The sequence below is a fragment of the Anguilla anguilla genome, chromosome 3, assembly GCF_013347855.1.
Source record: "Anguilla anguilla isolate fAngAng1 chromosome 3, fAngAng1.pri, whole genome shotgun sequence".
NCBI classification, from domain to species: Eukaryota; Metazoa; Chordata; class Actinopteri; order Anguilliformes; family Anguillidae; genus Anguilla; species Anguilla anguilla.
The window spans coordinates 41,493,889-41,554,836 of NC_049203.1; the positions used below are offsets into that span (position 1 = coordinate 41,493,889).

Sequence of the window (60,948 nt, forward strand, 5' to 3'; positions counted from 1 at the left end):
AGGTAGAAAGGATTTAACAGAAATGTAATAAGGGGTCTATGACAGCAAATAAATTTGGTTCAGCTGGTTACAGTTGAGGTAATAACAGAGCTGGAATAGTAGAAGTCCAAATGAAGGTAAGTATAGTGCAGTTTATAGGCAGGGTGATGCATATATTTTTGTGTTCTTAACCCCAGATCAGATCTCAGAACACCATGGGCCGCCACTTTGGAGATTTGGCGAGGATCAGGCATGTGATCACCTACAGCATCTCCCCATTTGAACAAAGGGCCTTTCCCAACTATTTCTCCAAGGGAATTCCCAATGTGTGGAGACGATTCACAGGATCCGTCTTCAAAGTTGCTCCCCGTAAGTTTGATTCCTCATTCTTGCACTGGTTTATTACATTAATAATAGAAGTAGAAGTTGGAAAAACTTCTCAAACGTCATACAAAGACTGGTGTTTAAGGTTCAAATTTTAACATTTTTTTTATTATTCTTTTGAAGCAATGGTGCTGCTGTACCTCACCTACACATGGGGCAACCACGTCCATGAACAGGGCAAGAGGAAGGATCCCAAACTTTATGAGAATGACGAGTAGCATGAGGCAAAGAGAGCTTGGTGGACATCCATCATCAAATACATCACCGTCTGTTCTTGAGCTGCTTTCACCAAGAAATTAAATATTTATTTGTCATCTTCGTTCTAATAAAATTGAAGATACTATTGCCTAGAAACCTGTTCATTGTTATAAGCCCAATTTCAGCAACTATATTTATATGTGAAGTGGTATAGTTATGACTATCAGCTGCACTTGGCCAAAGCAATGAATTTGAGTGTCATCTTCAATAGGGTGCTTTGCTGTTAATCTTTCCCACAGGAAAACTAGACTTTATCATTTTAAAACCAGATGTATTTTTTTTCCAGTTATTTTTGTGCGACTTTTTAAATCGGCTGATGTTCTGTATTGACTGGTAAAATGAATGTGTTTAAAAAGAAATCCTAAGTATTTTACATTTCACTAATAAAGGAAATTTAGTCTTGGTGAACTTGCAGTTCTGCATCAGAGAGCTATTTTTGATTGCCAAACTAAAAGCACAACAAAATTGAAGCTGTACTGGATGTTAATGCTTTATATATTCTTGAAATGTGCAGGTGACTGAAGATAATTCCTAACATTATTTAATGACATTTAATCAAAGAACTGTACTGAACCTGAATCTAGTACCTTGCATTCATCTTAATATATTTTCATTTTTTTAAGTCCTCTTCACAGTAAAGGTTAATTGAATCCTATAGTTAAGTGTCTTAGACTTAGGCTTTGTTCATACTGAACTTTTTCCCTCAAGTGACACAGTTTGAATGTTTTTAGAACAGTATGAACATAAAAGGTTGCTTGGAATTGCTTTTTTTTTCCACTTCCAGTTCATGCGACATCTATATGTGAAAATCAGATACGTAGCCATGCTATTTTCATGCAACTCTTGTGTGGATGCTGAAGTTATAATTGTTCAGTCCATGAATGCCTAATGCTCATTTATGCCAATTTGGTGGAGTATGCCCTCGTTTTAATGACAAGGTTGGTACAGAAGGGCATTCCTTGCACAAACTGTGGTACATTGCATTATAGGCATTTAGCAGACACTCCTATCCAGAGTGACTTGCACAACTTTTTACATAGCATTTACGTTGCATCCATTTATACAACTGCATATATACTGATATGCTTTACAGAGGATACAGAAAGAAAAAAGGCCAAAACTTGTACAAGCAAAAAGCAAGTGAAGTAAAGAAAAAACACCCCAGTGTGAAGAAAAATTAAACAATGAAACTTTCAAATGATGGTGAGAAAAAACTCCCCAAAGGGAAATTTTTTGGGGTGAAACCCAGCTACAGGGGGAGCCCATCCTACACTGGCTGGCCTGGTGTAACAATAAAAATTGAATGAATGGTAACAGAATTGGAATGAGGGATATATTCGAACCAATGATTAAACCATCGGCTGGTTACGGTCTGAGATATTAAACTAGCTGGTGAATAGATAGTCCAAGCAAAGATATGTACATTAATGTGCAGTTCATAGGGGTGGGGTGATGCATCTAGGCTTCCAGGTTGCGTCATGGCATCAGCTTGAACCAACAGTGGGACAATCTGACTGGAGCAATCTGTGAGCTCAGGGCTGGGGAAGGGGCAGAATCCCCAGGAAGGAAAATTGAGGAGGGAGAAGGTTAGGCATAAAATAATTATGGCATTAACTGTTGCATATGAAGAAGCCTAAGCATAATATGGAAAAGCCCCAGGATGCTATGGCAGCATGTCTAAAAGAATAGAAGAAAGGGGCTGTAGACATCCATGAGAGTGGTCCTGGACTGACAGTGCCTCGGTATGAAATGGAACAGCAAACTAGGAAGTTCACATGCAGTGGCAGGGCAACAGCACAGTTTGCTCAATTCACATAACTGTTCTATGGTCCTGATTTACCCTTTTCGGACATCTTTACAAGACTGACTAAAGAGGTCAAATTTGACCCTATACCAAGGTACCAAATTTAGCTAATCCTCACCAATTTATGTACTTTTCCATTTAAGGCATTATAACACCAGATGTGAGTGCCACACACTTACAAATAGCTTAAATTACGCAAGACTCATGTACCCTTTACAATACTTAATTTCATCTTCAAACTTCAGGTATAAAGTGCCACAAATGCAAAAACGATTTTTTTAAAAAATTTTTAATGAAGTTCTTTAGTTTAGAATTAAATACTGGGAGTCATATCAGTAAAATAGGTATATATAAGGTGTATAAGGTATATATTTCCTGGATCACACTACCTGACCACAAGTGTGTTTCAGGTGATATGCAGAACTACTTACAATTTATTAAGCATTATGTTAACAGTGTACCCTGTTGTCTCAGTGTCACCAAATTTATCCAAAAATGCTAAATTGTGCATTGCTGTAAATCATTAAATAGTCATACACTCATCGGCCACTTCATTAGGTAAACCTATCTAGTCAGGTGAAACGGGGTTACATACTTAAAGGAGATCTTGCCATTTTTAAAGAACTCAATAAGTTTCTTATAGCATCCTAGTGGGGTACTTCCTATGGAAATAATACAAAAAAAGATGAAGGAAAAAAGATACAAATACAAAAACATTAAAGGATACTTTTCAATGATATTGCATATGATGCATTTGCAGTACATGTAATAAGTCCTTGGCAACCCCACAAGAATCCAGAATTGTCTGAATTCTTCACGGCATGGATTCAACAACAAGATAGTTGGTCTATGCTGACTCGATAGCATCACACAGTTCCTGCCACACATTTTGACCACACATTCATGCTTCAAAGCTCCCATGCCACCTCATGTTGAAGGTGCTATATTGAATTGAGATCTGGGGACTGTGTAGGCCATTGGAATGAACTAAAATCACTGTCCTGTTCATAGAACCAGCTTGAGATGTGATGTGTGCTTTGTAATACCCTGCTGAAAGTATCCATTCGAAAAAGGTTACACTGGCCATAAAGGGATACACATGGCCAGCAACAATGCTTTGGTGAGCTGTGGCAAATCATGCTGAGTTGGTATTAAGGAGCCTAGGGTATGCCAAGAAAACATTCCTCATGTCATTACACCACTACCATCAGACTGCATTGTTCACAAAAGGCAGGACATGGATTAATTCTGTTAATGCCAAATTCTGATCCCACAATCTGCATGTCAGAGCAGAAATTCATCAGACCAGATGATGTTTTTCCAGTCTTTAATTGTTCAGTTTTGGTTCAGGTTTGACGTGCTGTGCATAGAGATGTCCTTCTGCACACCACTGTTGTATACGACTGTCAATTGAGCATTTGTGGCCTTTCTGTTAGCTTGAACAAGTCTACCCATTCTCCTCTGACCTCTCTCATTAACCAGGTGTTTTGGCCACAGAGCTCCCGCTCACTGGATGTTTTTTGCTTATCGCACCATTCTCTAGAGACTGTATCGTGTGAAATTCCCAGGAGGGCAGCTTGTTTCTGAGATGCTACAACCACCACATCTGGCACTAATAATCATACCACGGTCAAAGTCGCTTAAATCATGCATCTTGCCCATTCTAATGCTTGGTTGAACAAAAAACCTAAATCTCTTCAGCATGTCTGCATGCTTTATATATTGAGTTTCAGCCACATGATTTGCTGTTTAGAGGATCAGGGTATTTTCATTAAAAAGTAGGTGTATACCATAAAGTAGCTAGTGAGTGTACTGTATATTTCACTACAAATCAACTGTTTTGACTCATGGACCTAACGTCTGCCTCATTTTCAAGTGGGAATTACTTTATAACTCTCTTGTAGGGGGATGGATATCTAGGGGGTCCAAAACCTCTCTGAAAAAGAATGAAATGCCTTTTGTCCATTATAAAGCAAATACATTTGCACTTTAAGATTGAAACATTGATGTCGCACAAAAAATAATGCAAAAGCATTATAACACACGTACACACACGTAAATATGTAATCATTCACTCTTGTGCTGCAATAAAACAACACTTTCTTCTGTATTTGCAGAATAGTATTTTGTAGCATGCCCTGGGATGACATTTCCATTTAGTTTTTTGAAAATGTTGCTATTTATAATCAGTCCAAGGGCAAATTTACATTGATCTAGCACATATCAGCATACAGTAGTAAATTTGAATGAGAATTTTCCATGTGTGACAAGTATAGCCCATGGAGCTACTAATACCCCATAGTCTACATTATATGCAATAAGATTACAGTAAAATAATATTCCAGTATTAGGAAAGCTGGCAATGTCCAGATCAGTTCATCAAACATAATACATGACTGAGCCACATTGCCATGGCCACGTGACCACAGCTCACAATGCTAACGTGCCGACGCTCTCCGAATTTTCAGTAATTTCCAATGCTTATTTGGGCCTTTGTCTTTGAGCCAACTGAGCAACACTTTAAAACAGCAATTAATTTTTTTGTTTTTTGTCTCGAGAGTCGATCTAGCCTTCATATACCTGAAAGCTGTCTGGTGTTGTCTATGTAGCATTTATACATTTATAGCAGCCTCACCCATACCTGCCTTGTGATATGACTGTAGTTTCTTCTTTTACGATTTAGGAAAACGGGGGGGGGGGGGGGGGGGGGGTTGGTCGGTTATTGAAGACACAAGTAATGGAGCAGTTATGTTCAGTCAATTTAGATAAATGAACATTACTGGCATAAATCACTCAAATAGCCTTTAAGGCTTAAATTTACTGCAGTCGCAAATTTTCTCATGTGTAAATGTTTGATGCCTGCATGGTAATAATTCCTGTATTAACTTATACAGGCCTCATCTGTGGCCTGAACATTGGCTGTTTTTCAGTGTTCACCTTTTTAATGGGGCTAAAGTCTGAATGAGGTGTGGTAGAACTTAATGCAAGCTGTCGTCTGGCAGGTACTCAAACTGCAGCTTTCCTCTCTTACTCTACAAGTACATTTTTCAGGACTACATTTTAAATGTCAAGTTGTGGAAAATGAAACTGATTATTCTTGATGATTATGACAAGGCGAGTGAATGGGCAGCTAAATATATCAGGAACAGAATTGTTCAGTTTAATCCAGGGCCAGACAGATTCTTCACTTTAGGACTCCCCACAGGTAAGCACACTTAAAATGTGTTATACAGTTTATTTCTAAAACCAGTCATCTTTCTTCCTTTCTGATACTGTCAAACATTGTTAGCATAATCTCTTGACAGTGAAGAATGTTGAAAGGCGTTTACGTTCTTTTGGAATTTTTTCCGTAACAGATTTGGCTCGTTGCCAACTGCTTTGTCTTTGAACCTTTTATTTTGAAGAAATGATTAAGTTTTGGAGAACAGGTGTTCACACTTTCAACAAATAGGATGCCATGGATTTTACTAGTCACTGTCATCATTTATTTAATTTATAAATGTAATCTCTTTTTAAATGAATCATTTGCCTTTTGTCACATTATAGAAATGAAAGGTTTATCCTACCTTAAAGTCCTGGGAAGTGAATATGGGACAGTAACTCTTTATGGCATGCTTATAACGTTTTGACATAATGTAACTTAAGATGCTAAGTCATCACATAATATATTAGAACCTGGGTAGAACAATGAACTGCTTGTTATAAATCAGTAGTTGAAATTGTAGCTGGGAAGAAAAACATATGTGGGGTTCCCAAGGACTTATTACATGTACTGCAAATGCATCATATGCAATATCATAGAAAAGTATCCTTTAATGTTTTTGTATTTGTATCTTTTTGCCTTCATCTTTTTCTGTATTATTTCCATAGGAAGTACCCCACTAGGATGCTATAAGAAACTGATTGAGTTCTTTAAAAATGGCGAGATCTCATTTAAGTATGTTAAAACCTTCAACATGGATGAATATGTGGGTATGTTACTTTACCTCTCTAAAGGTTATGAGAAATGATGAATGTTGCTCATACATGTATTCATTACTGGCAAATAAAAATGCTTTGTTTACCCAAAAAGTGGAATTAGAATCAAGGGCCATCACAAAAGTGTCGTTAATACATCTTCCCTTTTAACTCACAGGAATTCCCAGAGATCATCCAGAAAGTTACCATTCCTTCATGTGGAATAACTTCTTCAAGCACATCGATATTCGCGCAGAGAACGCCCACATTCTGGATGGCAATGCTGCCAATCTGGAGGCAGAGTGCCAGGCTTTTGAAGACAAGATCAAAGCTGCCGGAGGAATCCAGCTTTTTGTTGGAGGTATGATTTTGGTGCTCTGGGCTCAGATAATCCTCAAAAACAAAACTACATTTACAGTGATCCAAGCACCTTGTGGTGACTGAAAAATAAATTAATCAGACCATGGCTGAATGTTACGTGATCAGTGCTTTGTGCTTATAGAGTGGCCCAGGTACTATTGTCAGTTGGCAGCAAAACATGAATACAAAAAATACCTAACTGTGCCATCAAATATGGTGACAGATCATTGATGTTTCTGGGCTGTTTTGCAGCCAGTGGTCCATGGGCTTTTGTTAGGATCAATGAATTCAACCAAGTACCACATCATTTTAGCCCAAAACCTAGCTGACCTAGCCAGAGGTGGACCTTCCAACAACACAGAAAATCCATGTTTTGCAATGGCCATCTCAGTCTCTGGACTTAAACCCTATCAAAAACCTGTGGTTGGAATTAAAGAGAGTAGTCTATAATGGTAAAACCTACCTTTTCTGGAAATGTTTACAATTCCAAAAAGTAGCACTTTTCTAAATATCTGCAATTTGCTTCTGACCTTTATGCGTGGCATTCATACCCATTCTGCCATGTCTGTCAGCGACATTTTGAAAACATATTAAAAGAGATAACTGGTCTTTTATTTTAGGTATTGGGCCTGATGGCCACATTGCCTTCAATGAGCCGGGCTCCAGTCTCGTGTCTCGCACCAGGGTGAAGACATTGGCCCTGGAAACCATCCTGGCCAATGCCCGCTTCTTTGATGGTGACCTGTCCAAAGTTCCCACTATGGCCCTGACCGTGGGCGTGGGCACTGTCCTAGAGGCCAAGGAGGTAGGATATGTTTATCTGTCCATACCATTCAGAAACCATTTTCTTCAACAAATTTTCTTTCTGAAATCACTGAAATTAAAAAAGAAAAGAATAAAAAGCTTCTCATACTTGTCACAAGATTAATGAATGGAAACAATGTCTGTAGGTGTTGATCCTCATCACAGGAGCACACAAGGCATTTGCCCTCTACAAAGCCATTGAAGAGGGTGTAAATCACATGTGGACAGTATCAGCGTTCCAGCAGCACCCGCAGACAATCTTTGTGTGTGACGAGGATGCCACCCTGGAGCTACGTGTAAAAACTGTCAAGTACTTCAAGGGTAAGTCTCTGATCATGGTTGTGTACATAATGCTACCAAGGACAAAGAAATACACTACATGGCCTAAAGTACAAGGACACCTGACATCCAACATCTCATCCAAAAGTATGGGCATTAATATTGAGTTGGTGCACCATTTGCTGCTATAACAACCTCCACTATTCTGGAAAAGGCTTTATACTAGATGTTGGAGCATTGTTGTACAGATTTGCTTCCATTAGTGGGCACCAATTGGGTAATTAGGCCTGGCTTGCAATTGGCTTTCCCTTGGTTGGGGTTGAGGTCAGGGCTCTGCGCAGGCCAGTAAAGTTCTTCCACACTATTCTCAACAAAACCATTTCTATATGGGCCTCGCTGTGTGCCTGGGGGCATTTTCATGCTGAGGAAGGAAAGGGCCTTCCACAAACTGTAGGAGAAGCAGAATAGTCTATAATGTGATTGTATGCTGTAGCATTAAGATATGCCTTCACTGAAACTAAGGGGCCTAGCCCAAACCATAATAGCCCCAGACTAAGGGGTGTCCAGATACCTTTGGAAATACACTATATGACCAAAAGTGTGTGACCAAAACAGCACACGACAGTTGATTACAAACACAAAATGCAAGGAGGAGTGATTGTTGCCCCATCACAAAACGGACAACACAACAATGGTGTCATAGGTGTGCTTTGTAAACCATATTGAATGATATAAGCATATTCAGTTGGTGCTTGGACCCCTAATAATAAAAATAGTCCTCACAATTACAAGGGGCCAACATCTTAGTTGCTTGGCCCCCAAACATTACTACTGCAAATAATAATAATAATAATAATAATGATGATGGTTAGTTCCTGAAAACTAACAAGTGACAAGATGACTGCTTACACTTGCAGAAGTCCTTACAGACACATAAATCTGTCAATGATTCTGTACATCATGCCACATCAACCCATTGCTCATCAATGCAGTGCTTATTCTTGAGAAGTGTTAAAGAGACCTAACTCTTTGAGGTCTGATGGTTTCTGCTTGCAGGAATGATGCAGATGCACAACAAACTGGTGGAACCCCTCCAAACAGACATGGCTGAGAAACCATACAGTGACTGAGATGCATACGGTTTGGGACACCTATTATGAACAGTACTAAAAGTACATAACCAAATAATTATAATTCAGTATTGCTCACCTCAACATTTTTACTATACGCCTTGTTACTGCATGTAATTCTGTCATTGAGACCTTACCAATTGTTCATGGCATGTCATCGAATCAATAACTGGTGTCATATTCCAACATACTATGCAGATTAGCCTACATACTGTAGACTTTGGATGTATGACTCTTCATTAGTTAAATAATTTCATTTCATTAAATAATAATTTACAGTTTATCTACACAAGCATGCACCATAAAATGGAGTTTTACCAAAACCTTTAAAAAAAATAAAAGTATTACTTGACTGCTGCTGTATTTTTGCATTAATTTTTTAATTTTATTTGGTTGAATCTGTAGCTGGACAGCAGCATGGTCCTGCAGTGTCTTGGCAATAGAGCACAGCCATAACTTATTTCTGCGCCCATTTTTGTTGCACTGATATCAATACCAAAAAGATATCGCTTTCTTTTCTGGGTGTAAATGTGGTATGACATAACTATCACAAAGCATATGATCCCATTCAAAAACATCCTTTTCTTGAAATAGTAACTAATTGATATGTATTTAACATCTGTGTGTAATTATTCAATGAATACAACAGTCAAACAATGACTGTGGTAAGAAAGTGAAATAAGCACATAAATGGAAAAGCGCATTTATTATATGAATGATTTCTCATCTTAACTGTGTTATAAGCGATTACAATAAACTTACCATTTTTTCTGTACAATAGCATTAACATCATACCTATCAGAGTACAAATGTAAAAGTTTTTAAAAGTACCACACACACACAAAAAAAAAACAAACAAAAAAAAACTTAGTCAAAAACATTTGATCTACTGGGTGAAAAGATAGACATTTACTAGAGAGGAGATATAATACAGAATAGAAAACTATTTTTTTTACTAATACACTTCGCTCTTTACACTGGAATACATTTACATAATTGAAATACAAGCAAAAGAAAACCATATGCCAGTGAATACTTATTTGCCCTTAATGATCACTTAATTGCATGTATCTTATAATCTATAAAATATTTTTTTTTATCCACTTTTTTTAGGGTAGTGCAAATTTTCAGGCTCTAGTTAGCTGATTACTTTCACACACAGTTTATATTTTTTGGGATTGGGTGATTTTCACAGTTATTACAAGAGACCAAGGTGCTAAACAATTACAAAGAAAATAAAAATGACAAAAACCAAAAAATTCATTATTGATAATGATGAGCTTTACCTTCTGTTTATCGGCTTTGGTCATTGTTGTTTTGTGATATATGAAATAATAATAAATAAAAATTATATATAAAATATACTCTCCTGTTTCCTGTTTTATTTAAAGTGTGTGATTTATTGAAAGTGTGACAATTTATTAAAATTTCCCCAATGTGGTACACAATTTACATTTATTTACAAGTCAGAAATTCATCATCAACCCCATTTGCATACAGTTCTTTGTCAACAAAACAACCAAAACAGCACCCATTCTTGTTGTAATAGATTATATGAATCAACTGAAGACAAAACCATTCTGCATATTACAACAGAAGTAGGTAGTGTGCCCATCAAAGTATTTTTCTTCCTTCTTTGTCTCGGATTTTGAAGGGTCAGTTGAACCATGCTGTCATGTCACTACCGTGCTTCCTACATCCGAGCAGGTACAACTATAGCCGAAGTGCACCCACTTGCCTCCTTGACGTGACTATTTTTCACACTACAGGCCACACAATGCACTACAGGAAAGGTGCCAAATGGAAGAGAGGTCCAGAAAATGGCCAGCAGGTAGCTATGGTGCACTTGTGCACCGTAAAGCTGATGAACTTATGCCTACCCAACCATGATGGGAAAAAGACGGCCATATCCTCCCATTGCAAACCCCTGGTAATGGTCATAATGAATCTGTTTATTCCTCGGCTACAGGGCCAAGCCTGTACATGGAGAAAATGCATTTTAGAAGCCAAGTTACCCAGGACCACATTTTTTTTTACCCCTTTAACAAACAAAATAAATGAAGCATGTACAATTCTTATTAGATTTCCTGAATCAATACATAATCTCATGGGTTGTTTTTGTGCAAATTGAAATAGAATTCCAATTCTAGAATCAGAATTCTAATTGTCACCATGAAATATATTACAATACTCTTAAGTTTTCAACCAGGGGTAAATATACCACCAAGGCAAATTTTAAGCCTGTAGATGGTACATAGGACCAGGTTGAAAAAATCTGATAACAGTGCAGAGGGTACTGGAGTTAAAGCCTTGGCTAAAAAGGGGGTGAAATGGTAGGATAATGTAAAACCTTTGCCCTTAATATGTTTTTACATTCATTTGATATTTGCAAAATACATTTTGCAACATGAAATAATCTTCACCTTTATGAAAGTGATTCACATGCTAATTTCAAGCTGCTTCCTGCGAGACTGTATGTGAAAGTAATCCAAAACTCATACAAAATCAAGTTTTCTACAATACAGATAATTTTTTTTCAATAGTCTTGGGAGCCATTATGGAATTTGACCTGCCTGAGATTATGGTTTAAGAAAACACGCGTAACTCAACAAAATGTTCCAAGTCTTCTCTGGTATGAGAACTCGCACAAAAAACTTCTTAAAATCTCTTCTTACCTTATTTCAACTGTCTCCAAATATGGAAGCATCAGACAATTTCATTAAATGCAAGAACACCTAGATTTGCTCTGACTAGCAATTCAGATAAACAAATGGTGACATGTAAGAAACATTCTGAAATAATAAAAAAAATGTACAGTTAAAAACTCAAAATGTTATCAGGCTATTAAAAAAGCTGTATAAAATGAAAAAATAATTTCATAACATTAGCTGAATTAGTGAACAAACAAACAAAATAGTACATGGATCGTGGATTTTGGAATTGAACACCGTTACAAAAAACGACCTTTGGAAACAACCTTTTGGTTTTCAATTATCAACCGTTAGTTAGGCAATTTCCAACACTACACTTCTGAAGGAACTTGCATATATACATACATGCAAATACACCTTTCAAAACTGCTCATTCCTGGGGTATCATAACCCGTTTTGTGCTCTCTCTCGACAGCTTAACCCAATGAATGCACTTGTGCATGGTGTAGAACCAAAAAGCTGTGGGGAACCATTTGAACTGAAACCAGATGCTGTGCTGGTGACGACATTTAAAATATCAATAACCTCTATTTCTAATATGTGCATGTCAAATATCCGTTACAATCAAATACGCAACCAGTGAAGAATAACAAAGAATTTGTCTGCTGGTGAAACCCCAGTCTTTCTATCACTTTTCCAAACAATGGAAACCTGGACAGACAAGCACACATTACCTGTTTTTATTCAGGTCTTAAATAAAAGAAAATATTGTTTAACAGTAAGAAAACGATCCAGCTTTTTTCCTCCTTTTTATATAAACATGTTAAGACGAGCACAAAAAACATACAAATGAAAATTAAACTGTTTGGCACAGAATGAACACAAATGTATGAGCAAAACCTAGATATAGAAATTCCCCGAGTATCGCCCTACTCCTCTCCCAAACCATACTTCAGCTCGTCCATGATCAGGAGAGCTGTAAAAACTCAAAACAAAACAAACATTTCACCAAATGAAATGCACTCAGACACCAAACGACGAGGAACAGCAACATGCGACAAACCAACTGGTGCTCCAAAGACAATGGGAGGCGAGGCTTGGATGACGGCGAATATGCTAGATTAGACGGTGGTGTAGACATTGTAGATTTAAGGACGGTTAAAGATGCTGCAGTTAGACAGTGGCGTAGATCCAATAGGTATGAAAAATAGCAAGTGACACACCTCGTAGAGCTGGGAATCAAGGATGGCTTATACTTAAAGGTAGCAGCTTTAACATTTCATCATATCGGAATACCACTCCAGGCAACTGGTTTCTTTTGCCTTATTTAAAAGTCATGAAAACCTGATTCTGTGCTTTAATGTTGGTTGGACAATAATACCTACCCTGTTTAAACTAAGTCTAGCTATCAAGGATTTTTTCCCTCAAATTAAAATAACTGTAACCAAAGTATTAGGTATTGGTGTTTGTCATTAGGCCCAATTCCAATCTAAATTATAAAGCTTATTGATTAAACAGTCACATCATGTACAGCAAACCGGCCTCTACTCTGAGTTTAAAACTGCTTTATTAAAGCAGAGATTAGAGAAAGAATTGAAAGTGTTGAAAAAATATTTTATAATGAGAAAAGCACATGAAAACAATATGAAAAACTAGTATGTTCTGGATGCTTATACCTTATGTCTAAGGTTTTAATTCATATTGAGCTGCCCCCTTCAGAAAAATACACATGGCTATCAAAAAGCAGAAAATTGCCAGTGCAATAATATAAAACAAATTCATACAAATATGAGGGTAAATTGTTATTTTATGAAAAATACTCGCCATGGACAGATGAAGAGAATGGCTAAAATCACACACCAAAGCTAAAAAAAGGCACATCTTTTCCCTTTTCTGATATACATTTGTAATCCTTTTAAGCACTCTGCATGCACAAACTTGAATGACTTAACTGTAGAAAATATTCTTTAAAAAAATGTTTTTTAAAATATTTTGGGCCAATTCAAAGGAATGCTAAACTCAAGACATGTTATAATTCATAGATGATATAAATAAATCATAAATGTATTTTTTCACATTTGGCATCCCTTACATAAAAAATATCTGCTGCTAATTGTTGGCAATTTGCCAAAAAGTGATAGTAATTTGCATTTATGTCCACAATGAAATATTAACATATTAAACTATGTGTGTGTTTTGTCATTGAAGCTCATATAATGGTGACTGGCCTATAAAATGCTAAAATGTGAGCATCAGCACTGTCCACGCGGTTATATTTCACTAGACAGTGTTTTAAGTTTATACAATGAGAAAAGCATTTTAGTCAAGATTTTACCACTCTGATGCGTGTTGGTTCAGTGTCTTTCCCTTGCAAGTCTTCCTTCTTTTACACTCCTGTCCTCATGGCTTCTACCACCTGCACAGGCTTGTCCCATTTCCCTTCCGTTTCTGTGTTTTCTGAATGTCTTGTCCGGGTGTAGCACATTGCGCGTAGCGGGGTGAGCTGGTGGAATTTAAGGCATCTTGTCGCACTGTAAGGCTGTCATTTCTGATGAAAGAGAAGTGGCTTCACGCTCCCAGCTTTGAATTTTGGTAACTGGTTACTGATGATCTCCGCCAACATCTCAGGAAACTCCACGCTCAGGGATTTATTCACAAATGTGTAGAAGCAGAAGTTCAGGAGTCCTCCCACTATCTGTAGAAATAAATCCAATAGTATTTACCCATAGGCACCACACAGAACTGTTCTTCATTCAATACATAGCCAAATGATTGGCTTCCGTCAGTACTGCATCTCAACTTGTGCAAATACTGTTAACACGGTTTGGCAAAACAGGTACTCTATTAGCAGTATGGCATGCATTTTCCCTTTTCCAGCGCATATTTATAAATATAGTAAGACTGAACTGATGAAATAAATGTGCTATTTCACTACTCTACTGATTGAGTCATCAATAGTTGAGATTATGTTTAAAATATGGTCTGCCTGGTCCTTTAGGCAGGTACCTAAGGTCATCATGAACTGAGGACCACTGGACAATTTCCAACTATTTTGAAGTGTTCCCAAACCATAAAATAAAAATAAATAAATTCCTTTTCTAGCCTAAACACAGTCTGGACCCACTCAATAGACTTGCAGAAAGAAGGTGGTACACCACATCAAAGAGCATACAGGAAAATGTGTCCAGTTTACCTCGTGCATGGAGTCCAGGAGCTTGGTGAGCTGGTAGAACCTCTGCCAGTTCTGGCTGGAGTTCTCTTCACGCTTAACAATAGCCTTGCCCAGCTCCTTGATGTAGGACATGCGGATCTCATCAAAAATGGCCTGGCTCTTAAGTCCATCCTTTGGAACTGTAGACACACGGAAACAAATCATTCATAATTATAAAACAATGATGCACATTGTAATTTAATTTGTCCTTGGATATTCTTGATTATTTTCATTTGAAAAACGTATAATGTACATACAAATACTTACAAGAAAGAAAATGTAACACAAGATTCATATGATAGGACATGTATAAATGGGATAGTTAGGCCACGTATGTAGATAGGTCAGATATGGGATTGGGATAGCAGGTATGCCATCTGCAAAGTTATTCCTTGAAAAATCTATATGGGGGGGGGGGGGGGCATATGCATTTTATGATGGAAGATTTATTGATTTTGAAATCCATATGAGGAAGACATATGGATTTCATGACAGCAGATTTATTAATTTTGAAATCAATACACCTTGAAATCCATATACGGGTGGCATATGGATTTCCTGATGGCAGATTTACTGATTTTCTTAAAGAAGCCAACGGTCAAATTGCTAGTGTAAACTACTTTATAACTAGGCTTCTGTAGCTACCCTGCAAATGCCACGTTTTCAAATTAACGTTAGCAAGACCTACAGATCTACCGACATAGGAACAATTAGTAGGTCAAATTGTTCCTGTGTCCTATTTTTTTGGACAAACTCATGAAAAAAAAAAAAGTGTAATCCATTTAAAAATGACACTCATCTCTTTGTAATTTATGGTGAAAAATAATTGACTGAATCTACACCAGTGTTTCTTTCAGCTCGAATGTGTTTGCATGCATGTATGAGCAAGCATGTCTCTCTCTAGATTTAATTTTCAACAAAAACATGTTTTCAACGTACAAAAATGCCAAGTTTACTCATGCGTTGTCTGTAAATCATCAAAACGAGGCCAAGTAACAACAGACCATCTAACACACAATACAACACACATTAAACAAGCTCTATTCCAAAGCAATGCAACCCAATGTTTCCGAAATTATTTCAAGTAACTTGGCCCTGTGTTTTTTTTTTTTTTTTTTAATCTTACCATCTGAAGAGAATGTGGTCATTCAAACTGTATGTGTCACATCAGTGTGAAATGCCAATCAATCAATCACAGATTTAGCTTAAAACATTTTAAAAAATGACTACACTGGAAGCAGACAACAATTGTCTGCTTCCAGTGCTTTCAGTATATGAAAAGCACAACATGAATAAAATCCATTATTATTGTTGTTCAGAAAAATGTGTTCACAAATAAGATTTTTATATTATTTTATACTGTAAAATAAATTGTACTATTGTACTTATTTGGCTAAACTTATCTAACCCAAACATATAGTACATTAATGTATGTCTGGATAGGTTTGTAATATTCAAAAAGTATTTAATAATCTATATTTATTTATTAACACAACCTTCTCTAGTGCAAATAATTGTATGTTCCTTGGTATGTTTCTGTTCATAAAATGTGAATTTTACATGCTGCAATAAAAATTTCCCCATGGGGATAATGAAGTATTCTATTTATTACTTAATATATCTTCAGTATTTAAGTTTCAAAAAATACAAGAACTGGTACATTTTGTAAAATTAATTTGACAACCAAGTATAAACATTATAACCTTTCTGGAGTGTATGTTTTCTTTCATTTAAATAATGTCTTCTTCCAATTTTTGTTATGTGACACTGAAGTGACACAAAGTTTGAATGACCACATTCTCTTCAAATAGTAAAATGAAAAAAAAAAAAAACAGGGCCAAGATAGACTAAATAATTAAGGAAACATTGGTAGCACTGATTTGGAATAGAGCTTGTTACGTTGAAAACGTGTTTTTGTTGAGATACAAGTCATGCTTGTATAATACAATTATCATCAATGAAAGAGGACTCTTTCAGAGTTAGAGTGAGTTTTGATTCTATGCATCTTTTAAATGACATCATTTTGACATATATTCCAACATTACTAATTTTATTTAGGTTGTAGTTTTACTGGTAAGGTTTCTTGAATGGTTATTAGATCATCATATAACTCTTAGGGATTCCCTTGATAAACGATTAATTAAAATCAGACTATTCTCACCATTTATTTCTGTACTTTGAAAAACTGAATGTAGTAGAATGTTCGAATATTCTACCATGGGAGCCAGGGTTTTGCCTTGCTCAAAAATAGAGCTTAAGTGTGCTGCTTTCCACCCAGTCGACCCAATGTGCTGTCTCCCTATATTTAGCTGCATTTATAATGTAAAGTTCCGTAAAGTCCTCAAGAGACCACCACAATGCATTGAGATGTAGGCCATAAAAAACGAAACAGAATAAAAAGAAAAGAAAAGGTGAACAATTTAAATATCTGTTGCCAAGTAATTTCCCGGCAAATCATAATTTTAAAAAGTTATCTGTCCTTGAAAAATTGCTGGTTTTTGGAGTGTATTCAAGCGGGAATCAGATGCCCAGGGACCTAAAAAACATGATGTCCCCGTCTGTATAAATTAAACAGCCCCTGAGTTGCTATAACAAACAAGTTCTTTTTTTTTTTACTGTTATATGTTTACAGAGTGCCCTCTAAAAAGAAAACAAGAGGGTTGGTATCCAGGGAGGTCATGGAGAGGGCTTCAGATTTGGTGAAAGAGACACTAGGTGGTGCTGAAAACCATCTACATGTAGTGTCCTTCTCGGGAGACCATAAGCATTTTAAATGGTGTTTAATATTTATTTTAAAAATTCATTTTAATCATAAACATGTTGAGCAGACACAAGGGATAGCAAACACGCTCTCTGGCTGCTGAAGTGGGAACAAGCATTCTATTTACATGTATCTGATGTGTTGATACTATTACCATCTGTGCACAGTAAACTAATTAAATCACGTTGGATTGTCACCAGACTGGTGTCACTAAAAGCTGAGTCTTCATGCTTCATGGGCAAATAGGCAAGCAATTTGAGTGTGAAACTCACTTGTGCTTAGAAGCAGGAGAACCTTCATACACAGGTACTCATCGTGGGACACCTGCAGCCGCACAAACTCGTTGGAGATCTTCAACATCTGCTCACACTGATCACTCATGTAGGGAAGCTTCATGCGCTCTCTGTGCCACACAGATACCAGTGATGGATCATTATTTGCATACTACATGGAATACCAATCACAGACAAACAATTTTAAACAAATATTTTTGGTGCATGCTATAGACAAAACCGGAACAAGAAGCGGCTGCTTGCAACATGTTCGTTTGAATAACAGAGGATGAATCATAACTTAACAATGGAATTATGTCATTACTGCTTTTAAAATATTTTACCTGTCCGATTTTCTCCCAGTTTGGAATGTTCAATTGCATTCGTTAGCAGAGCTCTCTGCTGTAACCCTGTCTATCAATTAGGAGTAGCCCAGACGAGCATGAGCTATCCTTCAAATGCAGTTCACCAGTATCGCTCAGGCAGACATTTAATGTGCTTCATGCACAGGCAGACTGTTGGTGCCCAAGTGCCCAGAGGGGTTTGCTGCTAAGCAAAAAGATACTGACATCTCACTGGCTAGGATCTCACAGTCCCCACATGAGGATATGGCCAATTATGCAGTGCTCTGTATGACTACTAGCTAAAGCAGGCACCGGCAAGGGTCATATCCATGCCAATATGCCATAAGTATTAAAAGAATAATGGTAACATCTGTATTCAATATTGTACATACTCATTAATAACAAGATCTGGGGCAAAGCAGAGCATGCTTCCATTGCATTGCTGGTAGGACCTCCAGCCCAAACTAAATGACATGAGGACCAGCCAAGAGCACTGTAAGAGCGTCATCTGATCATCCAAATGAAGGTTCCGGAACCCTAAGGGAAAAGAGAAAGAACAATGAGAATCCACCTCCCTTGCATGAAGCACCAAATGAAACCCCACCAATATGGAGTATAAAACTAAACTCTACCAGTAGGGAGCACTGTAGGGAGCACAGTACAGAGCGCTTAACTGAACCCCACCAGTATGGAGTGCTAAACTAATTCCTATCAATGTGGAGCACTATTCTCAGAACATTTGGAACCAACTTTCATAACCAATTATTGCCAATTTGGAATTCCCAACTGTGTGTCTGTCTCTTTACAGTATTGCCCCCTAAATCAGGAGTCAACACGGAAGTCCAAGGTGTCAAACAAGGACATAAAATGAGCATGTAATAAAATGGACAGTTCCTTGGGTGACATTACAGTTAACTTTGTTACCCTGAGCCATCTCTTGCCACTCAGACCTGGTGTGGGACAAGAATCAATTCTGGGGGGTAGGGCAGAGGTGATGTAGCTGTCCTCGGGTGAGTCCAGGGCAATTCAACAAACCTTTGGACCACATTGCCACACATTATAATGAGACTTGGCAGGCTGATTTCGTTTTATAGAAACAGCTGGAACTGAAATTACATTTGTCAGTCTGTGTCGGTTAGCACTGATCATTAACTACTGTTCAACAACACTAACGAATTAGTGACGTGATGCTACTTCAGATAAGTAACGATATCTCAGAAACCTCAACAACAACAACAAAAAAAATTTCCTGAAGGTGTGGATGACATTACAACCTGTATGACAACTTTGGTTAAAATTTGATCCATCTTGACAGAGGTCATTTTGCAGAACTTTCAATAAATTATGATCACTCATACCTCTGTTACCTTCAATACTGGATGAACATACTGTAGTACATAAGTAAAAGATAAGAAAGCTGTAAAAGACGTTCTCTATGACCTATAGTAATAGAGACATAGCAAGTAAAAGTCAAGAGTCATGCTAATTAGCCCAAACTTCGTTAGCCCATATCTCCCTTTATAACGGGTTCCTCAGAAGACCAAATCACCATGTTAAATCTGATTAAAAGTTGTGATGATGCAGTCCAAAAGTGTCGAATTGACCTGGACTCACCCAGTGACAGGCCAGACAGAGGGCCTAGTACTAGTTAGTGGACAAAGTGAACAGTCCTTACCTGGCAGGGCCTTTGCCCATTTGACCGCAGAAATAACCTGGCGCCCGCCCAGCCTGTTGAGTGTGGTCATGAGGCGCGTCGAGGTGTCAGGAAGGGTGCTGTCATAGCCAGAATAGCTGGTCTCAGGTTCAATGGCCTTGAGCAGAGACAGCATGGTGGGCACGAGCTGGGGCAGGGACTTGGGCACCAGCGGCCGGGCCTCTGGCAGGGGAGGCAAGACTGGCTCCGCAGGGGCCTGCTGCACTCCCTTTAATCGGTTCAGCTTCTTGGTTTTCCGAGCTGCAAGTTGACACCAGAATAGTACGCAGTTGTTACACTATAACTCTGCGGAGTGGAATTCTGCCATTTTCTTTTGAAAAGTACACCATTGCACATGTATTTGGCTGTTCTCTTCAAATAGAGGCCTTTAAGAGTAATTTAACTCGGCACAGGCACATGCAGAAACTACCCACATACCTGAAAGGTAGGTTGAGCGTCACACGTTTTACTGAATAGCAAAATGCAGCACTGACCGCTGATGGCTGAATGACTACCTTCAACGAAGCTGCCTTTCATGTCTGGATAAGTACAGGCCATCATGCATTTAATGGGTTAAGGCTGCCTGCAAGCAGTCACATGTTCAGATGGACAGCTCTCTGATAGGCTGCAGAGGTGCCCTTCAGAGAACAACTCAGGGGTTAAAGCAATTCTGAGCCTGAAAAGATTTCTGGAAGGGGGGGGGGGGGGGGGGGGGGGACAACACTGAAAGAGGAAGACAACGAAGAACGAACACAAACAAAAACTACAAAAATGCCCAAAACTTGTAGTGTTGTGAACTGCATAGCCAACGGACTGAAAACCCCCGATTTGTGTTTTGCAGGTTTGTCATGTCCGATTAAAGATCCCAAAAGAAGAGACCTATGGCTACAGGCTATTAGGAGAGGGAGAAAAGCAATGGAATCTTGCCTCTCCACACACATATGCCTGTGGAAAGCACTTTCTAACAGGAAAATAATCTTCATACACAATATGGATAATTAAAACTACATTAGACAGTATACAACTAACAGTAACGGTGGCCCAAAACGCAAGAGCTCACTGCCCTGATTATTTCGCTTAATCTGCACTCATTGAATGCGACTAAAGTAAGAGAAATAGCTAGGCAGATGGCTAACTGTCTTCTGAGAAGCATCCGGAGCCCAAGGGCAAATTACATTTACTGATGATGACTGGCATACAACTTCAAATGCAACACAACACCAGCTATCCCATGTCTCAGGAATTAAACAACATGTATGAACTGCTGTTCAACTATCGATTAGCTAAATGCTAACAACAATGGGAAACTACATAGACGCATTAACAAAAATCCGAACGTAACTGCGAACTGTTTTACACTCCTGCTGTTTAAAACAGCAACATGTAGCAAATAAATGTATAGTTTAAGGAAAAACCTACTTCGGGCTCTCAGTATCACACTGGGGGCAAGGAAATTGCAAATGCCAGGGAGAGATGAGGGAGCGGACTATGGCGCCAGACCAATTAAAGCTAATTTCACTTGGTGTCTCGTCTGCTCAATGCTGAGTAACAATGTAACATAATCAGTGGACATTTTAGTTAAATATACTCTGCAAAACATACTGCGCCGCAATTTTCATTTATACAGAGATTTTTGCTATTTTTGCTAAACAAAAATTCATGTGCAGTGACTGTTGCTGCTTAGTTGAAATTGCGTTACAAGCCAAGAAAATATTTAATCAATCGAGAAACAGCCGTACACCGAACATCCACAATAGTGCCGAACTTTAAGCTCTGTCAACTAGGCTACATCAGACCGCAGCCCACTGACAGGAAGAAGCACTCACCTTCGAGGTTCATTCCCGCTTGCAGACACTTGCGGAAACGGCAAGCTGGGCAGTTTTTTCTGCGGATCTTGTCAATGATGCAATCGTTTCTCCCTGCACACAGGTAATTGTGCTGTCCTACAGAACAGATGTAAGAACGGATTCATCAAATATAACATTCCACACTCCACAATGCCACCTTCCCATCAACATTTGGGGCACAGTGCTTGATGTACAAGGGCTGAATTTTCAGTACAAGTTATTGGTCTTATGGTTCAAATAAACTTTACTTGGTTGCACAAAAACAAAACGTCCCAATAAACCAGGAGCTCCTGTGAGATAAACGGTTAATAATTCTGCAGCAGCAGATGTGTCAAAAGCAGTAATGTTATCCACCTGGCAAAACAAGTAGACTAATAAATTGAATCTGTTGGATGCAGATGCCCTTAGTTCCATCCACATGAAGCTAAGCATTCATATTCACACACTAGCTTGACTTAATAACCATGATAGCCGATATTATTACCATCTTACTCCAAAAAATCTACATTTTAACTTTTGTTGGGGATTTAGCAGAAATCCAAATCATGCCGCTAAACCTGCAGACCTTCAGTTTAAACTAATTTGGTTAGCCAACACAGAAGATCAATTTCATGCAAGTTTCATATTTTAGTCTGATTATCCATCTGACTGAAACCCTCCCATCCCCGGGTGCTGCTATTACCAATGGAGAGTTGTCCTGCAAGGCTGCTACTCAGGTGGCACTGGCACAGACCAGATTCAATACTAAACTGTGAGGCCTATTCATGCACTAGCACAGTGCCTTAAAAGGATGAGCTGGCCAGCAGCCCCCAGAAAATTATATTTTAAAATGTACCTGGCAATGTGCAAAGGAAATCCAAAATTTAAGAGGATTCAAGGCCACATACCCCCCCCCCATGTTTCTCATCTCAATTAGGCTACATTCTGCAATATTTGATTACTGCTTAAGGTACTGTTGCACTGCACAAAAAAGCACTTAAGCCTGAAACCAGCTAATGCAGTCACAAATGCACTGTAAAGCAAGTCAGCCAGTCATTGTGATGTACTGAAAACATAGCTAAGCTTGGCAAACACTATCAAGCTGCAATTTTGTAAATTAACATTTTACAGGCTACAAATTTGCTAGTGATCCACTTCAGCAATAGGGTATAGGTAATGCAACACATCTGTGAATATTATGTCAGCATAATCCTTAATACTGAAGACCTGTTACTAAATCCACAAAAATCCAAGTATTGTAAGAACTGATGCTGTCGTCTGTTTCGTGCTTCCTTTCAATGAGGTCTACCAGTTCACAGGAGAGGCTCTGAGCATTCAAATCAAAGGGTTCAATAGATGGTATCAGAGGAAGGGAGAAAAGCTCTGAACTGTGTTTTGGTGCATGTGTCTAAAGCTCACCTTCAACAGCCCTCTTGAAGAACACTTTGCAGCTCCCGCAGGTGAGGACCCCGTAATGGCAGCCTGAAGCTTCGTCTGAGCACACAAGGCATATTTTGTGAGCTGGACCACTTGGCTTTCCGGGAGCGGAAGGTGTAGAGCCGCCGACAGCTGTTCTGGCTGCAGAACTGAAATACATTAAAAGAGAGGAAAGGCTTCAAAATAACATACTAGCAGACTCTGAGCCATTTGTTTACAAAACATACAGTAATATGGTTAAAGGGTCAGCAAGATCCATTGAAATTACCATAGGGAGATTTTTTATTTTATTTTATTTTTTTACATTCGAATACAAAAAAAATAAATAAAATACAAATCATCACAATGTAATGCACATTACAGACTCATTTTACTCTCTGGCAAGATTAGGAAATATTCAACAATAATAGTGGTGAATATAAAAACACAGATGAAATTACTTCCAAAATTCCAAAAACGGTTTTTTCCTTGCTGCTGTGCATGACAGGATAAAATCTGCATTTAATAGTTAATGGCTATTAAGAATCGCTATTCCCATTTTAAGTCTTAAAATAATTCCAGTGGCATTCTGTTGAGCTTCCTTTTCTCTATGCAGCTCTGACGTTAGACAGACAGAAAATAGGTCATGGCTGAGAGCAGTTAACATTGCTGGATTGTGTGTGAAAACACACTCGCTATTCATTTCTGCTGACAGTCTAAGGTCTCATGTTATAAAAAAACACATTTTATCAGGGAGAGGAAGAATGATACTGGACCTCAGGCCAGACAGAAGATATTAATTTGTGAGTGACTAATCAATAAATGATTCCTGTGCCTCATGATTATCATGAATTTTTTTGTTTTCAATTTCAGTAATCTATAAAATCAAAGTAAATTAACAGGTTTTGGTGGGCAAAGCCTTGCTACACTGCTATGTACTAGGGCTGTCAACATTGGCCAAAAATAATATTCCAAAAAAAAAAAAAACATACTTTGAATAGGCTATATTCCAAAATATGACAATTTTATATGTTGTATTACATGTCAAAAACTCTTGGGGCTATGTTAATTTCATGTCCACAAGATGAAAACCAATACAAAGAGACATATCTAGCACAGGTACATTTTATCTGAACATAAACATGAACGTAGTCAAGTGGGGGGTGGGGGGGTTCATGAACATTTGAGATGGCTTTTAAGATCAACATTAGGGATGTGAACAGTGAATTTGTTGATTCGTTAATTGCCAGTTGCAAGCTATGTCTAATGTTAAATATCCAAAATCCTTTTTTTCTAAAATTCTCAACCCATTCAAAATAAAAGATCACCAATGTTACCTAGGCTACTGCTATAGATAGGTAATAGAGGCAGGGCTTGTCATTCACTTTAACGTTACTTGCCATCAGTTGAAAAGATGGCCAGCTTGCAAGACTGCTGCATGTGGAATGATTTTGAAAAGCTCAACGGTAACACTGCTCAGTGCAAAATATGTGCTGCCAAATTTGCTTACCACACTTCGACATCTACAACACTAACCCACCTAAGACCTAAACATCCAGTGTGGCAGCTGTCCAGCTGAAACCACAACAGATTTAATTGCTAGACTGGTAACCAGTAAGCATGGTAAAAGGTGAAGGGATTTGGGACCTACTGGCATTTGTTAATTAAGCCTGAATATTTATTTATTTTATTTTATTTATTTAACATGCTCAGTGACACATTGAGGCTGGGACCCTCGTTTGCAATGGTGCCGAGGTACAATAAAATCAAGAAGAATTTTCAAAAATATTAGAAAATGAAAAGAAATAATAACAAGCATCAATTGAAACAATTACAATCCAAATTCACAAGGTTCAGTTAAATTTTCCTAGTGTTAAAATAATCAAGTTTCTGTATTTTTTTGCAGTATGAGGAGCATAGAATTTAAAAGCCGTTTTCCCAAGTTCTGTGTTAGCTTGAGGTAGGCTACATGGAGCATTAGGCAGTCCTGAGAATGTGTGTAGTGATTTCTGCAATTCTAAACCAAAAGTGATGACAGATAAAGGGGTAGTTTACAAAAAAGGGCTTTAGAAATAAATAAATAAATTAATTAATTAATTAAAAAAAACCTTCTGGAAAGAGAGGGCCAACCTACTTTTTTATACAAGATGCAGTGACGTGTACCAAACGCTGCCAATTGTAAATAGAGCTGTATCGTAAACAGCATCAAAGGCTTGAGGGTAGAAGCATCTGGATGCTTATAAACTGTCCCCATAATCAAGGGCAGAGAGAAAAATGGACTCCACTATACTCTCTCTCGTGAATGCAGAAAAGCAGGCTTTGTTTCTGTTCCTGTGCGGTGCACTGTTGCGCCAAAACCCACCGCAGCTTGACCTGAATGTAGGGGAAACTGCCGCCTGTCTCCGTACCATTCCAAGTTCGACAACGCTGTGATAACCATCTAATTGCAGACAGCACTAACTATACTGAGTCTTATATGACTAGCCTATAACTTGCCAGTTCATTGAAGACTGGGTTGTGTGTATACCAGTGCAGTGTGCGAAGCAGCATACAATCATTGTGGAAAAAATATAGCAATGCTTATTCTTAATTTTTTTTTTAATATTTTAATTTTGTGATCCACACTGAGTGAAGTAGTGGCACGTTTTTATTAGCCTAGTTGTATCCTACATCAAACAGTAAAAAAACAATTAATCGGATTCAGACAGCAACTAGATGATGGTCAGGAACATGTTGTTCACATCCCTAATCTACATACAGTAAACTTTTATAATCATTTTGTCTAAATGAAATTAAGGCAGACAATTTTGAGAAATGTGACTAAAGAATTGTGATCCTGATCAGGGGTTTACATAGCTAAGTGGCAAGAAAGTACACATGCAAGGCAAAAAGATTAAAATGTCAGGCAATTTTATGTCCTAACGAAAAGCATAGCTAAAAATATGTAATTAAAAATAAATAAAACTGTTGCTCATTTTAATCTTTTTGCCTGCATGTGTAATGGCCACTTATGTCAACCCCAAGCTGAATGGATAATTTACAATAAAGTGCCATTAAAAACTGGAAAGTACCTTCTTTATTTTTTGGAGGGGGACCCAATATTAGCGTAGTTTTAACGTTATCCTGTCAGAATGCTAGAACACCCAAAATGCTAGCGTGGAAAACGAAAAGGGTAAAACTGGTTAAGCATGTTATGCCAATGTCAGGCCTGCATGTTAGGCCTATTTGCCAAAAACACCAGATGATCAACTAGCGAAAAGGTCGGGGACCATCTCTTATATTCCCAGCGAAAGAAAAGACTTATTTCCAAACCAGGGATTAAATGAGTGCCGTGTCCATCAAGTAACATCATAGAAACTACCCATATGATCCGGCAGATTTATTTTTGGTTTAACATAACAAATTGCAAAGAAGACAGCTCAGTAAGGCAAGCTGCATTTTTTTCTTTCACATTCGAATGTTAGGCTAATTTTCGACTTGACTGTCATTCCCCCCACCCCGCACAATTCGAATAGCATTCCAATTGTGAGTTTGACAGCCCCACTATGTAGGCTACGTCATATGACAATGCACCTGTGTTGTCACATCTTGGCAGACACACGAGGTTAACCTCCTGGATTGCCTATATATCATTTCACCTATGCACTGTATATAAGCATTAAAAAACACAAGTTGCATCATGTCACGAAGTAAGCACTGGCAATCAGAACTAATCAGGGGCAGTAATGGCATAAGCAAAGTAATGAAAGAAATCTACAGGGGATGGGCCTAATTTAAAATGCAAAAGACCAAGAGATTTTTGCAAAGGAAAATGTTCTACTGCAGGGCTGCCCAACCCTGGTCCTGGAGATCAACAATCCTTAAGGCTGTCATTCCAAACTTAATTTTGCACGCCATTCTACTAATCAGTATCTCAACAAGATCTTTAGCAGTTGAATAAGATGTACTTTGTTAGGGTTGGAGTGAAAACCTGCCAGCCAGATCCCTCCGTTCTGCTACCTCAGGACGCCTAGCACCTCCCCCTCTTCGCACCTGCACTTCCAGAACACGTCTCCTGTCTGTTCTGGCCCCACGATGGTGGAATGACCTCCCTGTGGAGGTCAGAACAGCTGAGACACTGACCCATTTCAGACGACGACTGAAGACTCACCTCTTCAGGCTGCACCTCTCCCCATCCCTCCCTACCCCCCTGTAAATGACTGTAAGCTGTTTCGTAGGTGACTTAGGTGCATTAACTGTCTTAACTACTGCTTGTATTTTTTCCATAGACTGCGTTGTTGCCGTTCTCATTGTTAGCGTTAATCAGTTTAACCTTCAGGGTCCAAGTTGAACTATGCGGTTGTTCCCTGCACTTGGACCGGTACTTCTCTCTAGGGGTTTCGTCATACTTGTTCCTGGTTATGGTTATACACTTTGTTGCATGTCGCTCTGGATAAGAGCGTCTGCCAAATGCCTGTAATGTAATGTAATGTAATGTAAAACCTACAGGAACTGGGTTGGGTAGCTCTATTCTAATGCAACCTTATGGTCCGAAGTTGTGAATCAAATTTCTGATCTAGGCTAATCACTAGAAGTGACCTCACTTTCAGTCCTCATTTGGCCCCTTGTAATGTCAAAATTGAGATGTTAATTATATACCGTTTCAAACTAAGAATTTAGAATTTCCATGAAATCGTTAACCAAGCTTCAGCCAAATTTAAAAAATACTGAAAAACCCTCAACAAGTACAAACTTTCTATCTTTTCCACTTTCTTTTCCATCTCTGGACTCTACCGCCTATCAAGCCCTTTAACCCCTTAGCGCACAAGCCAAATTTTGCCAATCCTTGCCGATAGAGCTTGTAAGTGAAAATGTCACCAAGCCACTCAATAACAATAGTATTTTCCAAGAAATTACGAAATATCGTTAACCACGTTTCGTTAGGTGCAGAGTATTTTTCTGCTAACACAGAGTGAATGCGTAAGTGAATGCGATGCTAAGAATATTTTCTGTTACGCTGACCTATAAAACGCTATTCCAAAAGCAGAATTAGACATGTTATAGGCTACATCGTTAGAAAGCTTATACTCTCACCTACTGAATAACTGAATTGTCAATCAAGCCAGACTGTACTAAAAAGGGCGACGACACTGTAAACAGGTGTGGTATTGCGCACAGCTATTTTGGAAGATACCCAGGCATCACAAATGCACGTTTTCCCAAATGGATTGTCCAAGACAATATGACCACGCAGTCTCAAAAGGGACATCTCTACATGCGAAACCAACAGTAAGGTTGTATATTTATTCAATATTTAGTCCCAGATATTGACTGTAGAATGACATGGTATCATTTTAAAAAATATTTTCTCGTTTATTTCGTTATTCAGTGAGCAGCGTTTTCACTGCTGTATAGGCATATCTTAGGGCTACTGTCGGGTTTATCTTGTTGCTATGACGGAATATGATTTTTTAGTGGTGAAAGAATATTTTTATAAATGCCAAGATAGACAATATTGTCCATTATGTCAAGGGTGGGGGGTGTTTTGTAGATGAGACTGCAGGGAGGGGGTGCGTGTTAAATGAACGAACCAGAGCGACAATAGTGGGTCTGCGAAACTCTGTTTTCGGCATAGTTGTCGTGTATCGTCTACTAATGAAACTAAAACAACGCGTTTCTGTTTTTAACTCAGACTTTGGTTGCAGTAGCACCGAATGTTTGAGTTTAGTAATCTCGGCATGCCGGCGTGCTGACCACTAGGGGCTTTGCGCCAAGAGGTTAAGCTTGTTGGTTGTGTGGCACATCACCTTTGGAAAGCACTAATGCTACTGGGAACAGCTGCTTTTAACAAGCCACTGGGGGATGCCCATGAGTCATTTCACCCTGTTATGCTGGCATCCAGAGTTTTACTTTCAGATTTTCCCTTAGTTTCATTAATGTAGGCCTACATTGACGCATTCCAGTGAATCTGAGTTTTTTTACAGGTGGAATCTCTGGATAATACGAGTTCTCGGAAACTTCGCTTAGATTTGCTGTCAGAAAAACCCAAGCGGTGACTCATGTAAACAAGGTTAGAAGCAGTCAGCAAACTTGAGTGCTTTTGACAAATAACCTGTAGGCCTATCTTTAAGCATATTTGGGATATTTTACTTCTTAATAACAGCCTTTTCTCTCTCCTGGGAAATCAGCCTTGTAGTAGGGGATACAACACAACTTGTATCATCATTTCTTGCATTTTCCTACATATAATGCAGAGCTATTGGGAATTAAGCCTGTCTGTTGCTATTGTGCTCAGGATTTTAGTTTTATTTTTTGACTGAGAATTTCTCAATTTTTCAATAAATGTCTGTATTTTAGAGGTTTTGTTAATATATTAAAGCTCTTAATGAGTTGGCACCGGCAGACATCTAAGACTGCCTGTCTGAATATGTTCTTAGTCAAGCATTCAGATCTGCTAAGGTCCGCTTACACAGAATACCCAAAGAAAACACAAAAAAGTCTCTTTATCTTCATGCACCATGACTGAACACCTGACTCTACCATTATAAATCAGACAGGAAAGCTCAGTGAATACTTTTAAACAACTGAGGACCCATAGTTTTACCTTGGCTTTTAATTAGAACAACTCTGATTACAGACATAGGGCCTACCGTTTCTTCATTGAATTATTTTTCATCTTGCCTTTATGACAACTTAACATTCTTCTTAAATGTTTTTTTCTATAGCTGTTCTCATAAAGTGCTGCCTTATTTTACACGTTTTGTTACTATAGTCTGGTTTTAATTTATTTTTATTTATGTATCCATTTTTATTATTTATTTATACTACTATTTTTAACTTGTCTACTGTGTTCTTGAGGTTTTTATCATTTATAAACTAGCCTTTTACCGTTCTCATTTATTTTCACAGTTATTTTACACATGCTTTGCCCTTCTACTCTGAAAGGGGGTACATGCGCCATGGTTGAGGAAAATCCACTCCAAATGAACCAAGTTTGAAAGTCACCATAGGCTTTCAGCTCACAGAGTGCTCGCAGTTTCTAACTGCAAATCATTCTGAAAACCCACTTTCTGAGTCACAGTTTTTTAACAGGCTCAGTTTAGTTTTCCTGCAAACTGATGATCTAACTTATTGTTCTCTTGCATTTATCAAGCAATACTTGCACGGGATGATTATATTTAATAAAGGAATTCCATATTAGAAATTCAATAGGCCTGGGCAATAAACCATAGATAATTTTATAAGCGTAGTAATTACATTACATAGTACATAGCAACAACCATTACCACCATGCGCCCTATCGGCTTTCATTCTTTTTTTAAATCTCTTTAATCATACCTCATGCAGTAGTAAACACCAACCTTCAGGGGCCACATGAAATGCTACCAAAAAAAAAAATAACATCACTACATATCCATTAGGAATTCATAAAACCGCCGATCTGCAGCAAGGTCTTACAGCTTCCATGTGATCATGTGACGTGTTTTTGTCAATCACAGACAGTAGAAGCAGAGATTGACATTAACTTTTTGGCTCACCAGCCACTGTGGCTAGTTGTTTTCCAAAGTCATTCAAAGTTAACTGCCACTCAGCATTTTCATTGGCCAAAGCATGTCCCAACATTCATAGCAGCAGCGTCTCACTACTAAGGACGTCAAACCGTAACATGCTACACTGAAATATTAAGCCCAATCATTGTCATTTCTTACCTGATGAAGTTAACAGGGAAAGGTGAAGAACCAGATTGGGTTTCCCTTGCCCTTTGTATTCCAGTGGTCTCCCCGAACCCTTGGCCCCTATTCCAACTCTCTCCGACAGCGGACAGTGCCGGGTACAGGTTGAACACAGGCTTCTGGTCCTGCTGCTGCACAGTGACTACAGAAGCATTAACTCCAAAAGGGCAGCTTTGTCCTTCCGTGGTGCTGATGGCACAATCCGAAACTGAGGAACTGAGGAGGCTGGGCACGTCTGAGCCGCTCATTTGGCAGTAGCGCTTGCTCTCCTTCTCCTGCTTGATCACCCCTGGAGTGCACAGCTGGATGTATGCATCCTTCTCCATCTTGACCACCGGCTCACTCTTATCCTGCTGCTGGTCTGCGCCATTCACATTCGTACAGCTGTTTCCATTGCCACAGGCAACTGGTTTGCTTTGCTTCATTATGCTAATGTCTCCCAATAGGGAATCATCAACGCCCAGGGAGGAGAGAAGTGCAGCATCGTCGCCAACATAGAACTCGTTCAGCTGTGAAGGAGAGCCTGCCAATTCAAAATCCTGTAAAAGGTCAAGAGTATTATCATTGAAGAGCTTTTGGCTCAAATCTGAGTCCCGCCCAACATGCTCAAAGGTGTCCTGCTCCAAGTCCATCTCCCCCCTGTCCATGGGAGAGAAATCCTCAGTTTTCAAAGGGAACAGACTGGGGTCCGCTCCACCTATCAGGGAATCCATGGAAGAGGTGGAGCGATTAAAGTCTGCAATGCTCGCTTCTAAGCGAGTCAAGTTCTCCCCTAGCATAAAAAGGCCAGGAGATTGCTGAAGCTGCATTCTCTGGTCGTTCCCAATGGCTTTAGAGTCTGGCTCCTCCACATAGAGTCCCATGGAGGTTGACATGGCGGTGAACTCTTCCTGAGGGTTATTGCTGCCCATTCCATTGGAGACTTCTCCAGACACAGGCTGCAGTTTGCTCTGAGGCTCCGCCGAGCTGGCAGCTACCAGCGTGGTGTTGCTCACACCACTCTGAAAGGCTCCCTCTGCTCCTCTATCACTGTAATTCACAAGGGTCAAACTTTCATCCTGCTTATTGCTATGTTTCAGTCCATCATGATCCATGTTTTGAGCCTGTGGGAAAGAGAAATAACAAGCTTTACAAAAAGATGCATACATCTGAAACTGATGCAGTGCTGCAGCGTGTGTAAGTGACACCATGTTTGCCATCAAAACTAATGCGTGGTTACCTATACGAACCCGAGAAAAGTAGTCCACCATTCCAATGATATCATTTCTTTTAACTGAACTTTATTAAACCCTGAACTCTTTTAAAAATTCAGATTTTATTAGGAATCGGGAGAAACAAAGCAAAATATGTCCAGAAACCTCAAACCCTTGGTGGTCTTGTCCTGCCAAATTTTCACTCATGCGGTTGAGCAGCCAATTTTAGAAATCTATATTGGCTGTGGTATGATTTACAGTTGGAGAGGCCCACCTGGGTGCAAATTCAGGCCTCCTCCTGCAAGCCTCCCACCCTCTCTTTTCATTTATGTTCTTCTGTCTCACTTCCCAGTATAAGATAAATGGTAACTACAATGAAACCAATTAAAGATTTTGTCCCACATTTGTTGGTCTTTTAATCTCGACAACTGCTCCCATTCGTCAAAACATATGCTGCTGTTTTCAACATTCATTACGGTGCTTTTGGGGTCTCAACAAATCACCTGGCCAAACTGCTGTCGATTAGACAACAATTTTGCCTCCTTTGCAAAAAAGGTAATTGCAAAAAAAGTTAAATATTCCAAGGTCCCTTTTTATTTTCAGGTAAGGAGCTCTGTATATAAATATTAATCTGACTTAAGCACTGACCTTCAGCCTAACTCCTTGGTTTGGCTCTGTAAATAACCTCAGATAAAATAAGCTGGACAGGATGACACTGCCATGTAATAAGATCAAAAGGACAACACAGAACCATGAAACAACTTTGAACAGTCAAGAAAGGGGAAAGTATAATGGGCTCTCTCTCACATCCCCTGAATCATCCGTTTGAGACATTGCAATCAGGATAAAGGATGAAGTACTCAAGTTTTGTGCCAACAATTGTTTGCCTCATTAATAACACAGATCATTTAATGTTTAATCTAATTTCATGATTTAGTCTGAATATATTTTAGCGTTTCCTGATTTAAATGAAGGACTCTCTAAATGCTATTTCTTAATGCAATATGTAAATAATTTGATTTATTGTATTGCATGCTGACTACTTAATCTGAAGTTCCCCATGGGAAAATGAAACAGTTCTATTCCATTATTCCAAAATTATCCCAACACCATGAAATCTTCTGAAAGTAGCAATCCCCAAGATTTTGAGCATTATTAATATTCAGCATATCCAAAGAGCCATTGATATCTCTGTGGGAATGTAACTTAGCTAAGATACTAAAAGAAGAATTCTGGGAGTTTTTCTGCAGCATATAGCCATAACATCTGTCAACTCTAGACAATGCCTCACTGCATTTACAGTAGTGCATAGACTTCAAGAGCCAGATTAGACAAAGTTTACTGTGAATTTGATTCTAACTGTTGTCACTGTTATGCCTCATTATATCACTATTTGTGGTCCAGTCACAAGCGAGGCTCAGTCTGGAAACCCATTCCTCATTTTAACTGGTACTGTGTCATACTGTCCAAATTCACAATTAACTGTATTTCCCAACACAAGCTTATATATTACGTTTATACAATGTTTCTGTCTGCACTATCCTGTCACGTATTGCACTTCACTGTTTAGACTGTGCTTATACTACATTACAGCACTCTAGACACTGTATTGTACCATACTGTATAAGGGGCATGCCGCCCCACCAAGCCAGAGCTTGGCGGGATGGCATTCCTACCATTCCAATTGTATAAAACGGCTTGGCTGAATACTCCAATTTGATTGGTCAATACATGTTCCTACATTACTTTTTCAACAACGGGACCGATGCACTACAAAATTCAACATTCTAAAGCAGTTGAACAGTAACATTTGAATTAATGTTACATACAATAATACAAGTGGTAATCTAACTTAAGCTAATACGTTTTTCTGAAAGCCATAGCTAAAGTTATCTAACGTTTAATTGGCTGTTGAAAAAAATATGGCGACATCACTGGGGTAAAAAACCTGTCGAATAGAAGACAAATGATAATGATGAAGAAGAACAAAGCGAGTTTAATAAAATAAACTTTTTTTTTAATGAAGAGAGAAAGCTTGTTGACGGCAAGTGTCGCGAATGGCTTGTATTCGATGCTCAAGTCGTGTTCTGTGCTGACTGCAGTCTATATAGCCTATCTCCGAAAAGTCAAAACAACACTCGAGTGACATGCGTTTTATTAGAGATGTAGCTCTAACTTTGGTAGCCCTGCCTGGATTAAAGGAAAAAAAGTAAGTATTGTAGGCTAATTACTGTTGTTTGCCCATTTAATTGCATTCTGAAATCCATTCTGTCATAAAGATGTTTTAAATTGTTTTACAAAGCATGCCTGCGCGGTTCTGTGATTATCATTTTCATACTGTGAAAAAAAGGCGTCTGGTAAAATGTCCAAGTGTCTGGTAAATTTTTTCATCTACCAGACACAGTGAACAAAAAGTTTGTTTCAGACCCTGCATCCCTCATTCAATTTTTTAAAATTCCAGTTCAAAAGGTTATCTTGCCAAGACAGTCCTAAGAACTGCCGTGCCGATTGTAGAAAGGGCAATGAGAGGATTGGGATACATTGCAGATTTGTAAATATCAGGGTCAAAAATGTTGGTGCAGGAACGTCCTCCAGAGGTATGAAGTGCCACTCAGGTGCTAGTCCAGCTAATTGCTAGGGATAAAAACTGACTCCAGGTTTGAATGTGATATTGACGACAACCTCACATGCAAGCAATAAAAATGGGAAAATTGTCTTGCTTGATACAACCTTTTCCATACCCGAGTCATTATGGCATCAGAGGACAGGGAGGTTGATGGGCGCCAAGTAGAAAAAGGAAACGGAGGAAGAGGGAATATGTGCCAGGGCTGTAGGCTGTTTGTTCTAGGCTGGCCTGGCGACAGGTCCCAGGCAATTATCTGGACTCGCGCCCAAGTGGCGCTTTCCACCTCCTCGTTAAGGCCCTACCTCCTCCTCAAGGTCCTGCACAAACACTCACTTTAAAACATAATACGGGGCTAGTGTCATTATAGTGCTGCAGGCAACGATAGCTAGGCAGTTTGAACCAGTTTGACACACACTAACGGTAGCTAGCTAGCGACTGTTGGCTAAGTACTATGTCAGGAAGATGTTATTTGCGGTATTTCATTGAGGGACTTCAGCTAGAACTGTATTCAGTAAGTGTGCAAATTAGCCAGCTAACTATCCAAATTAAGTAGGCTATAAGTTGTAACTAGCAAACAGCAGATGATACTCATATGTTGTACATCTTTAAGCATGGCCATGATTGCCGTCAAAAATTGTTTCGTCAACTCCTCTCAACTGATTGAACTGAGCATATGTGCTGTGATTCGAGTAAAGTGAGTTTTAACAAGAGGATGTCTTAAAATATGATTGGCTGGATTCGACTCAATGGGAAAAAAAACTATTTGTGGATTTTTTTTTGTAAATCGTGCTGCTAGGTTTGTCTGAAAAATACACAAATAAATGTGATTCCACATGCACCAGACAATGCATAAATGCACGTAGAGTCATTTTCCAGGAGAGATTTGTTTGTGTGCGAAAAAAAAAAACATTTGAGAATCAATTATTGCTATTTGTGAACCAGCTACATTTATTTGTGGATCAGCTGAATTTATTTTTCGACAATACCACCCTCATAGAAGTTCAAATGGCATTACTAAAATAAAACACGGTTACCCTGTGTTATTTCTTTAATGTTTTGGTACAAAATGTTGTGCATTGCTAGGTGTGGTCTTTGATGGACCCCCTCTTGTCGCTGAATTCTACTTTTATTGGGCAAGGAGCGCTGGGCATTTATATTGTTGGCAGGGGTTTTCAGAAATCTGATTCAGAGTTTTTCCAGCAATTAAATGTCTTCGGTGGTCCGCCTAAGCATTGTTTTAAGCTGCCTAAGCCACCTATACAAGAAAACAAACAAAAAAAACCCATAACAATTATTAAACCCCACGTTTTTAGTGACAAAAATGAAACGCATTTCAAGACATTATAGCCTAATTCCAAATACCACTATTCCACCTCTTACAATGTGTTAATCCTTCAATATAGGCTATACTCTCACTTTCAATTTTGCCACTTAATGTGTAACAAATATTCAAATTGTTCCAATTTTTTATTTTTGCCACCCATTTCATTTTGTATAACTTAGATGATAGATCTCAGTGCATTGGTGTGGTCTCCACACTTCACAGGAATGAACATTCCAAATGTAGCCAAATATAGTCAACACATCAAGTTGACAGCGGCAGTAAAGCCAGACCGACCGCAGTCGCTCTCATTCAAAGTCACCACCTGAGCCCTATTTGGACGCAGGAGAAACCCTGTGAACTGACAAGGACAGGAATCTTAATCCCAGTGGATTCCAGAATCTGTATACATTGCACTTTCCCCCCACCATTTGGCAATGTTTTTAAAAATGTATGCCTATGCAAAAACACTGTAGGCTAAAATAAGGTTAACAGTTGGCATCCAAAACTGCTGCAAAATCATGGAAAGCACTAAAAACGGAAGAAATCATGGAAATTACAAAAAATGTTGAAAGTCACTGAACTGCCAAAAAATGGAGAAAAAAAATCACAGAATCTGTGACACTCATGAAAAACACCCAGCCTTAATAATGATCTATAAATACCCATTAAAAGGTGCCAGATGCCTCATAAATAAACCAACAATTGCTCTATAAAGGCACAAAACTGCCAGAATTTAGAATGGTAGGTGGTTTCCGTTGAATATCACGCCCATAATGGACGGCTGAGTCACAAGCGTGGTTGTCGCCACTCTGTCGGTCTCATTCTTTTATGCAATTACGTGGACTCTACTGAATTTAATTTAGCATATCTAAAGTTGCACATAAACTCTGAATCAGTCAAAATTTGGATGCTGAAGTGCTGTGACATTTACAACCAAATTGTCTCAATAAATGCACTGACTATTTAAAATTGCCTTACAGGTGTTGCAATTTCTTCTAAAGGCGGCTTGAACATTTCCGGCTGACATTTCAACTCACAAAACGCCCAGCTGCCAACACAATACTCGGTAGAAACACCAGGAATCATGGCTAAAGGGCGCATGGATGAGTCAACATACCCACACAGGGAAGTTGCACCGTCTTTGCAAATTGGTTCAGGCTCTGTTTAATTGGTTTAAAATTGAAATCAGATTCAGCTAGACCTCCAAACAACGTGAAACACCGGAACTACCTTGTCATCCTACATTTAAAATCTTTAAAACTATACTTTACTCTGAATTTGACATTAAGACATATAGCCTAGATAATGAAAGCAAAGACATGTTTCTGAGTAAAATCAGATGAAACCCAATACAACAACTTGTAGCCACAAAAGCAGCTGATGTGATGCGACTGGTGACAAGATTGCTAGCCTCAAAACTACACAAATCTCCAGTTCTGCCTTGTCATCTTGGGTTTAAAAGCTTCAAAACTATATTTTACAATTTGACAAGACATCATACAGATCATAAAAGCCTAGACATAAATGTGACTGGTGAAAAACAGCAGTAGCCAAGGTCTCAGTAACATCAGTCTGAGGAAACGCTGGGGCTAGCTTGCCTTTTGGAGCTTAAAACCATTAAAATTATATGTAACCCATTCCGTCATAATCAGCTGGAAGTCACTATGACCAATTGCATATAAATCAAAGGTTGTCAAAAATATTAATTTTGGGCTGTTTGAGGTTTTCATATTATTGTCTGTATGTCTTAATGCCAAATCTGTATGTCTTAATGCCAAATTCAGAGTAAAAATATAGTTTTGAAACTTCTAAATGCAAGATGACAAAGCAGTAGGCCTACCGGAGTTTTGCGTCATTTGGCGGTCTAAATAATGTTACTTCTGCTCTGCTCTTATCTGTGTAGCCCTAGCCCCGCCCACCCTGTTTGCTCTGACAGTGCTGTGAATGCGCAACAGGAGGCAGGGCAGACAGCGGTCCTGATTGGTTGTTAAGATTTGGAGTGGCTGATTTTAGGACCATGGGGATTTTTTTCCTTAGGTCTTGCAATTTATTGATAACTGTCAGGATTTGAAAGAAATTTAACTGAATATGAACCAAAGTGTTCTTACAACAAACGTACATAATGGACCATTAAAGAATGTGTCATGACTGTAGGCTCTAACAGTTGAGGCAACAGAATCTGCATACTGCATTAGTACCTGCCAAATAACCAAGAATTTATTTTTAAAACACATCATAAAATGATCAATGTTTCTACTCATTCTGGATCATCATCACGATTGACCCAATTACCACAGTGGTGCATTTTAAAATAAATCCCATGCGGTCGGCACATTATACTACATTCACCAACATTGTTTTGGATGTGTGTCTTTTAGGTTTTTTTCTTGGTCTTGTCTGTAACTTGCTTTGCCATGTGCGGTTCTGAATGTCTGTCAAGCTAACACGAGAGGTGCATCAAACATTTTGGTGTGTCAGCACAGTGGACAGAACAGTAAAGACGGAAGTGCATCACACTCCAAGTGTGCTGACAAAATGAGAGCCACACTCTTGCTTCCACTTTGCCAAAGCATGCAGATGGCATTATGACATGTCCCTACGTATTGTGCAGTGTTTTGGCTGGTACACCAAAAAGTGCAATGTACTTCCAGTTTTAATGGGAAAGTGCATTTAGGTCAATACAACACAAATTGGGTTACAACCCCCTTTAAGCACTAGGCCAACAAAATAACAATAGAAAATAGAGTACTTTGGCCTGGCAAAATCAACTTCACCATCATGTTTTATCAGACTGGTAAATATCTGAATAAATGAATGCCATTTGCAAAACTGACTGCGTATTAAATGCCACAACACATAAATGGCATATGGATATAGACAACTTGCATTTTTGCCAGTTGACCGAAAGAACAATGTTTCATGAGACCTATATTTGCGCCACGCCCTAACATATAGCATAGTTACATTATTTAGAAAGTGTCCCAAGAACAAGAGCTTGCCATGAATTTTTTAAGAGGTGGGCCGGGTGGTGGATTGCACTACCGAATAAAGTAGTCGGGTGACGTATTTCATCGGGGCATTCCGCTTGTACAAATCTCGAAAAATCACGGAGTGGCGAATGTTAGAGAAACATGAAAACAACGATAGTTAATGCAGGCTTCGTTAAAAAAAATCACTTGAATAATCAGCTAAAATGGTTCGCTGAACTTGGCAGGCCGAAATAATACGAAAACGTAATGAAAACAACATCAACATACATCGATCTCTCCCTGTTGGGCCTTACGACGTACTGGACCCTCGAAGTAAATGCCTATATAAACTTGCTCAATATTATTCATGTACACATTCCAGACAGCTAGCTAGCAAGGCTACTCACTGAAATGACTAAATATTAATTTCTCCCATTTTAACAATGACGATATGACAAGCACTAATCTTTTTGACATCTCGCAAGCAAGCTGAAACGCCTAATTCGCTGGCAAGCTATGAACGTTCAGTTAGCTATACTAGCTACTCATTCTTGCTTTGATATACAGTAAATACTATGGTTACAAGTACCTGTGTGATTTGTCAACATTTTGTTTTCTGTCTAAGAGTGTACTACTGTGATATCTTGCAAGTTCAAAAGAACAGATTTCTACCTAGCTAAACGTTAGCAGTCTACCATTTCGAAGTATGGCTTGCAAGTGAGCCAGCTAGCCAGCTAGCTAAACAGCTCCGTAAATCTGTTTATATTGCCCCAAATCCACCATGAAAAAATGTCACATTTTAGTGCATTTAATGAACTTAACAAGCAAATAAAGTCTCCTACCATTTAGATGAACCGTTATTATCCGTGCTTGCATGTGCATTTAGCATTGTTTTAATAGCAGAAAAGGCATCTCATCTCACTGACTACGTAGCTAACTAGCTAGCCAACTAGCAGAACTATTTCCCCCTCTCATCCACAAAGCCCAGAATCGGTTTTAAGAGAGCTTAATACCCACAGAAACATATTTTATTGCTAGCTTCATTCTTCAAACTTAATATTTCTAGCTGCATACATATCGTATGTTTACATACAGAACAGTCTCAGCTTAACAGGAAAACAACCACAAACCCGCCACAAAATGGAGCTTTCCTGTGAGAAGCCCAGTGGCGCCTGCTCATGCACAAAAGTAACTAGTGCAACCTGTTGGTGGCGACTGGATACTGCATATATCAACTTATTTTTCCTGTCGCTCGTTTGCCAACTTTACTTTTAAATTTGCGAATTTAAAGAAGGCATAATATTCAATAATATCTACAACATGCTAAAATAGGGGCCTACCACTGAAGGCTGTACGTACTTGTGGTGCTTAGCTTTATAACGAAATCGAAAACAACACAGCGAGGCAGTACAGGGTAACCGCCCACTATTTACTGGCTAATGCTAAATGGATATAAACGTGAATTTCACTGAAACTGGAAAGTATTGGCTCTTACACCGTCAGCGGAAAGTCATAATATTGAAACCTGGTGAATAATATTGGTGCAAAGAACAAAGAAAACGCAAAACGTTACCTGTTTCCAATCCTGAAATTACTTAGGCCATTCCGAGTGCCAGCCAAACGCCAGTTTGCTAGTTAACATGCAATCATCCAAAGGTAATCATGAACCTCCGATTAAATCAATCTGCCTCCAGTCACTGCATTGCCCGCATTATCTAGATACGTTCAATGATACTCATTTGAGTATTAAAGGTTCATTCTGGACAGAGGAAGCTGACGCACCCTATTTGAGCCACAAATTAGCTAGCCAGTTGTCAGGAGCTACAACGTACAATCTTATGTTCCTTCTTTAGTTTTACGAACACAAATGCATATTTGTTCCGGGTAGCTAACCGCTTTAGCTACTGCACGTCACAGCTTCAAATACGAATCTAGCTAGTTGGCTAGCGTCATTGTATCATTTTCTCCGTCGATACACGCCCATTCGAACTCAACTCCCTTTCAAGCCATCGGTGGACCTCAGCTGTTCTTACTCAAATCGAGTTCAGCATATTCGTCCTGGACGGTTCTAGTAAGCTAACATAAGGTTCAAACTAAATTACGGATACGAATTCTGCACGTAAAGATAGGCAATCAAAACATGCTAGCTAATTAACACTGACTAACGCACACAAGAAGTGTGTAATTCTCAGTCTGAAACTAAACACTACCGCGACCAAATGAACTTGGGCAGCGCATACTAAGCGATTTCCACAAAAGGAAAACTTTGGAAATACTGCTTCGCATGGACAACTCGCAGAACAGTGCCGCTACTATGCTTATTTCTATCTGAAAAACGACGTCTTAAGGCGGGCTGTGATATATCATAGAACTGTTATGAACGTTGAATGCGATAGACGTGCAGATTAAAGCCAGAAAGTTGCAGAAACGTAGCTAGCCGGTAGATGAGTGGAGAGAGCTGGATTTTCATATAAAACTAACTCATAAATGTAATTATAATTCTAAATAATTATTGGCGGCTGTACATAAACTGGATCGGGGTGGGGAGGGAAATTATGAAAGAGGACAGGACTTTGGAGTGCTAAAAGAGGCCTTGATGACACTAGCACAGAGGAAACAGATAGAGAAAGCTTTCTGTTTGTAGGAAAGTAATAGGCATAGAATGTAAAGTGGTGGTGAGGAAAACAGGAAACGAGAGTCCGACCTCACTAATGCTTTGAAGAAGGTTTTGGTTTTTCTGGCAGGGCTGTTGGCATTTTGGCCAGAGCTTTGCCGCATGTGCTTATCCACACTTAGAAAGTAAGGGAAACTTTCCCACCATGTGGGTCACCTCTGGCATTAAGTGTGTGACCCTACTGGTATGTAGACAGTTGCGGCCCAGGTATGATGGGCTTATGGCACATTTGGCAAGTTAAAGGCTGTGGGGAGACCTGCTCTGTGTGTGGAACACTGGCTGAGTGTTGGCCGACAATTTTGAGGCAAATGTGACAGTTAGTCCAAATGTGCATTTGGTGTTTTTTTGTTTGTTTTGTTTTTTAAATCGGTCTTGTTCCTGATAAAAATTAATTAGAAAAATAATAATAATAAGCATGGATTTGGTAGTTCATATATATATATATATATATGTATGTATGTATGTATATAATTTGTGGATGCTAAGACATGAAATTACTAGAAGACAACCTTACTACTCCCACAATGAATAATCATTGTCATGGCAGCCAGCCTTCATAATGTAGCCAAAATAGCTATATTTCTTTACATGTCTTCAGTTTTTCTGTGTTCAACATTAAAGTTAATTTTGTTTGTCTCATTTATTTTCATGAGTTTGTGTGTTGGTCAGTATGACTCCATTCCAACGTCGACAAATGCAGCAAGTTTTTTTGTGGGAATCCGACAATTTATGCTCGTTAGTCAAACTCACCTATGTGAATGCCGTCTTGACAACGATCTTCCTTTTCCCTCGACGATGTCTGCGGGGCTGCCACTGCAGCATGGCAAGTAAAACCAAAGATTGGTAGAACTATGCGGGTAGCCAAATGAAACTTTTGTAGATAAAAACAAGTGCTATAAAAATACAAGTGTACATTTTTTGTGGACAGTTGCAGGGTTTCTTTTTTGTGAATACTTAAGTTACTTAGTAAGTTAATGTTTTGGGTATGAGGATATTGGTCCTGTCACCTGTGCAGTTGTTTTAGGCAGCTACTAGCTAGCATATCTAGCTAAATTAACTTCGATACATTAATGGGCTCAAATAGTTGTGCCCACACCCATGTTTTTGAGCATTTGCCTAGAAAAAGATAGATCTAATGGCAAATTTAAAAAAACTGAAATGTTGGGTAGCTACCCACCTCTCGGAAGCAGCTGCCCTCATCGGATTTTCACACATTACAGTCTCTAGACATAGAATGGTAAGCAAATGATAAACAAAAAACATCCAATGAGCAGCAGTTCTGTGATCAAAAACACATTGCTAATTTGAGACATCAGAGGAGAATCAACAGACTCTTTCAAGCTAACAGAAAGGCCACAAATGCTTAAATAACTGCTATTTACAGCAGTGTTATGCAGAATCTCTGAATGCACAACACATCAAACTTTGAAGCAGATGGGCTGACTACCCCGGGTTCCACATTTGTCAATTTGAAGATAAGCATAATTTACTCTGATCTGAACCCGAGTGGTATTATGTTACTGGACTTCTGTGCTGGTTGTGGTTTGTCCATAATGAACACCATGTTTGAACACAAGGATTATCATAAGTGTACATAGTACCAGGACACTTTGGGCCAAATGCCGATGATTAACTTTGTAGTTGTTTCATCAGACCTGCGACTAATTGTTTTGGACACTTGGGTGAAGAGAGGAGCAGAGCTGTCAATTGATCACCATCTGGTGGTGAGTTGGATCAGATGGTGGGGGAAGCTGCCAGACAGACCAGGTACACCCAAATGTGTAGTGAGGGTCTGCTGGGAATGCCTGGCAGAAGGCTCACCTCCAAGAGAGCGTTTCCCGTATCTTAGAGGAGGCTGCTCAAAACCTCTATTGTAGAAGTAGGTTGCAGCCAAAAGCTGGTCGGCATATGTCCTGGTGGCAACCCAAGGACTCGTTGATAGACTCCAGCAGTGAAGGAGGCTGTCAAGCTGAAGAAAGAGGCATTCCGGGCCTGGTTGGCAGAGGAGACCTCTGATTCAGTGGACAGGTACCGACAGATGAAAAAGGCTGCAGCTGCGGCAGAAGCAAAAGCTGGGGCATAGGAGGAGATTGGAGAGGTCTTGGAGGAGGACTTTCGGTCGAGCCCAAAGCGGTCCTGGAAAATTATTCTGCATTGGAGGGAAAAGCGGGACACCGTTCAGGCTGTTTCTAGCATGAATGGTGAAACTCTGATCTCAACTGGGGATATTGTCGAAGGAAGAAGGAACACTTTGAGTAAGTCCTGAATCCAACAGACATGCCCTCCTTCTTAGAGGCTGAGCTGGAGTGATCTGGGGAATCAGATTCTATCTCTGTGGCAAAGCACCAGGGGTGGATGAGCTTTATCCAGAAATGTTGAAGGCGTAGGATGTTGTTAGCGTGTCGTGGCTGACAGAAATCCTCAATGTTGCATGGAATTCGGGAACAGTGCCTTTGGAGTAGCATACCAGGGTGGTGGTCCCCATTTTAAGATGGAGGACTGGAGGGTGTACTCCAATTATCGGGGAATCACACTTCTCAGTCTCCCTGGGAAAGTCTATGCCAAGGTGCTGGAAAGGAGGCTTTGACTAATAATTGAACCCCAGATTCAGGAGGAACAATATGGGTTTTGTCCAGGCTGCAAAATAGCTGACCAGCTTTTTCCCTCTGGTAGCTATTTGAGGGGGCATAGGAGTTTGCCTATCCAGTGTACATGTGTTTTGCAGATTTGGTGAAGGAATATAACCGTGTGCCTTGGGGAATCCTGTGGGAAGTGCTGCGAAAGTATAGGGTGCCAGGGTTGCTGTTGTGTGCCATTTGGTCCCTGCAAACTCAGAGTGAGAGCTGTGTTCGCATTCTCAGCATTAAGTCAAGCTCATTCATAGAGGGTGCGCTTTCTCTCCCCTCCTGTTCTTGGTGTTCATGGACAGGATCTCAAGTCGCAGCCAAGGTATGGAGTATGTCCAATCTGGGGACATGGGAGTGACATCTCTGCTGTTTGTGGATGACATTGTTCTCTTAGCCTCATCGTACTGTGACCTTCAATGTGTACTAGAGCGGTTTGCTGCTGAGTGTGACACGGATGAGGAGCAGCACCTCAAAGTCTGTGTCCAAGGACCTCTCCCAAAAATATGGTTTGTTTCCTTCAAGTAAGGGGGGAGCAACTTCCCCAGATGGAGGAATTCAAGTATCTTGGGATCTTATGCACGAGTAAGAGAAAAAGGTATGTGGATATCAACTGCCGTACAGGTGCAGAGGCCATAGTAATTGTATTGAACAATGGTGGTAAAGAAGAAGCTCAGCTGAAAGGTAAAGCTCACAATTTACCAGTCAGTCTTCGTCCCTACTCTCACCTATGGTTACGAGCTATGAGCAGTGACCAAAAGAGTGAGATTGCAAATACAAGTGGCTAAAACAGGGTTTCTCCATAGGGTGGCAGAGCTTACTCTCCTTAATAGGGTGAGGAGCTCAGCTGTTCGAGAGGACCTCAAAGTGGAGCTTCTGTTCCTCCGCATTAAAAGGAGTCATTTGAGGTGGTTTGGGCATCTGTGAAGGATGCCTCTTGGGCACCTCCCTCTGGAGGTGTTCTGATCGAGGAGGGGAGGAGACCCAGGGGCAGACCTAGGACATACTGGAGGGATTATATCCACAGACTGGCCTGGGTTTGCCTTGGGATCCACCTGGATGAGTTGGAAGTCACTGAGGAGAGGGATGTCCGGGCTGCTCTGCTTGCCCTTTTGCCACCACAACCCTGATCTGGACAAAGCAGTTATAAAATGGGTGCATAGATAGATAGTGTGATAAATCTTGATTTCTGCAGCAACATGTGGTTGGTAGGGTCAGAATTTGGCATACACAATATGAATCCATGGATACATCCTGCCTTGTGTCAACAGTGCAGGCTGGTGGTGTACTTCCAGCAGGAAAATGTGCTATGTCATCAAGCACACATCATCTCAGGCCGGTTCCAGTGACATGACAGTGACTTCGGTTTACTCTAATTGTCTGCACAGTTCCTAGATCTCAATCCAAATAGCACACCTTTGGGATGAGGTGGAAGGTGAGGTTTGCAGCATGACTGTGGCTGAAAAATCTGCCACAACTGTGCAAAGCAGACAGGTCAGCATGGACCAAAATCCATAAGAAATGTTTATGGCACCATATGAATCCATGCCATGAAGACTTCAGGTTGTTATGGAGGTAAAAGGAGGAGGTGAGGACCACATTCAAAAGACTGAATAAAAGGGAAGCAGCAGGCCATGATGGAATCAGCCCTGCTGTACTACACCACTGTGCTACTGCCAGCAGCCATACCACCATGCAATCTTGCTGAATGGCTGAAGCTAAGCAAATGTGGGCTTGGTAATACTTGGATGGGGTACAGCCTGGCAAAACTAAATTGCGGAGCAGGGGGCAATCTTCCCTATGGTTGAATAAACCCCAATGCCCCAGTTCACTGATGGGGACACTGTGCTGTAGGAGATGCTGTACTTCAGATGAGACGTTAAACCAAGGTCCTGACTCACTGTGGTCATTAAAGACCCCATGACACTTGTTGCAAAGAGTAATGGGTTCCCTGGTGTCCTGGCTAAATTCCCAACCTGGCTCTCTCAAACTGGCCACCTAATCATTCCCTGATTTAATTGGCTAAAAATGTGTGGTGTGCGTTCTGGAACAAAATTGCTGCCGTGCATCACCCAGATGGGTGCTACACATTGGTTGTGGGTGAGGTGAGTTCCCACTCATCACTGTAAATGACTTTGAGTGTTTTGCTATAAAAGTGCTATATAAATGCAATGATTCATTCATTCATTCATACTGAACTGGCTCCCATGTTTACCAACATCTTCAACCATTGTTTGGTTCCAGTATTAAAGAACCCCCCATCCTCCCTGTATCCAAGTCTTCAAAGATCTCTCTCAACAACTACAGATTAATAGCTCTTACCTCAGCGATTATTTGAGTGCATCATTCTTTACACCTGGAATCACATGCCACCCCTCTCATGGACCTTTATCAGTTTGCATACAGAGCCAATAGGTCAGTAAAAGATGCTGTCAGCCTTCCTCTCCACCACATACTACAATGACTGGATACCCCTAACTGCTCCACCTGTAATCTGTTAATCAACTTTAGCTCAGCCTTCAATACTATAGACCTGGTCAGACTCTTCATCTTTCTGTGGAATAGAGTACAGATGGTCAAGGTTGGTAAACACTGCTCTAACCCTCTGTCAATCAATAAAGGAGCACCCCAGGCCTGCATGCTCTTACTCTGGCTCTTTTCCCTCTATACCAGGGGCGTGGCTATGGGTGGGCCTGGCTGGGTCTAAGCCCGCCAACTTCTTGCCTAGGCCCATCCTAGGGTGAAACTCGCATCTCGTCTTTTAGCAATAACAGCAAAAAAAAAAGACACACGAACTTGCCAACATCGTTACTTTGAGAGCGTAATTTCCCTGCTGATACGATACCCCTCCCCCTACTTAGCCTAGTGAAAGCATTTTCATCTATTCAACATCTATTCAATCGAGCTCATCCAAATTACGTGCGCAGATTCCACGAATACAGTACTAGGGAATGAAGGCAAAGACTAAGTGAAAGGGATGAAAATGCCAACGAGCTTTGATTGATTCTCGTGGTTTTAAACATTCTTTTATCTGATCCAAGAAAAAAACGAACTTTCAGGTAAGGAATTCTGGTAACAATTTGGTAGCCTATATAGCCTATCAAATAACAACACGTACTGTTATATTTCGACTCAAATTTTCATTTATTTTCAGCAGCTGATTTATGAGACTTTCTCAAGCCAATATGTTTTGAGGACATAGATTAGTTTACGTTACCTGCAATGTTAGTTGTTTAACACGATCTTTAAGTCTAATAGTATTGACAAATCAGTATTTACTGCAAATAAATCTGGCGAAAAAACTTAAGTTATCCACTTAAGTAGGCAAAACTAAAAAATAAACAACAGCAGCGTAACACAGCAGGCCAATGCATAGCAGAACACTTTCACGCTTGTAATGTACTGTAAATGCTATTGAGCTATTTATGGAATTAATTGTATGGCCCACCCACTTTTATTCAGGCCAAGCTGCAATTTCATTTCTGGCTACGCCACTGCTCTATACAAACCACTTCATGGTCCATCACAGCACTGCCAAACCTTCAGATATGCAGATGACAAAACCATCATAGGACTCATAACAAGTAAGGATGAAACTCCATACCATGAGCAGGTAAATCTAGAATTTGCCTGGTGCATGGACAATAACTTACAGGTAAACACATCTAAAACACAGGAACTTATCATTGACATCAGACACAATCCAAACTAAAAAAAAACCTCTATATTCATCTCTGGTGAACAAGTAACTATCACTGGCATTGTTTAATCCCTTGGCACACACATGAGTAATTCACTCAAATGGACTGTCAATATAGAACTCGTCTTTAAAAAAGCCACACAAAGTTTTTTCTTGCTCAGTTGAAAATGTAAAATAACACCTTCTCTGCTTTTGTACAGCCATCATTGAGAGCATTCTCCCATCACCTATAACAGTTTGGTACAGCAGTACATACAAAGAAAAACTCTAAAAAGGCTTCAGTGTATTGCCAGATTATTGGGCCTCATTCACAAAATGTGTACGATCACATGTGATCGTAAATTGTGTGTAAGAACGTTTCCAAGAACATTTCATTATGCTAATCACATGAACAGGATTAAGCATAAAATTTACAAACAGTCAGTATTCATCATCTCATACACCTGGGATACACACAAAAACAAAGGTCTGCACATGTATCATAAATCCCAAATTGGCTTTTTGTAGGAACATTTTAAGAACAAATATAACTGTCAACAGGGCAAAGAAAATCATTTCTAAATTATTGTGTGTAATTTGCTCTGTCTGATGTGTGCCAGGCGTCCTCATTTGGTTGTGTTGGGCTATCATTAGAGACTGAGTTGATTTCTATGCTGTACCGAATGCAAATTCCATCAGTTGTGGTTGTGTGGTCATTAAACTAAAGTAAACTGAAGTGAAAAGGGGGTCATAATAACGTGGACACTGTGTGTGTGTGTCGTTTTTAGTGTGGCATCCTGCTGCTTTTTGTGATGATTTGTTTTATGCATCCGGTAGTAAATGGTTTTAAAAAACAGCTGAAGTGTTATTAGCACAGTGGAAAATATCTCCATGTTTCCAGATAATATGGCACATAACATAATTACTGGGATTTAAAAAAAATAATAGGATAAAAACAATAAAACAATCTCCACCTTTGTGATGTGAAAATAACAATTAAGATCGCTACTTGACATTCACACTGCCACTTAAAACCATAAGTGGTTCTTAATTTAGGACAGTACAGCCTAATTCCTTGTAATAGATGGTCTCCATTAAGTGACTGCATTTAATGAGATGAATTCAATGCACATGCTCTTTCCTCTATTTTGTTCCTATGTTAATATTTGGTGTTCCGTCTGAGGCAGCAACAGCTCTTATTGGTGAGTCAATGTAGGTTTATGACACTAGTCATTTTTTTAAATTAAATGGTTGATTTGTATGCTATACCAAAGCAAGTGACATTACTCAATTCTGCATTCTGATTCTTAATTAGAATAGCAAGTGGCCTTGCTGATGATATGTATAATCATCCATTTAGGAACTTCATTTATCTGTAATGAAATTGTATGTCTTGAGTGGTGTTGCTGAAGAACCCTGGAAAGTTTTAGAAAGTTAAATTATAATTATTATATCTTGCAACACTCATGAAGTAAGAACAGGCTCCAGAGATTTAATACATTTTTGTTGGGGTGTTTATTCTCAAATTTTAAAAAAGTATGTTTTGATGAGCCGGGCTCGGATTTCAGCAGTTACTTCACTTGCAAACCCCAGCTTCTGCTACCCTGTAGCATGTGGATGCTCTCACTACAAAAATTAGCAACATAAATAAAACAAGTTCAGTTGGGGGTGTAGATGTGAACACACCAAATACAGATAAAAAGCTATGTGCCTCAGTCTGCTCTGCTTTAAAAATGTCTCCTGCCATTTTGCAACTCAGTCAAAACACTAAACGGTTTCACCATCACCAATGAAAACGCTTGAATTTCACTCATAAAACACTTTCAGTGGGTAATAGTTGCACTGAAACACCACTATCTGTGACACACTATTATAATTAATAACAGTAATAGTGATATCAATAACGTGATCAAAATAAATATGACATTGGGGGATGAATCCTGCAATCTTCTTCTAATGTCTAATATAATCTTCTAATATCTATCATTTTTCTTAGAGTTACAACACCTCACTTATCCACCGAGGCTGAGCTTCAAACGTTCTTCCAACTGGCCTACCTAGACCCTTAGTTTGTACAAATTCCGGAACGCTGCTGCGTCTCTTTGCGCCTGACCACACCATGACTTTAAAAAAAAATGATTTGGTCATATTAACGCTATATTTGATAATAGATTAAGAGCGAATGATATTCGAATTCTAATAAACAACACACTTTGTAAGACACCAAATTTCATCATATTCTGTTCAGTTCAATTCACTTAATATGTTGAAGATATACTTGATAGGATATACAACGAAGAAATTATTTAAATAAAGGAAATTATGGTTGTGAAATTTGTATATGTCTACCTGAGGACAGACTGAAATAAGCCAATTCAATGCAATTAAATCTGACATTAAATTGTATCCTTTAGCCTACATACAAGAAGATTCAACGTTTTAAGTCAGCATATCACGTAGACTACACAAAATGGGTGTAACGGTGAAGCCACACTATACTATATTTGTGGGCGTGTCACCTATTTTTGACAGACAGTTGTGTTCGTTAAATGTTGACCGGGTTTAATATCGTGTTTCATATTCATTGTCCTGTCTGAATAAAAATCATTTTTACAGTAACCTAGATCTGAAAGATGTTAGTCGACTGCCTAGCTAGGCTGTTTAATGTCTAGCTAGTGAGCAACAACCAACAACAAAAACACTGTCTGGCTAATTAGCCAGATAATGCCTTCAAAGTTATATCTGGTTAGCTAGCTAGGTGGCTGGTAGAAACGAAGAACTAGCAACTAACACATTAGGAAGATTTTTTTTTTGTTTGTTATTGTTTGTTGTTACTAACTATAGCTAGACATTAGACAGCCTAGCTAGGCAGCTTATTAACATTTTTCAGAGCTAGGTTACTGCAAAATGATTTTTATTCAGACTGGACAGTGATAGTAGGCTAGCTAACGGCGATAACTAAATTGCAGAGCCACCGACAATTTCAGAGACTTTTCTCCACGCTGCGTTCCTCTTATCAATGTCTCTGTAGGAGATTTTATTAAGTCGGGAAACCCGATACGGAAATTACGAGTTAGGTCCTCCATTGTGGAACGATAGAATGTGGAACTAAAATGAGAAAAAAATAGGGACAATTTACTTGACGGATCATTAGGCTATATCAAATCAGATTGGTTACCGCGACGCGGCGAGGGGGTCAAAGTTGAATTTTTGCCATCTCCACTGCGGCCTCGCCGCTCCCGCCGCGCCGCCGGCAATCCCAACATGCCTTGCAGGGTCTGGCCGCCACCTCTCATTCAAAATGAATGGAGGCGGCGCCGCCGCGCGGCCGGGCCGCGTATAGTGTGGCTTCACCGTAATGCTGAAACCACACTATACGCGGCCCCGCCGCGCGGCGGAGCCGCCTCCATTCATTTTGAATGAGGGGTGGCGGCCAGCCCCCGCAAGGCATTTTGGGATTGCCGGCGGCGCGGCGGGAGCGGCGAGGCCGCAGTGGAGATGGCAAAAATTCAACTTTGACCCCCTCGCCGCGTCGCGGTAACCAATCTGATGTGATATAATGATCCGTCAAGTAAATTGTCCCTATTTTTTTCTCATTTTAGTTCCACATTCTATCGTTCCACAATGGAGGACCTAACTCGTAATTTCCACATCGGGTTTTCCGACTTAATAAAATCTCCTACAGAGACACTGATAAGAGGAAATAGCGTGGAGAAAAGTCTCTGAAATTGTCGGTGGCTCTGCAATGTAGTTATCGCCGTTAGCTACTATCAGTGTCCAGTCTGAATAAAAATCATTTTTGCAGTAATCTAGCTCTGAAAATGTTAATAAGCTGCCTAGGTTACTGCAAAATGATTTTTATTCAGACAGGACAATGAATATGAAACACGATATTAAACCCGGTCAACATTTAACGAACACAACTGTCTGTCAAAAATAGGTGACACGCCCACAAACAGCCGACTGTGGGGACGCGGCGCGGCGACAGGAAAAATAGGGACAATTTACTTGACGGATCATTAGATCAAATCTGATTGGTTACCGCGACGCGGCGAGGGGGTCAAAGTTGAATTTTTGCCATCTCCCCCGCGGCTCGCCGCCTCTCGCCGCGCCGCCGGCAATCCCAACATGCCTTGCGGGGTCTGGCCGCCTCCCCTCATTCAAAATGAATGGAGGCGGCGCCGCCGCGCGGCGGGGCCGCGTATAGTGTGGCTTCACCGTTACTGTGGTGTATTTTCAAATTTACCCCACCCCCTCCGCAAAATAAGATAGCGAAACTAAGTTTGCCTTTTCCCGTTTTATTTTATTTTTTCCTGCCAGGACAATAGAAAAACGAAAAGGCTTGTATTTTTCAGCTGCTTATAAAATATCTGGTGTTTATCTGGTTTTATCTTGTTCTCCACTACTGCAAGAGGGAACTAGGGACACACCCCCAGTAATATAAGGATGAAATATAAATCAGAGCATGTATACCTAGCATTTTAGAGCATATTTCTGTGTATAAACAGGCCATCGTGACGCGCGACAAGCCGAAAAAATAGAACAGAAGCGAAAAACTACGCTTCAGTTCGCTTGTGTCGCGCAAGCTTTGCAGCCGGTTCGCGACGCGTTGCATCTGGTGGAGACGACGTCGCCCGCTGCCGTTGTAATAACAGTACTTCAACTACGCTTCAGTTACGCTCGCGGTCGATACGCGTGCGGTGGGTGTCCGGCTTAATACAGTTACAGATGGTATTTGCCTTTAAGATGATGTAAGACATTATTTCCCAGGATGGTTTCTCCTAGTACCGCTCAAGCAACTTGAGTAGACGTTTTTTAAGCAGTGTACAACCGTCTTGGCTCCATCAACAACCTATTCACCCAGTGACAGATACTTAAAATCTTCCGAGAACAAATAAGCAATAACATACCACAAGCTAAGGATGGAGAAGAACAACTAATTGCGTAGCCTACATGTTAAATTGACCAAATCGATGGGGACGGTAGCCTATTGCGTCGTATGAATAATGCTCTTTGTGAAGTTCCCTCATCCCGTACCAGATCAGTAAAATCCATCGCATTCCGAAGGAGTTGAAAACGCTCCAGATCGCCTACTCTGCTAAAACTGCTGAAGTAGCCATTAACTTGGAGATTTCTTATCCAGGTTCAAAGTGAGGGGATTTAGCTTACTTTTTTTGCTTGAACAAAGGTAGGACCTTGACAGAACACACCAAACGCCGGTTCGTTTGATAACCCGATTCATATTCACAAGCTATTTCCTTACGAAATATTTGAAGGTTACATTTCTAAAACTACTTCGTTTCTCTGGTGATTTAGAAGCAGTGGTTGACGTCTTAAAGACCAAAATAGCCTAAAGATGTCATGCAAAATCGCCCATTTCTAGCAAGTGTAAATAATTCAGTAAATAGGCTAACCTTAGGCTATATCTATGTAGGTTAGTATTTCTCGTAAGTGAAATCGTCTTTTTATTTTTGAAATGAGTTTGAATTGATATGTAGGCTAGTATCGTTTGTTAAAAATATTACGGAGGAATGGAATGTAGCCTATAGGCTACTTCTCCAAATAGACCAGCGCTAGGCATTTTGTGTGTAGTTTGGAACAATGGCATTGAATGAAAACTGCAGGACATACCCGCCGCCCAAAGAAGGTCAGAATAATTTCCCCGACGTTGTTGAACTCAATGTTGGGGGGCAGCTATATTCCACTCGCCGTGCCACTCTAATTACCATTTCCAATTCACTGCTAGGAAGAATATTCTCTTCTAAGACAGATCTTACCAGTGCCCTGCCGCGGGATCCTAAAGGGCGCTACTTTATCGACAGAGATGGGTTTTTATTTCGGTATGTTTTGGACTACCTCAGAGACAAGCAGGTCGTCCTACCTGACCACTTTCCAGAAAGGGAGAGACTAAAGAGGGAGGCAGAATACTTTCAGCTGCCGGAGTTTGTGAGAATTTTGACCCCTGACGACTTGAAACAAAGTCCGGATGACAATTCCCATAGTGATTTCGAAGACGCTTCACATGGGAGGATATGCCCTTCGTCGTCTTTTGTTTCAGATGACAGAAAGTATGGGTTCATTACGGTCGGTTATAGAGGTTCGTCGTGTACCACGGGCAGAGAATTCCAGGCCGAAGCAAAGTTTAGACGGGTATCCAGAATTTTGATTTGCGGGAGGATTTCATTGGTGACAGAGGTCTTCGAGGGGACCCTGAACGAGAGCCGGGACACTGACAGGCCGTACACCTCTCGGTTTTACCTCAAGTTCAAACATCTGGAGAGAGCTTTTGACATGCTAGCTGAATGTGGATTCCATATGGTTGCATGTAATTCGGCGGTGACAGCATCATTGGTCAGTCATTGCACTGATGGCAATATCTTGTCAAGTTACACAGAATACGTCTTCTTTCGTAAGTCAAATTTATTTATTAAAGACCACCTAGAGTCTATACAGCTATCCGTATGTAGTATTACTAATTACTGAAGGATTTCGCGATTTCTAACGTACGGTACATCAAGTGCTTAGACATTTCAAATGAGAACATGAAAGTGACAAATCTCATAATATAATAACTTTTCGGGGTTACCACAAGAGGGCGCAAGTGATTTACTGCTTGTTCAAGTGAATTTCTTTTTTGGCTGGACCGTAACTTCGGGGCCAGACCTACAAATGCGAATGTCTGTGACTGAGTGACTGAGTGATGAAGTTACACCATTGGTCGGCCGAGTTATGAAGTTACACCATTGGTTGGCCGGATCACGTGTGTTAGGTCCAGCCATGTACTAGATTTTAACCTGGTCTTGTTTAACCTTGATGTTATAAGGCAGGAGTCTTCAAACCTGGTCTGCTTATGACAAGGGAAAGGGTTTATGTTCCAATATGCATATGCCATGGTAAATGCAGCCTGTGTAAATAACCCCCATAATTTAATTTATTCCTGTTAATTTCCATGTATTCCCACAATATTTCATGCATAGTTTCCACCCCTGAATATTCCTGAAATTTTGCAACCATAATCAAGAATTACATTTAATCAGATTGAGCCTAAATAGTTTGTCATTTGCTACTATGTCTGACCTCCTCTTCCATATCTTGTGAGAAAAAGTCACTTTGTTCTAAATATCAAATTATTCTGGGAAGTTTCAGTTTAGGTACAATTTGCTTTTTCAACAACATGAAGCACATTTGCTCTTAATGCAACTTTATGGTTTTGATTGCATCTATGGGAATGAGCTCACTAAGAAACCAGTCCTGGAGTACCTCTTTACAAGATGGGCTAATTACATTTCATTACAGTAATTTAGCAGACACTTATCCATAGTGACTTACGAAGTAAAATATGGCCTAAAATGCATTTATTAGGTTTATGAGAGCAGCAATGACAGAATACAGAAAAGGACCGTTCAATGGCGGGGGTCTGACCCCCCCTATTATGACTTGGACCCCCCCAAAAGAGATAAAAACAACAGGTCGGGGGGTCGAAACATTTATATATCCTTCTTACCTGTAATCGTTATATGTGTCATATGTTGTCAAAATTGTCCTTGGGGTGGGAATGTGTTAGTGAATGGTGTGTGGGCCCTGACTTTATGTATTGCCTGTATTATATAGGCCTAGATAATGTCACATGATGTAATTCACCATTAATGGTCACAAAATGTACACACAACACAGCTACAAATAAATTTTGTATTGATTGATTGAGATGCTCTTCCTTCCTACAAAGGCATTCTTTTAAATTCTGGATTTTGAATGTTACCTTCTTCATATTAGGTATGATCTCACATAACTAGGGAATCTGTTTAATAAAAAACAATAATAACATGGTATTTTTAATCCATGGTTTTGAATGTGATGACACCCAAAACCTAAACATATCGATATAAACAGATGTATTTTTAATGGCATCATCGTTTACTTCTCCATTATGATGCATCACTTCTAGACTCTTTTAATAGCTTGGTCCTGTGGGCAGATGGCAAAGCTGTGAAACTGTGAATACTGGAGTGTTATCATACAACCTTGAGTGGGAGGATGTGCAATGATCTGCATATAGACTACAGTACATACCAATGGTTCTAAAACCTAGTACGTGACAACACTTTTTTTCAGCATAAAAATAGCCAGTTTGTATAGTGGCAGCCTGGCCAGTATACTTGCTTAATGCCCTGTATGGAAAGTGGTCAGCATCAGATCAATTTTAAATGAGTACTGTAACTCCTAGCCCTTGTGTTCCATTTACTTAGCACCTGTAAAACTGTTAGCATGGGTCAAATATACACATTATTGAGATTTTAAAGCATTACAGAAATAAAATTTATGCAAAAATGCTCAATATATGTTATCTTTATCTCAATTTCAAACAATATAAACTATGTATATGGTTAATTGTTGCCTTTTACCTCTGCTTGATTACAATTGCACAATTAACCCATAAATCCACTATAAAGATGGCATGCAGGGCATAAATCATGTTTGTTTGTGAAAAATGTAAATGAAATGCAGTAATTATTGACATTTATTGTTTTAAACTGACATTCTCAATTATTTATCTTTATCTTATGTTCAAAGAAACCATATAGGCAAAAAAGACATAAAGGCAATACCAATTATGAACAACAAATAGAAATACTATTTTAGTAAAAAAGTATTTTAGTAAATATCCAAAATGGGTCGTTTGACCCAAATCAAATTGAACACTGGTTAATATATTACATGTGGTGTCTGTGCATAACTGATGATCTAACACTGATACTTCTATTATGTGAAGTTACCCTGTTACCACCTACAGACAGAACATTAGCTGCATTCCTGAAGAGAAGATAGATGCTGTGCTAGGTGACCTACCCTTGTCACCTATGCTGAACCGTGCCTGCTTTTCATTGTATTCAATGTGTAGGCAACATGGCTAATCAAAGTGATTTACAATTAGCCTGCAGTGTTTTTTAAATAAAAATGAAGTTATGTTCACCAATTGGGATCTGTGATTTGTGAACAAAATGTTCAGCTGTTCACGAGCACAGACATTGCTACTGAAACAATGGGAAGCATTTCTGAGCAGATGATATTTCTAAGAAGTTCCAAACAATAGTTTTTCAAGTACATTTGTAATTGTGATTTTTTTTTAATGCTCCACAGAAGGAAAATGGTACAGTCACATTTCGTACTTATCTGCATACACATCACATTTTTCGTGAAACTACTCCCGGGCACATTATAATTTTGCAGCCTACTTATTTGGCCTCCTCAAGGATCCAAATTACAAGGGCTAAGCAACTTCTTACAATTATACAGTTCTCTTTTTCCCCAGAGAGAAAAAAAACAATACCCAGTAAAATAGCTGTTGGAGAATGGAAATTAACTTATACCTTAATGAAACACTAATGTAACTTATACCTATGAATTTCTGTCCACAGAAAGATCTGCTGCCATAATGAAGTGAACAGCATGTGCTATGAACATTTTATCTCCTAGTTCAGCATTACATTTGTATACAGCACCATCTGTCAGCTGTGCAGATTATACAAATCCTCTGGGAGCCTTGATGTTTATTAGCAGATAGAGGTCTATAAAATAAGTAGCCATGCAGACGTACATCAATTTTATTTGCAGAATTGTATTAAATTGTTTACTCAACGTAGCATAAATGACTTAATCAAAGTGTTCTAAACTTGGCATAAATTAAGCAAACGAGGTGTTCTAAAAAGGCAGTCATATTCTGTGGAGCTGCGAACAATGGGGCATTGCAGTGTAGCCAACACTAATGCCTTTTCACTCTACTGTGCCAAGCCAAGTTGCACTGGGTAATAGCACCTTCTAAATGTTTTTACAAAAGAATGCTGGCATGAATCAGCCATGGACTGTGGAAGAGGTGGCAATGTCCAAGGCAAGCTTCTTTCTCCATGTTGATGGCAGGACTTTAAATATTGAAGTGCATTGTGCTGAGACACCAATGCTAACTGACTTTTCTTATATTATCCTGTGTGTGTGTGTGTGTGTGTGTGTGCATGCACATACGTGCAGGCACGCAGACTCATGTGTGTGCTCAGTACCAGAAGATAAGCTTTCAGTCATTTTGAACAGTTGTGTGTGGTCTGTTTCAGGTGGGCCATCACAGAGCTCATCAACCCTTCACTTTGACTGCTGCTGCAAGAGCCACGGGGGTGACCTACAGGAGGAGAGTGGCACCTCTTTCAACGAGCTCTCTACCTCTTGCTCAGAGAGCCAATCAGAGTCCAGCTCGCCCCACAGTACAGGGCTAAGCAGCCCAGTGAAACGACGCGCCAACTTACAGACACTGGACCGTCCGCCGAAGAAGGGGACTGTTCAGATGCTGCAGCAGTCAGAGCTCCACAGGCTCCGCACATTGACCGGAAGCTCAGGCGACACTACCGCCTACAGGAAGAAGCTGGCCCCAGAAAGGATGAGCATTGAGGAGGAGCTAGAGAAATGCATCCGGGACTTCCGCAGGATCAAAATCCCTGATCAGTTCCCTGAAAGAAAGTATGTGTGGCAATCAGAGCTCCTCAGAAAGTATCACCTCTGATAAGACCAATCGTCAGGCACATGAACAGCAAGCAGAAACGTGTGCAGATGTACTGTACTGTATGTTTTTATCTCAGACTTCTCTCTCAGGCATAAGAATGCTCGAAAAACAAAACTACATTTTTTATATGGCATATTGTACCATGTAAAAGCACAATCTATGGCTTCCAGCATTACTGACTCAGTACAGTTAATGTCTAGCATTGAAAAGTTACAATATTCATGTTTGAGTTTACATGAGTTTCCCATGAGTTTCTTCTGTACCTTCTAATGCCTATAAGCACTATGGGATTATTCATGTAACTCAGGGGACTAGCTTATATTTACCATTTCTATTTCCTCTTTCAATTCTGGTGCAGACAAACATTATAGAACTGTCCTTAAAAACATATGACACTGCAAACTGCAGGTGACTTTTATACTCTACCCTGTGGTGATGCCTGCAACAGTTAGCACTGATACAGTCAAGATAAGACATGAGACCAGTGCATCCAGTGGTTTTAGCAGTGTAGCTCACCTGGAAGCCCCCTCGACCATGCATTCTGTGGAAATATATGGCAAGTTTGTGAATTGGTAGTCAAATATGTATTCATTGTTTATATAAGAGTGCAGACTTATTAAAGCACTAAAAAACATTTTATACCTATGTGGAGAGATCAAGAAATTTCCAGTTAATCTCACCAGAGGTGGAAAGTCCAGGGGTCAGAAAGTAAAACTCCTGCCATGCGTTCCATCCACCCAGGAACTCAGCCAGCTGGTTTCATTAATTAGTTCTGGCTGCTGGCTGAAGAATTGTGCTAATTAGCAAATTTGGGGACTGGAACAAAATACTGGGGAGGACTTTTACTTTCTGAACCCAAATTTTCCACCTCTGAATCTCACAAATTTTATGAATCAAGATATTTATTTATTTGCCTCTATAGGATATTTTATTTCTGTTTTTCAAAAGAGTACAATCCTGGACACTGAGAATAATTACAAGCAAAAATGACATGTATTCATTAAAATCACAATGAAAGTAAATCTTTCCTGCTGGCAGACATTACCAGTGAGATCTATGGCCTCAAGCATGTGAAAGTCTCTCCAGTCCTGGGGGATGTGTGCCAGAAATCCTATACTGTACTGTACCCTAAAGTCTTACAGTAAATGCAAAGAGGTATTTCCCAACACAACACAGGTTCAGTATTAAAAAACTATATAATGATGCAGAAAATAATAATAATAATAATAATAATGTAATAAATGCACATATTCAATAAAATTGTCTGTTCAGGTATTCAGTCTAATATTTGGTACGAAGTAGACACAATGGCCGTTTATTGTCCAATATACATATACTATATGCAGACCTGCCAACCTGCACGCATTTTGTGTACCAACCACGCAATTCTTGGTCAAAATACGCAGGTACGAAATGCCAGCTGAAACTACGCAAATATATATATATATATATATATATATATATATATATACATATATATATATATATTATTGTCATTTATTTACGGAAAACAATCAATCAATACAAAACAATACCGTACATTTATTCGGCATTTAAACTACATCACTCGGATTGGACCAGATGCTACTACCTTGTGGTTCTGTAACCCCTCCCCGACCCACTCTCACTCAACATCCACTGATACTCAGCGGTACTTATTTATCCACCGAGGCGTAACGCTGCATTGCTATTACAATGGGAAGTGGGGAAGTAATAATCAAGCACAAAAAATGTGACCGTAATGTTAACATAAAACGTTAAAACATGTTCGGTAACTTTACAAGATGATGCATTTCTAGGGGTATATACTAATGAGATAAATTTGTATATATAGTTAGCCGTAGTAGCTCGCATACGATGTGATTAGCCTCGTTACGAGACGGCTACGATGTGAATAACTAATAGAGTAATTTAGTTGCAGTAATTCAAACGCCACGGAGACTCCCTGTTCTAACTTTTTCGCGCACGCTCTGTTGGAGCAAAGTGACCATTGCAACCATTTTGCAGCACCAGCCTTGCAGTTAGAAAATAATCATGACCTCAGATGACGAGGATACAGACAAGGAGAGAGAGAGAGAGAGCAGCAGGGAGCAAAGAAGTGAGTCCATGCTCCCCAGAAGTTCCTCGCAAAATATCAGGAGCAATGGCCGTGCCCCCGCCCCTCAAAACTTCCGCACCATGCATTTTGCACATTGTGCAATTATGATTTTGACATTAGCCACCAAGGAGCTTCAGGTAATAATTTAGCTAAACCTCTAGTTACAAAGGCCCACATTCCTAGATAATTTTTGAATTGAATACATTTTTTTCCCCATTAGGCCTATATGATGTGTGCCTATATGAGCTGATTCAATTATTTAATTATGAAATAAAAATGGAAATCATGAACAGAAACTTGGTTTTATTCATAATTTTATTCATAATTGACAGTGTTTTACAGTGTTTGCAACATAAGTTTCTGTAAATACTTGA

General features: G+C 39.5%; 4 protein-coding genes across 5 annotated transcripts in view; 3 read left to right on the forward strand and 1 right to left on the reverse strand.

Annotated features, from left to right (window-relative positions):
- The window catches only part of LOC118222194 (cytochrome b-c1 complex subunit 8), a 2,757-nt gene extending 1,722 nt beyond the window's left edge, over positions 1-1,035 (forward strand). For both annotated transcript variants that reach the window (XM_035407579.1, XM_035407578.1), the window contains exons 2-3: positions 177-348; positions 487-1,035. In XM_035407579.1, coding sequence (XP_035263470.1) covers positions 195-348; positions 487-581 — 249 coding nt within the window. In that variant the 5' untranslated portion in view covers positions 177-194 and the 3' untranslated portion in view covers positions 582-1,035. The remainder of the gene's footprint in view (positions 1-176; positions 349-486) is intronic.
- A 4,174-nt stretch (positions 1,036-5,209) lies between these two features.
- On the forward strand, positions 5,210-9,825 carry gnpda1 (glucosamine-6-phosphate deaminase 1). The gene is made up of 6 exons (XM_035408847.1): positions 5,210-5,630; positions 6,296-6,397; positions 6,561-6,743; positions 7,363-7,547; positions 7,693-7,867; positions 8,882-9,825. The coding sequence occupies exons 1-6, from the start codon at positions 5,507-5,509 to the stop codon at positions 8,953-8,955; spliced, it is 843 nt and encodes a 280-aa protein (XP_035264738.1). The 5' UTR covers positions 5,210-5,506; the 3' UTR covers positions 8,956-9,825.
- On the reverse strand, positions 9,645-34,960 carry nr3c1 (nuclear receptor subfamily 3, group C, member 1 (glucocorticoid receptor)). Its single transcript, XM_035408846.1, has 9 exons — positions 34,776-34,960; positions 30,818-31,944; positions 23,133-23,299; positions 21,714-21,830; positions 19,870-20,148; positions 18,587-18,731; positions 17,851-17,981; positions 14,800-14,957; positions 9,645-14,301 (listed from the first exon to the last, which is right to left on the reverse strand). The coding sequence occupies exons 1-9, from the start codon at positions 34,782-34,784 to the stop codon at positions 14,149-14,151; spliced, it is 2,286 nt and encodes a 761-aa protein (XP_035264737.1). The 5' UTR covers positions 34,785-34,960; the 3' UTR covers positions 9,645-14,148.
- A 17,649-nt stretch (positions 34,961-52,609) lies between these two features.
- On the forward strand, positions 52,610-60,705 carry LOC118222749 (BTB/POZ domain-containing protein KCTD16-like). Its single transcript, XM_035408546.1, has 2 exons — positions 52,610-54,339; positions 58,034-60,705. The coding sequence occupies exons 1-2, from the start codon at positions 53,532-53,534 to the stop codon at positions 58,474-58,476; spliced, it is 1,251 nt and encodes a 416-aa protein (XP_035264437.1). The 5' UTR covers positions 52,610-53,531; the 3' UTR covers positions 58,477-60,705.
- Positions 60,706-60,948: the final 243 nt, after the last annotated feature.

Coding starts and splice junctions, on each gene's coding strand:
- LOC118222749 (XM_035408546.1), top strand. CDS start 53,532: ATGGCATTGAATGAAAACTGCAGGACATACCCGCCGCCCAAAGAAGGT. Junction 54,340..58,033: donor CACAGAATACGTCTTCTTTC/GTAAGTCAAATT, acceptor GGTCTGTTTCAG/GTGGGCCATCACAGAGCTCA.
- nr3c1 (XM_035408846.1), bottom strand. Junction 18,732..19,869: donor ATGGGCAAAGGCCCTGCCAG/GTAAGGACTGTT, acceptor CTTTTCCCTTAG/GGTTCCGGAACCTTCATTTG. Junction 17,982..18,586: donor CCAGATCTTGTTATTAATGA/GTATGTACAATA, acceptor TGTGTGGCACAG/AGAGCGCATGAAGCTTCCCT.
- gnpda1 (XM_035408847.1), top strand. CDS start 5,507: ATGAAACTGATTATTCTTGATGATTATGACAAGGCGAGTGAATGGGCA. Junction 6,398..6,560: donor CAACATGGATGAATATGTGG/GTATGTTACTTT, acceptor TTTAACTCACAG/GAATTCCCAGAGATCATCCA. Junction 7,548..7,692: donor CTGTCCTAGAGGCCAAGGAG/GTAGGATATGTT, acceptor CAATGTCTGTAG/GTGTTGATCCTCATCACAGG.